The sequence below is a fragment of the Lynx canadensis genome, chromosome E3, assembly GCF_007474595.2.
Source record: "Lynx canadensis isolate LIC74 chromosome E3, mLynCan4.pri.v2, whole genome shotgun sequence".
NCBI lineage: Eukaryota > Metazoa > Chordata > Mammalia > Carnivora > Felidae > Lynx > Lynx canadensis.
This window is the reverse complement of record NC_044318.1, coordinates 22,811,594-22,865,814: the sequence shown is the minus strand read 5'-3', so window position 1 is coordinate 22,865,814 and position 54,221 is coordinate 22,811,594. Positions and strand designations below refer to the sequence as shown.

At 52.9% G+C, this 54,221-nt stretch overlaps 4 protein-coding genes and 1 long non-coding RNA gene across 10 annotated transcripts; 3 read left to right on the top strand and 2 right to left on the bottom strand.

Moving 5' to 3' along the window:
• The first annotated feature begins 12,887 nt into the window (after positions 1-12,887).
• NUPR1 (nuclear protein 1, transcriptional regulator) lies at positions 12,888-14,493 on the top strand. The gene is made up of 3 exons (XM_030301367.2): positions 12,888-13,085; positions 13,491-13,640; positions 14,197-14,493. The coding sequence occupies exons 1-2, from the start codon at positions 12,974-12,976 to the stop codon at positions 13,625-13,627; spliced, it is 249 nt and encodes an 82-aa protein (XP_030157227.1). The 5' UTR covers positions 12,888-12,973; the 3' UTR covers positions 13,628-13,640; positions 14,197-14,493.
• A 6,438-nt stretch (positions 14,494-20,931) lies between these two features.
• On the bottom strand, positions 20,932-31,682 carry LOC115504590. Of its 2 annotated transcripts, XR_004343060.1 has the most exons (4): positions 31,575-31,682; positions 27,703-27,833; positions 27,348-27,504; positions 20,932-22,088 (listed from the first exon to the last, which is right to left on the bottom strand). It is a non-coding gene; the product is annotated as an uncharacterized LOC115504590 (long non-coding RNA). The 2 variants fall into 2 exon arrangements; XR_004343059.1 differs by lacking the exon at positions 20,932-22,088 and having other exon boundaries at positions 26,490-27,504.
• Positions 31,683-31,811: 129 nt separating this feature from the next.
• IL27 (interleukin 27) lies at positions 31,812-36,295 on the top strand. Of its 3 annotated transcripts, XM_030301651.1 has the most exons (5): positions 31,812-31,894; positions 33,710-33,882; positions 33,970-34,068; positions 34,879-35,037; positions 35,747-36,295. In XM_030301651.1, the coding sequence occupies exons 1-5, from the start codon at positions 31,864-31,866 to the stop codon at positions 35,990-35,992; spliced, it is 708 nt and encodes a 235-aa protein (XP_030157511.1). In that variant the 5' UTR covers positions 31,812-31,863; the 3' UTR covers positions 35,993-36,295. The 3 variants fall into 3 exon arrangements, with proteins under 3 accessions (XP_030157511.1, XP_030157510.1, XP_030157507.1); XM_030301650.1 differs by having other exon boundaries at positions 33,710-34,068; XM_030301647.1 differs by lacking the exon at positions 31,812-31,894 and having other exon boundaries at positions 33,235-34,068.
• APOBR (apolipoprotein B receptor) lies at positions 36,168-41,856 on the bottom strand. The gene is made up of 6 exons (XM_030301654.1): positions 41,745-41,856; positions 40,547-41,396; positions 39,564-39,637; positions 37,491-39,443; positions 37,140-37,405; positions 36,168-37,050 (listed from the first exon to the last, which is right to left on the bottom strand). Exons 1-6 carry the CDS (start codon positions 41,799-41,801, stop codon positions 36,981-36,983), a joined length of 3,270 nt encoding a protein of 1,089 aa, XP_030157514.1. The 5' UTR covers positions 41,802-41,856; the 3' UTR covers positions 36,168-36,980.
• Positions 41,857-42,181: 325 nt separating this feature from the next.
• CLN3 (CLN3 lysosomal/endosomal transmembrane protein, battenin) lies at positions 42,182-53,091 on the top strand. 3 transcript variants are annotated; one of them, XM_030301644.1, is made up of 17 exons: positions 42,192-42,686; positions 43,375-43,574; positions 43,763-43,885; positions 44,041-44,119; positions 45,343-45,439; positions 46,253-46,324; positions 46,717-46,796; positions 46,934-47,019; positions 47,518-47,590; positions 47,673-47,816; positions 48,712-48,824; positions 49,905-49,951; positions 50,027-50,095; positions 50,188-50,243; positions 50,335-50,428; positions 52,468-52,608; positions 52,711-53,091. In XM_030301644.1, exons 3-17 carry the CDS (start codon positions 43,840-43,842, stop codon positions 52,828-52,830), a joined length of 1,317 nt encoding a protein of 438 aa, XP_030157504.1. In that variant the 5' UTR covers positions 42,192-42,686; positions 43,375-43,574; positions 43,763-43,839; the 3' UTR covers positions 52,831-53,091. The 3 variants fall into 3 exon arrangements, with proteins under 3 accessions (XP_030157506.1, XP_030157504.1, XP_030157505.1); XM_030301645.1 differs by having other exon boundaries at positions 43,134-43,574; XM_030301646.1 differs by lacking the exons at positions 52,468-52,608; positions 52,711-53,091 and adding an exon at positions 50,935-51,444 and having other exon boundaries at positions 42,182-42,686.
• The last annotated feature ends 1,130 nt before the right edge of the window (positions 53,092-54,221 follow it).

The window sequence follows — 54,221 nt, the reverse complement described above, 5'->3', positions numbered from 1 at the left end:
AAGATAAATTCTATTTTAAAAAGTTTGAATAAATTAAAACAAACAGATCCTTAGACCCAGAAATTGCCCTTTCAGGGAGTCTTCTCAGGAACCTATTAAGGACGTGAGTAAATGTTTAACTATATTGGTTTACATACCAGTATCTTATAACTTCTTACATAACCCCTGCCAAAGTTTAGAAGTACATTTTATGTCGTTTGATTATTTGATACACTTGCCAGCCCAATAAGGTTAGGATCATCTGTTTTGTTCACCTATGTGTTCCCAGTACCTAGCACATTCCTAGTACCTATGAGGGCGCATAGTAGGCCCTCAATATTTTCGTGTGCACTTAGAAGGATCGCAGACTTCAACACAAACTGTTTCAGCCCCAAATTAATGCATCATTCCCCCCCATCAAGCTTCTTTTTGATTTTGTGATCTCTGTCTCAATGATGATGGCATGACCATCTATCCAGTCTCAGCCCTATATCCTGCATTTTATGAAGCTAATGCTGGCAAGGATATCACAAATTTTGCGTTTGTGGAGGTCTCAAGAGCTGTTTCTCCTGAATGTCAAATACTGACCTTAGTTGCTCCTCAGAAGGGATTTGGAGCTCACAATTGTTTGTTTGTTTGTTTGAATTTATCTTTAATCTCCTATACTACTGTCAAACGACAGAAATTCAACTGAGTAACTTAGAAGGTCAAATTGGCTTTATTGAAACAGTTCGTGAATTGGGCAGCATCCCACCCACCGAGCTGAAGAAAAGGAAAGGTTTTTGAAGTGGAGAGGGAGCAGAAAAAAAGGATATTATTAGCAAAGAATACATTGTTTTGGGCAAGGTCACCCCTCCTGAGGGGAATAGAAAGGATCTATCAGTAAATTTCCTAGTGCTGACCAAGAAATTCCATGTAGCTTGGTTAAATAATAAATAATAACAGTTCACATTGTTGGGGACTTACTATGTACCAGGTGCTGTTAATATGTTTTGTATGTTTCATTCATAAAACATACTCCATACACTTATCGTCTTCACTACTTGCACCCTCGTCTGAGGGGTCTCTACTCCTCATTCAACAACTGCAAGAGCTTTTTATTTGTTTATTCCCAGATGTGGAGGTTGGGTTACTCATTACTCGCTTTATGACAGACTACAATCACTGGGCTCAGTACACCCTCTCTCTTGTTTTCTCTGTTTATGACCTTTATCTCTTCTCCACTCCTCCTCCCTTCCCCAGCGTGTGTGTGTCTTTACAAAACACGCGTGTTGTTTAGGGTGCATGTATTTTTAATTTGCTTAAATGGTATTGTGCTATAAACCTCAGTTTCTTATTTTTTCCACTCCACCCCGTACTTTTAAGATTTGTCCTTGTTGTTGTATGTGCCTGTTACTTAGAATAACTGTGCAGTCTTTCTCAATGGACATCCACATTGTAGTTATCTGGACCCATGGTGATGGACATTTAAATCGCCTCCAACTACTGGCTACGGCAGACAACCAGCCTCATGCCTGTCCTCTAGCGGCCAATGTGAGGATTTTTCTGGGAAGTATAACTGCCCAATGAGACTGGTAATAGCCCCTTAAATTGTCTGCCCTCACACATTCTGGCCAGAGCACTCTTCTTAAAACACAAAGGTGTGCGTGAACTGGCACCTGGGTTTCCCGCCCCATCACCTTCTCTCCCAACCCTCTCCACCTCGCTCTCTCCTTCAGCGTCTCCACTTCTTTAGGTCTTTCATACCTGCCATGTCCCTCCTCCCTCCTCTGGAGCATATTTCCCTGCCCTATTTACCTCCAAATCTCCTACCCAACTTCAGGTCTCCCTGACTGGGCCAAATCCCTCTGTCACGATCCCTCGAGAGCCCCATGTAGTAGACCTCCTGTAATTGTGACCATAACACAATAACACAATCGTACAGTTGTTTGTGGCATAATTTGATTTATGTCTGTCCTACCTCTCACTCCTTAGATTATAAGCCCCATGAAGGCTGGGCTCATACCTGTTTATGTTCATCACCGTATCTTTAGCACACAGCCTTGTGCCTGGCAGATAACAAAAACATTTGTTAGATGAAAGAGAAAATGAAGGTGTTATCTCTGCTTTGGGGAGGGCCATTGAGGGGGCGGTGTCTTGGTGGGGTGACTGCTAGAGAATTTGGTCCTCAGGTCTGCAGGACCAGAAATTCCATTTTGTGAGCAACCTCTCAGGGTAGACTCACACCGATGCAGCTCAAAAGGGACTGATGTACAAACCAGAACCCACTGATTTAGAAATGTGGTGCTGACCAGAGCACTCACTTTGCCTGGACAGCACCATTTCTTCCTGTGAGAAAGGCACAGTGTGGCAAAGAAAACTGGGCCCTTCTGGTCTCTGAGTCCCTTTGCGTCAGAGCATCACATCTGAAATCTTTTCCAAAAAGCCTTGAAAAGTCACAGGGATCTTGACTGAAGGTCTCTTTAGGTCATGCGGAGGGAGTTACATTAGCATGACTTCCTAACAATCCCTTTACAAATCCCTTTCTTCACAGAGTTCCACTGCTGAGGACGGTGCTCATACTCTCCCTCCTTTTTGCTTTCTTTCTCTCAGAACTGACTCTGTGCATGGGGGCTTCTGGCACCTTCTATGGAAAGCCAGCTACCCATCTCTCACCTTGTCCCTATTCATACCTACCCATAACCCACTTGAACAAAACAAAAAAGGCTTGAATCCCACACCCATCTTCTTAGTGCATATGATAGAACTAACTAGAGGTCATATGATCCCCAGACATGGCTGGACTGACCAGGGAACAACATACAAATCCAGGCCCAAGAGATAGAAATGCTTGCTTACTATTCAAAGGAACGTGAAGAAATACAGCCCAACTACTTGTATGCACCTACAAGTAGTCCGAGCACATACAGGCAGCTAACCAGCACTATCCTGAACACATAAGCACCAGATGCAGCTCACGAAATCTGTGACACACAGAACAAAGATATTTTTCAGATTCCAAGTCTCTCAAAAGGTGGAACAAACTTTTGACCTCCCTGGGACCGGACAAAGCAACACCAGAACCAACTAAGGAACAACTGTTAACATGACTTCATGGGCTTCTAGTCAACAGCATCTACCTTCTCAGAAGATCCCTGACCCAAATTTTGCCCTGAAAAACCCTCACTGGTAAGCCATCGGGGCATTTGGGACTTTTGGGCATTAGCTCCTCGTTCTTCTGGATGGCACCACACCAATAAATACCCTATCTTCCTTCACTGCAAAAGCTCGGTGTCAGTTTTTACTGGCTTGCTGTGCATCGGGTGAATGAATTCTCACTGGGTTTGGTTACAGGTTCTTCCTTTGGATCTGACCTCCCATGGCAGGCAGGTGGGGCAAATTCTAACTCTACACTTACTGCTTTTCCTCCCCAACACATACAAAAGAAGCCGTAGCATGACCAGAAGGTGGCATAGTGTGTATGGAACCCAAGGCGGGAAGGGGATACAATACATTAACTCTTAAAAATTGCCTTTATCTCCTCCCCTACCCCACTGCCGCTCCTAAAATAGGTATACATTGTATGGAGTATTACTCAGCAATCAAAAGGAATGAAATCTTGCCATTTGCAACAACATGGATGGAACTAGAGTGTATTATGCTAAGCAAAATTAGTCAGAAAAAGACAAATATCATATGACTTCGCTCATATGTGGAATTTAAGATACAAAACAGATGAACATAACGGAAGGGAAGCAAAAATAATATAAACACAGGGAGCGGGGGCAAAACTTAAGAGACTCTTATGGCTGGGAGGTGGGCTAAATGGGTGAGGAGCATTAAGGAGGAATCTTGATGGGATGAGCACTGGGGGTTATACGTAGGGGACGAATCAGGGGATTCTATTCCTGAAATCATTATTGCACTATATGCTAACTAACTTGGATATAAATTTTAAAAAAGAAATAAAATAAAATATAAAATAAAATAAAAAATAAAGTAAAATTAAATTAAATTAAATTAAAAATGGGTATACGCGGTAGAAAGTCAAACATTGCAGAGATCTAGAATCTGGAATGGAAAAAGTACAAATTCTCCATGATCCCTGTCTAGGGTATGACCACTCCCGAAGAGTGTGATGACATCCCATCCCCTAGCCTCTCCCCCTTTCTTTGTTCAGTAACTACAATAATTTTGCTTACGAAAATAAGATTGGCTTGGGGCTCTCTTTCTCTGGGGTGGGGGGAAGCCACTCCTCAAAGCACGGGAACTTCTGTAACCTGGGACAGCTGAGAGCAGGGCTGGGGAGGAGGGCTGGTGGGAGGGGGGCCAGATTCTGCCCCTGAAGAGTACTGGGCTCTACAGACATTCCCCATCCCCTACCACCACCCACTCAAACTGCAAGGCTATGATCTTCACTATTTGAAAATCGTATTTCAATAGATTTTCCTCTGTAAGTATGGAATGATGTATCAGATTGAATGAGCCAACAAGCAAATGCTCAAAGATCTCCCTGATGGACCCCCAGGATTCTCTTGACATTCCTCAGGCTGGATGCCACCTTTAAAGACCAGGGCTTCTACAGGGGATCCCCAGAGCACATTGCCATCCAGGAGTGGTCAGACAGAAAGTCAGCTAGATCACATGACACCTGGATTGGAATTTATACAGTCAAGGATGGCTATCCTATCCAGGAAACCTTCACCAGGAATTACAAGGTGACGCTGTCCGCCCAGTGTTTTGACATCCAGCTGGACATTAAGACCTCTGTGTGTCTACCCCACCAAGAAGGTGCCAGAGTACCCAGGAGAGAAGGTAAGCCCGCGAACGCAGAAGTGACAGCACTGGACATCAGACGCCACGGCCTCGGTGGGAAATGGATTTGAGACTTGAAGAGACAGGGCTCTTCGCTGGAGGTAAATACCGTCATCTTACGAAGATAAACAGAGTTGTGAGTTCTTCGTATGTCTGTAATTTTGACTACTCAAGCTATGTTTACAAAATGAAACAGAATGGAGAACATATGGTAACATGAGATGAATAGATAGCTAATATGGATACTTCTGCTGGTTCTGAAATCCACTTGGTCCTGTTTTTTACGTGTGTGTAGGTGCATACTAGGTGCCCCGGCATACGAAGGGCGAAGGTGTTGGCTGTGGCAGGGAGGCGTATTGTACTATTGACATTGTTGAGGATTGATGGTGATAATAAAAAGTACGTGATTTGGGTCAATTTACAGACAACGACCCCTTTAGTGTCAGAATGCTGACATTGGCCCTTCCTACCAAAGCGATCCCTTTTAAAGTCCCTTCTGGATTTGGGGCACCTGGGTGGCTCAACTGAGCCACTCGGTTGAGTGTCTGACTTCAGCTCAGGTCATGATCCCATGGTTCATGGGTTCAAGGCCCGCATCAGGCTCTGTGCTGACAGTTCAGAGCCTGGAGCCTGCTTCAGATTCTGTGTCTCCCTCTCTCTCTGTCTCTCTGCCCCTCCCCCACTTGCGTGCGCTCTCTCTCTCTCTCTCTCTCTCTCTCTCTCAAAAATAAACATTTAAAAAATAAAAAAAAAACTAATAAATATTTGGTTGCATTAAAAAAAATCCCTTCCAGGGGCGCCTGGGTGGCGCAGTCGGTTAAGCGTCCGACTTCAGCCAGGTCACGATCTCGCGGTCCGTGAGTTCGAGCCCCGCGTCAGGCTCTGGGCTGATGGCTCGGAGCCTGGAGCCTGTTTCCGATTCTGTGTCTCCCTCTCTCTCTGCCCCTCCCCCGCTCATGCTCTGTCTCTCTCTGTCCCAAAAATAAATAAACGTTGAAAAAAAAAATTAAAAAAAAAAAATCCCTTCCAGATTTAAGAGTTCTATGGCATGACCCAATTCATATAGAAATTTTGGCGTAACTAGAAGTCCGTACTATTCCTCTAAAAAGACATTTTAAGGGGCACCTGGGTGGCTCAGTTGGTTGAGCGTCCGACTTCAGCTCAGATCATATATCTCACACTCCGTGAGTTCCAACCCCGCGTCGGGCTCTGTGCTGACAGCTCAGAGCCTTTAGCCTGCTTCAGATTCTGTGTCTCCCCCTCTCTCTGCCCCTCCCCTGCTCATGCTCTGCTCCTCTGTGTCTCAAAAATAAATAAAAATTTTAAAAAATTTTAAAAAAGACAAGAATAAAAAAGAGCACTGAACTGTGAGACAGGAGACTCTTGTCTAATAAACCCAGGACTAGAATTCCCTTGTGCTCCAGCTCCTTTGGCTAACTAAATGCACTGTGCTTCCCTTCACTTTGGCCTTCCTGGGAAACTGACCTGGTCTCTCTGACTTCCTAGGTTAGCTCACACGTGAGTTTTTCTGGGAGTTGCTCACAAGCCTGGGTTAGGTGCATGGTGCAGCCTGAAGGTGCTTTTGTCACACTACTTATTACGCTGGGTGGTAACATCCTGCTTATTGGACACTATCATCCACCAGCCTATGAGCCCCTTGGATACGGGTGCCGTGTTCTGTTCACTTCTATATCCCAGCACCAAGCAAGTGCCTGGCGTATGATTGGTGCCCTAGACGTTTGTAGAATAGTGAATGCTAGCCTGTCTTGCCCTTCCTTCCTCCTCTGGTAAAGGGGTTGGGTTCACTGATTTCTAGGGAGTGTTCCAGGAATAGAATTTATCACTCTAGACTCACTCAAGATTGTTTTAACTGACCATCCATCTTCTTTATTTACCAGAGGAAGTGTGATACCTATTTTATGCTGAAAACAATGTATTACACACAGTTACTTATATTGTTTCAAAAACTGTAATGTAAGGGGCGTCTGGGTGGCTCAGTCGGTTAGGTGTCTAACTTCAGCTCAGGCCATGATCTTGCGGTTCAAGAGTTTGAGCCCCATGTCGGGTTCTGTGCTGACAGCTCAGAGCCTGGAGTCTGCTTCAGATTCTGTCTCCCTCTCTCTGCCCCTCCCCCTCTCAGGCTCTCTGTCTTTCTCTCTTAAAAATAAATTAAAACACCTGCACCCCGATGTTTATAGCAGCACTCTCAACAATAGCCAAAGTATGGAAAGAGCCCAAATGTCCATCGATGGATGAATGGATAAAGAAGATGTGGTATCTATATATACAATGAAGTATTACTTGGCAGTCAAAAAGAATGAAATCTTGCCATTTGCAACTACGTGGATGGAACTGGAGGGTATGATGCTAAGTGAAATTGGTCAGTCAGAGAAAGACAAATATCATATGACTTCACTCATATGAAGACTTTAAGACACAGAACAGATGAACACAAGGGGAGGGAAGCAAAAATCATATAAAAACAAGGAGGGGGACAAAACATAAAAGACTCTTAAATACGGAGAACAGAGCGTTACTGGAGGGGTTGTGGGAGGGAGGATGGGCTAAATGGGGAAGGGGCACTAAGGAATCTACTCCTGAAATCATTGTTACACTGTATGCTAACTTGGACGTAAATTTTAAAAAAATAAATGAAATAAAAAAAGAGAAATATTTGGAAAAATAAATAAGTAAATAAAAAAATTAAACAGCGTAATGTAAAAGTTAGGATTATAGTACACATAATGTTCTGCAACTTGTTTTTCTCAATCATGACGACTTTCTCATCAGAGCCAGAGACATAACTTATTGTTGTTTTTTTAACGTTTATTCATTATTGAGAGAGAGAGAGAGAGAGACAGAGCATGAGCAGGGGAGGGGCAAGAGGGGGGGGGGGAGACACAGAATCGGAAGCAGGCTCCAGGCTCCCAGCCGTCAGCACAGAGCCCGACGCGGGGCTCGAACTCACAAACCGTGAGATCGTGACCTGAGCCGAAGTCGGATGCCCAACCGCCTGAGCCACCCAGGCACCCCCGTAGCTTATTGTTTTTAAAGGCTATGGAGTATTTCACCAAAGAATGCTGATCGGTCGCCTTCTGTTGGATGCTTAGCTTGTTTCCAGCTTTTCACTATTATAAACAAGGCCATTTCCGCAGGAGCATTTCCTCAGGAGACTCTGTAAGTAGAACTACAATATCACGGCATATTTAACATTCTGAACAGCGTTGCCAAACTGCCCATGGAGAGAACGCACCCACTTGTCTTCAAGGTGATGGTAGTGCACAGCCAAGAATAATTGCAAGTCAGCTGCCGGGTTTGGGGGGTGTCTCTGGACCTGCTGCTATAAAGTCAGGCGGACCCATTTTATTTCACCACATTTAGGTTTCTTAGTCTCTTTGGTACCCAGGGATGCCACCAGCCCAGCTTGATTACGTTATCTGCCTTCAGCCTGGGAATCTCCAGATCCTTTGAGCCAAAAACACCTGCACATCCTTTGGGCTGTCCACGCTTTCCTGACTTGGCCAGTTTAACTTGTGGAGTTGGATGTGTTTTGGTGTCTTTCTCATTTTTTTTTAATTTTGAGAGAGAGAGAGTATGGATGGAGGAAGGGCAGAGAGAGAGAGGGAGAGAGGAAATCCCAAGCACACTCCACAGTGTCAGGGCAGAGCCCGATGCTGGGCTCGATTCTACGAACCGTGAGAGCATGACCTGAGCCGAAATCAAAGGTTGGATTCTTAACTGACCGAGCCACCCAGGCACCCCTCTTTCTCAGTCATTTTTGTTCAGGGTTCACTGCCTCTAGGAAACCTGCTGTGATCCTCTCCCAACTGTCCCCCACCCTCCTCACTCCCATTGGGTTGGGTACCTTCCTGAGAGCTCCCCAGCGCCCCCGGGGTTTACTCCGGGTTACGTGCGGATCACACTGGGTTGTAATAGGTGTGCCTGGCCATCTCCTGGAATGTCACGAAGGTACAGTCATACATAGAAAGAAAATAAACTTCCTCTTGGCCGATTACACGTATTTACCTGGAGACTAGAGAATGGGAAAACACACTTCAACTTTTCCCACTGAGTCACCTTCTGGGCCCTACAGGTCCATGCCATGGGTTCCCAAAAGTCCCTTCTCTCCTGGCCACCCTCCCTCTGTCTGCCCCGCTCCCCTGGGATCTGGGCTTTCTTCTAATAGCACCTGCAGGATCAAGGCCAGGAAACGTTCCTCCCTGGCTCCACGGAGAACGGTCACACTGTCTTCACAGTCTTCTGTGGGACTAGGGTTGGGGCTCTCAGTTCCCCCAGAGCACAGCACCAAGAAGCTGAAAAACCCACCGACCTTAAAAGAGCTTTGCGGATTCAACTGATCATTTATTGAGCACTGACTGTGTTCCAGGGACCGGGGATACAACAAGATAGATGAGATTCCTGCCTTCGTGAATGATGATAATAATAACAGCTCACATGTATTGACCACTTACTCTGTTCTGGGCATTGTTCTGCGCCTTGACACAAATTGGCCTTTTACTCCTTCTAACAATCCCACCAGGTAGGTATCATCGTTAATCTCATCTTACAGATGAGGAAACTGAGACACAGAGAGGCTAAATAACTTCTCTCAGGGCACAAAACGAACAGGTACAAGAACCAAGCTTTGGACCCAAGCAGAGCCTACTCCTTTAGCCACTAACTGAACCAAACCAGGATTGCATTCGAGTGGGGACATATCATGTAGAAGGAAACAAAGAAAAAAGGATATTTCCATCAGTGATCTCTGTGGGGAAAGTATAATAAAATGAGGGTCATGGGGTAAAAATGGGGAATCCTTAGCACCCAGCCTGGTCCAAAGCAAGTCCTAATCATTCAAGGGGAAGGGAGGAGGGACAGGGAGGGCGGAAGGAAGGAATCCCTGACAGGTGCTTCCCTAGGCACGGCCGCCAAAAGCTTGCCAGTGTTTGGCCAGCCGTGCTGATCTAGAACCAGGCTGGAACCGGGGTCAGGTAGACCTCGGGAGGGATCCTTCACCACTCACCAGCCGCGTGACCTTGAGCAAGTTGCTCTCGGAGCTTCAATTTCCCTTCTCCAAAGATCGGAGGAAATAGCGGTCTACACTGTGCTGGCTCAGGACAAAGGCCTGTCGCACCTAGTGGTTCTGTCACCATCTTCCCCGTGCAGCTGAGCCAATGGAAAGTCAGAAGGGAGCCCAGGATCTCGCAGCTCGTACAAGGGCCTGGGCAGCTCGGGAATTTGGAGGGTGGGGGGTGTTCTTGGTAGTGACCACGACAGGGTGCAGACGTTTGTCCTGCTAGACAGTCATGAAGCTAAAACGCTCCTTTACGAGGACGTGAGGCTAGAACGTACTCCATCACATGCAGTGGTGAAGTCCCCTGCCTCGTAGGAACCGCGTATTTCCTCATTGTCTCCACCTTAATTTGCCTGCGTGTGGCATCTTGGTTTAAGGTTATTTTCCTCTGCCCCTGATCATCTGGTCTGTTAGTATTCGTGCGAAGGAAAAATTCTTCCCCTGTCCTTCAGAAGCTTCTAGCTGGACTAAGAATTGAGTGGACACGGGGGGCGCCTGGGTGGCGCAGTCGGTTAAGCGTCCGACTTCAGCCAGGTCACGATCTCGCAGTCCGTGAGTTCGAGCCCCGCGTCGGGCTCTGGGCTGATGGCTCAGAGCCTGGAGCCTGTTTCCGATTCTGTGTCTCCCTCTCTCTCTGCCCCTCCCCCGTTCATGCTCTGTCTCTGTCTGTCCCAAAAAATAAATTAAAAAAAAACAAAAAAAAAAACAAAAAAAAAACGTTGAAAAAAGAATTGAGTGGACACGAGACAGATAAACAACAGGAAAAAGCGAAGTTTTATTATGCGCGCGTGGGGCCCCCCGTCATGAAATTGAGACCTAACAAAAATGACCAAAGCAGGCAGTTTTTATCCTTTTCGACGAAGAGACCATAAATCCATGAGGAATTGAAAGGAGAAAGAGAACTTAACTTGGGGAGCTTTAATTTGTAAGCAATTCTAAACAGATTTTGGGCTGGGATAGGAAATGAGTAAAAAAATCACGGACATCTTGGCTCTAAATCTCCTATGTCTGGTGATCAGGGTGTCTCTTTACCTCCTTAACTTTCACCTGGGAGATTTATTTCCTGCTCTCGGCAACTGAGGAGGGTCTGCCCTTCTCACCACAGGTTGTCTCTGAAGTAACTTTTATTCAAAATAATCAATATACGGGGCGCCTGGGTGGCTCACTCGGTTAAGCGGCCGACTTCGGCTCAGGTCATGATCTCGCGGTCCGTGAGTTCGAGCCCCGAGTCGGGCTCTGTGTTGACAGCTCAGAGCCTGGAGCCTGTTTCAGATTCTGTGTCTCCCTCTCTCTGACCCTCCCCCGTTCATGCTCTGTCTCTCTCTGTCTCAAAAATAAATAAATGTTAAAAAAAATTAAAAAAAAAAATAATCAATATGCTAGGGGTGCCTGGGTGGCTTCGTTGGTTACGCATTTGACTCTTGGTTTCAGCTCAGGTCACGAGCTCACCGTTCGTGGGTTCGAGCCCTGCATCGGGCTCTGCACTGACCGTGTGGGCCTGCTTGGGATTCTCTCTCTCCCTTTCTCTCTGCCTCTCCGCCCCTCTCTCTCTCAACAATAAACATTGAAAAAATAAAATAAAATAGCCAATATGCTGAAGCGGCACATTGTGGGGCGGCCTGCCCTCGGTCCGTCTGTGATTGTCCCAAGCTCTGTTTTATTCAGGTGACCTCACTTTCATTTCCTGGATGTTCAGGAATTCACATATCAACCAAACCTGAAAAACAAAAACTAAAGTTAATTCTGGCTCAGGCTAGGGAGAAACGGGAGCAGAAGTGCCTCTTCGTGTTCAACACAGAACGAGACTGGGTTATTACAGGGTTTTGGGGGAGGTAAAATTTAGGTAGCACTGAGAGGGAACGGTGTTTGAATGGGCTCACAGCAAGGTGGGCAAGTGAGCAGAGAATTTAAACACCTGGCTAAGCCCGAGAAGGTCCTCAGCCCCAGCCCTGGGATTTGGCACATAAACCCCAGGGAAAGTGTGAGTGGGCCACCCCAGGTGTGGCCCTCTCTGGGTCAGCTCAACCCACGCGAGCAGATCCCTTCAGGCAAGTGTGGAACATTCCATCTTCATGCATTTCTTATCTGAATCCCTTCCTTTCGTTCATATTAAGTAGGCCCAAATGCCTGTTTACTCCGCAATGTCTTCTCCCTCAGCATTTCCATGGTTTGAAAGACATTATTGCAGCATAAGTGGGTTTCCTTTCACGTCGCCTTCCCATTACGGTGACGGCATCATTGAGTTGTTTGGAAATTGTGCGGATAACTCATAGGGAAGCTAAGACCGTAGGAGCGTGCCAGGCACTGTCGCAAGTGTCCTTCCCTGAGGTGTCTCATTCGATTCTCTCACCAACCCTGTGAAGTCAATGCAATGATTATCATCTTCATTTGTACAGAGGAGAAAACCGAGGCACAGAGAGGTTAAGTGACTTGTCTGGGGTCACCCAGGAAGTAGTGGACCAGAGGTTTGAATCCAGGGCAGCTGGCTCCAGAATCTGCACCCTGTTGGGTGAGGGAAACTACCTAGGGACCCACTCCATCACCACACACCCCCCCCCTTCCTAGCTCGGGATATGAAGGGGGCTTTCCAGATGTTTCTTATCAAAAAGGGGTGTTGGGTGTGTTCGGGGTGAGAACAGCTGACCTATTTCATGGAGTGTTCTTCATAATCTGCCACCAGGGTCCTGCGTCTAAGGCAGAATTGGGATGGGGTCAGCTGTGTGGCAGGGGGCAGGAGACGGACAGGAAGGAGTCGGCCAGGTGAGGCCCTCCGATCCCCACTGGCCATAATCCCAAGGATTGTTTATGCTCAGACTCTGCCTCTTTCCTCCTCCTCCCTGAGGGGCGGGGATCTCCTCTGTGGAAAAATACCCAGCTGGGCGAGCCCCAGTGAGAGGGAGGAGGCGAGGGGAAGGGGCTGGGACTCACAGTACCGACTCTTTTCCCCTCTCGTGATTGCTGTTTACTGGGTCGGGTTCTGGGAAAGGGCCAGATTGCATCAGACAGGGCCTGGGGAGGACACGTGGCCTTATAAGTTGGGGCCCGTGAACAGGGAGGTGTCAGGAAACCAGACACAAACAAAGCGTTGGGAGACGGCAGGGAGACAGCAAGGGAAAGTCAGGTGTGATGGCCACCTTCCCGCAAGCAGCCAGCCCGGCCCAGCAGCCCCCAGGTCAGGAGGACGAAGACCTCAGCCTGGATGAGTATGACCTCTATAACCTGGCTCCTTCTTACCTGGGTAAGGTCTGGCCCGGTCACCTTCCTGGTCCCTTACCTTCTACCCCCACCCCCCCCCCCACTAGGATTCCTCCTTGGACTCCTCCCCACCCCCCACCCTTCTCTAACCTGTTCCCTTGACCCCTCCAGTCACCCCTTCCAACCCCTCTTCCCCTTAGTGCTGTCCTGCTCAGCCCTGGGACCTCACAGGCCCCTAGAATTTGGGGGCAACAACAGATCATGGGGGCCCCTCATTTCACAGATGGGGAGACAGGGGTTACAAGTGCCCCAAAGCTATATGGTGACCACTCTCCAGTCTGCTTCCTCCAACCCGTGCTCTTTCCACCCCGCACTCCCAACCCCCTGCCTCTCCTTGGATGTATCAGGCCTCCGTCCACCTCACCTCGGTCTCTTGATTGGTTCCCAGGAGCAGGAGGTCGGAAAGGTCGCAGCAAGAGAGAAGCTGCCGCCAACACCAACCGCCCCAGCCCCGGTGGCCACGAGAGGAAGCTGGTGACCAAGCTTCAGAACACGGAGCGGAAAAAGCGAGGGGCACGGTCTTGAGGCAGAGCTGGAGGTAAAGAGTCAGGGGTAGAAGTCCCTCTGCCTCCAAAGGACATGCCTGAATGTGTGTGGTCAGGTGGGGAGCAAGGTTCCAAGAACTGTCGTCTCGGGGTGCCTGGGTGGCTCAGTCAGTTGGGTGTCTGGCTTCAGCTCAGGTCACGGTCTCGCAGTTCACGAGTTCAAGCCCCTCGTCAGGCTCCGTGCTGACAGCTCAGAACCTGGAGCCTGCTTCGGGTTCTGTGTCTCCTTCTCTCTCTGCCCCTCCCCTGCTCACACTCTGTCTCTCTCCCTCTCTCAAAAATAAACATTACAAAATTAAAAAAGAAAAAAAAAGAACGATTGTCTCAACATAGAATAAAATGAGACACACATCGGACTCTGAGTTTCCTGGTGGCCAGAGCAAAAGGGGAAACACAGAACCTTTGCAATTGGAGGGAAATTTGGTTTACGGAGAGGGTAACAGAGGCCCAGAGAGGATAGGGTCCTTCTCTGGAGACCCAGAGCAAGTGACCGGGAGAGGAAGAGTTAGAACCCAGAATTAGAACTGTCACTCTCTTTCCTTGCCCCAGATGAGGCTACAGCACGGATACCACACAGCGATGGAGACAGGACTGCGGAGAATTGGCACCTGGGGGAGGGATCCAGGCCTGCCTGCCCTCCCACTCCACCCCGGGACTTACCCTACCTGACTAGGCTCTGAGGGGCCGCCAAGCCCCAGAAAAAGGACAAGCTAGGGGTGGGGAGCAAGACGAAGGGAATGGAGAGGCAGCGTCACGAAAGGTACCCCCCACCCCGAAGGAAAGACACCAAAGAAACTGGAACCCCTTAAGGGTGGCAAGGACAATAAACAAAATTCAGCAGTTGCAGCTTGTGTGTGGAATTTTGTCCCCCCTCCCTCTGTGTGGTTTTGTTTGTTTCTTGTCCCTGCCTGCATATGTCTGCCTCTGCATGAACCAACAAGAACGGTTTTTGTCTTGGGTTATATGTGTCTGGGAGAGGGCGTCCCCGGTTTGGTAGGGACGGGTAGAGGCCAGCCTGGCTGCTTTTGTTTTATTTTGGTGCGCAGAGGTTTTGGCAAATGTGCCTCTGTGGTCTCGTAGGAAATGCACGGAAACAGACCCTCCCCAGCTCCTCTCCCTTTTCAGAATAAACAATCTTACTGATCATGTCATTTTCATATAAAACCACCTTTTGAAATGACTGTTCTTTATGGTGCCGTCTGCAAAACGGAGAACACCGAGATTTAGAACATGAAGGGACTTGCCCCAGGTTACTCGGGGGCTGCTGTACTGAAGTCTCAAAACGGGATAGAAAGTTCTCTCTCTGTCACGTAGCAGCTCCAACAGTCAGTACTCTTGGGCTAAAATGACAACTTGACCACGTCAGGGATTCCAGCTACTTTGAACTCATTGTTCCGCCACGCTCCAAACATGGCTTCCACTTTGGGGTCCACACTCGCTGCTTCGGCGTCTGCCACCAATCAGATCTGCATCTCAACCCGTGGAAAGGGAGTGGGGGAAGCCACACCAATTCATTTTGAAGACCATGACCTAAAAGTAGAATACGTTACATCTGGCCAGAATTTAATCGCATGGCCACGCCCAACTACCGGAGAGGTTGGGAGACATAGTATTCAGGTGCTTCGCCACGCGTTCGCCAAAACTTGGGGAGGGCGGGGGTGTGAATACTGGGGAAAAAACTGGCAAGAAACATTTTCCACCGGCAGACTCAGCACAAGGCAGGGGGTTGGGGTGGGGAGAAAAGCCCTAGGTCTGGTCCTGGGCAAAGCATTTTTCTTTTTCTCCTGCCCTTCCATATAAGCCCTAGGCTGCACAACTTGGAGGCAACTGTTCTTAGTTAGGGACCTAAGAATATGAACAGAGGAAGGCCTCAGCCCAGCACAGATCTGGTGTGTCAGCTTTAGAAAATCATGGCAACAGCCCCCAGGTAATTGGGCTACTACTCTGTGACAGGTGTTTTACAGGCACTGTTCCATTTAACCCTTACACTAATCCAATAGGCATAGTGTTATTTGATCCTATTTTACAGACCAGAAAACCGAGGTTAAGAGAAGTTAAGTAATTTGCCCAAAGTCACACAGCCACAACTTGGAGGAGCTGGGATTTTGAACTTAGGTCCGTCTAATTTTTGAAGCCCGGGGTCTTTCCCTTTTTACTATATGCCTGAGGATAACCTGCACGACAATGTGGAATCCTAGATGTTAGTTCATTTCTGGTTAATTACTACTCCTTCTGAGCCTGTTTCTTTTCCTGTCAAAAGGTCTACTTCAAAGGAGAAAACAAAGGCTGCAAAGCGCTGTGTCTGTGGCCGAACGTGGCCACTCCCTGTCTTCTGGGTCCTTTGACACTTTGCCGGGAGGCCCCATATGCTACCCTCACTCCTGGCCTGTGATTGGCCCTCCCTGGCCTCGCCCTACCTTGGCACAAACTCTGCCTGGGAGGCCTTTACGTGGCTGTTCCGGGAACCAGATAATTCTTGGAATTACTGAATGTTTGGATCCGAAAGGATCCTGGATGTTAGAGCCCCACTCTGCCCTTTGCGGAAGGGAAAATCAAGGCCTGATGGGGCAGGGGCTAAACTCATACGAAGACTGGGGACGCAGTCAGGACAAGAACCTGTTCTTGACTCTACCTGTCCAGAACACCCCTCTACTGTTCCACCCACTTTTTACCCCCCTTTTTTTTGGTCCCCTAGTTGCATGTAATGTCTGTCTCCTTAGTTTCTAGGGGTCCTCCTGAGAACAGAGGGATGACTGACTTCTATTTCCCCTTGGGAGCTTGCAGAAGTTTCCCCACCAAGTTGCCACAATTCTAAGGATTCCCAGCTCCTTGCCGAGAATCTGGAAACTCACTACGGGGTTTGCTTCACCAACACCTAGTCCTCTTCTGCCCACTCAGCTCTCAGGGCTGTGTATTTTTTCCAATTTCAAAAGCACCCAAAGTTGATTTTAACTGGCACTCCTTAAAGGTAATGCCAGTACTAGGAAGAGTCATGGCCACCATCATTGATGGTCTGCCTGAGGCTTTTCCCCGCCTCATCTTTCACACAGCACTTTCTTGATTTCTGCCCTACGTGCGTTTAGGCTGTACCATTGTTTGCCTAGAATTTTTCAAATCACCTCCTTACCTTTTCCACTCAAACGCACTTTAAGAGGAGACTACATCACCACCCAAACTGGAAAACCACAATCACTTGTCATAACTCGAAGATCGTAGAAAGACACCTAATATCACTTCTTTCAGTCCACCTGCGCACACCTCGGATGACCTTGTGTGCTAAGGGTCACGGGCGTTCACACTCGGAGAAACACGGGTTGTTTCGGAGCCAGACACTCCGCCAGGTGCTCTGCATACATGGGAGAAGGCCGCCTTGTAATCACCCGGTCGCAGGTGCGTTAAAGACACGGCTGCCTGGCTTCCCCTCCCAGAGAGTCTGATTTCGTTGGTCCGAGGTGGAGGCCGGGCACTGAGAGTTGGGAGAGTGAGTCTAACGTGCAGTGAAGCGTGAAGGCGTCAGGTGCACGGGGCTTTTGTCTCACACTGCACTTAACAAATAGGGTCATCACTGCAAGCGCTCCCAAGCCACACGCCCTCCTTACCGTGGGGCCTTGCCACCCTCCTATCGAATGGGAGATGGGGGACTGTGCTCCTTTTGAACGTGGGGGGAACTTTGCTCTCTGGGGTTCTTGGAGCGCAGTCACCCTGCTGCAAGAAAGTCCGAAGCGACACACGTGGAGACGCGACATGGAAAGGCCACGTGCTGATGTCATTCTGGTCTTCAGCCCCGCGGAAGTCCCAGCTGAAAGCCATCCTCCGGCTCCAGACGTGTGAGCGAAGGGAACCCGCTGACGATTTCCAGCCCCAGCCGCCGTGTCACCTCTGGCATCTGAGTCTTCCCGGATGAGGCCCGACAACATATTGGGGCGCCAGAGACAAGCCAGCTCTAATTCCCCACCCACGGACGCAGCGCGTGACCAAACGGTCATTTCACAGCCTGACGTTTCGGGATGGTTTGTTACATGGCAATAGTGACTGGAACAGCCTCAGGGTCCCCCGGGCCCAAGTCCAGATCCCGTCTGCAAGTGGGGCTCAAACTCACAAATCGTGAGATCATGACCTGAGTCGAAGTCAGACGCTCATCCGACTGAGCCTCCCCGGCGCCCCAGTTTATCCTGCACCTTAATTTCCACATCTGTAGACAGGAGATGAAAAGTACACCCACCCCCCGGAATGGTTTTGAGGAGGAAATGGAGTCTCTCAAGCACTTAGCAGGGCACCCGACCCAGAACAAGACCTTAAGGAAACGGCAGAGAAGCAGAACACAATGGTCTCTGGACCCAGACTCTGTGGGTTCAAGTCCCTGCTCCCTCATCCTCTGTGTGACCTTGGGCCGCTTACCTGACCTTTCTAGTCTCAGTTTCCCCACGTGTAAAATAGGAATTCCAGTAACATTAAACACGGGGTCCTTGCTGCGATTAAGCAAGGAAGTGTTGCAAAGTGCATAGTAAGCAGCATGTAAGTGCTTGGTTAAAACAGTGACCCGGAGACAGAGTTCGGGCGTGCAAGAAATGCAATCTATTGTTTAAGTTGATACACAGTGCTCCTTTTCTGCTGGCAGCAGGTGTCTGATGGGGTCAGTTTGCCCTCCTTTCTCTCCTTTCTCCAGGGTTGATCAGGAGCAGAGCTGGGAAGGGGCGTGGAATGCTCGAGGCCTCAACATCCCCTTGGTACATTGCCATCTGCCACCGTGTCCCTGCCACTGCCCTTCCTGTCCTTTCTTTTCTTTTTTTATCTTAATGTTTATTTATTTATTTTGTGAGAGAGCGAGCACAAGCAGGGGAGAGGCAGAGAGAGATAATCCCAAGCAGGCCCCACGCTGTCAGCACAGAGCCCCATGAGGGACTCAAACTCATGAACCATGAGATCATGACCTTAGCTAAAATCAAGAGTCAGATGCTTAACTGACTGAGCCACCAGGCACCCCCTTGTCCTTTCCGTTTGTTGTTTACGATCAACCCTCACAGCCCTGCTCTTTGTGTGCTCCGGGCCACCTCCCACACCTGGGGGCAGGGATACATCTGGGGCCTGTCCTCCACTGGAAAGGGGGGCACAGTCCCTTCCGTCCTCAGATCTCTCCATACTGTTCAAAACGAGCGTGGCCTGGACTCTGTGGGGACGCGCCAGTTCTAACTTCTCCTCTTTTCCTTTTCAAATTGCTTCCCTTCTTCCCTGACTTGGGGAGTACCTTAAAGTTGGCCCCACCCCCACCCCATCCACCTTCTATTCGGGTCGCTGCGATCCTCTGTGCCTTCAGTCCCCCACGGCTGTTGAACTAAAAATGAAACCGTACTGACATCCCTTCGCCGTAGCAGTGAAAGCCACATGGCCCTCACTGACTTACCAGGAATGGGATGAGCATCAAAGGAGATGTGGGGAAACTCCACCTTGGTTTGTGTACAAAAATTGCACGGTGATGGATGGTAACCAGTGATCACTGGTGGGCGATCACTCTGTAGTGCATACCAACGTCGAATTATCACGTTACACCTGAAACTTACATGCTCTACACCAACTTGACTTCAATAATAAAGCATAAAAATATTATTCAACCACAGCAATTATTATTTTTTTAAATATATATTTTTTTAAGGTTTATTTATTTATTTTTGAGAGAGGGAGCATGAGGGGGGGAGGGGCAGAGAGAGAAGGAGACAGAATCCCAAGCAGGCTCCACACTGTCTGCACAGAGCCGGATGCGGGGCTCAAACTCACAAACATGAGATCATGACCTGAGCCGAAACCAAGAGTCGGACGCCCAACCAACGGAGCCACCCAGGTGCCCCGCATGGTAATTATTATTATCACACTTTGGCAAATGCCAAAGTCCTGTGGGAGGGCAAAGGCCTGGGTTATGGGTTCACTGGCAGTCACAGGCTGAGCTGGGAGTAGACTCGGTGTGCTGATTCCCACATCCAAGCTTTCCAGAGAGCTCTGTGGCCTTCAGGGAGTGCCAGGCTGGAGAAAGCAAAGAAGGAAGAACAACCCATCCCCAGAGTCCCTGAGCAAGCAGTCTGCCCCACACAGGGGTACCTTTCCCCAGGGGCCAGACACTACGCCCAGGTCTCTGACAACTAGAAGCACTTCCTTTTCTGTGTAAAAGAAGGTACACTTTTCTTTTTTCTTTTTTATAATTTTTTTTTCAACATTTATTTATTTTTTGGGACAGAGAGAGACAGAGCATGAACGGGGGAGGGGCAGAGAGAGAGGGAGACACAGAATCGGAAACAGGCTCCAGGCTCTGAGCCATCAGCCCAGAGCCCGACGCGGGGCTCAAACTCATGGACCGCGAGATCGTGACCTGGCTGAAGTCGGACGCTTAACCGACTGCGCCACCCAGGCGCCCCTCTTTTTTATAATTTTTTTAATGTTTATTTATTTTTGACAGAGTGAGACAGAGCATGAGCGGGGGAGGGGCAGAGAGAGAGAGGGAGACACAGGATCTGAAGCAGGCTCCAGGCCCTGAGCTGTCATCACAGAGCCTGACGCGGGGCTCGAACCCACGAACCTCGAGACCATGACCTGAGCTGAAATCCAACGCTCGACCGACTGAGCCACCCAGGCGTCCCTATACTTTGCTTTTCTGATTACAAAAGCAGTGAATACTGTGGAATCAGAAGATGAGCACCATCCCCTTGGGTTCAGTCCTCCTGACTGAACACCTCCTCCCTCTAACTTTTGCCTTACATTTGAGTTATAAAATTGAAGTTCATTTGTAATCATTTCACGGAATGCTTACACCAGCTCTGTGCAGGCTTATCCTGTTCTCTCTTTTCTGGAGAACTGGTTTGGAGAAGTTTTGTTGGAGTGTGTGTGTGTGTGTGTGTGTGTGTGTGTGTTTTACTGTTTGAGGAAATAATCATTTATTCCTTCGACACATATTTATGGAGCCAGGGAATATTCTAGAAGCTATGAGTACAACAGGAAACCAGTTCTCTTCTCATGGAGCTCACATTCCAGTGGGGGACAAACAATAAAAGTGAACAAACAAAAGAATTTCAGCAGGGTGTGTGCAATTTAAAATGCCTCAGTTGCGGGGGGAGGGGGGGGCACCTGGGTGGCTCAGTCGGTTGAGCGTCCGACTTCGGCTCAGGCCATGATCTCGTGGTCCGTGAGTTTGAGCCCTGGGTCAGGCTCTGTGTTGACAGCTCAGAGCCCGGAGCCCGCTTTCGGATTCTGTGTCTTCCTCTCTTTCTGCCCCTCCCCACTCATGCTCTGTCTCTCTGTCTCTCTCTCGCTGTCCGTCAAAAATAAATAAACATTAAAAAAAAATAAAACACGCCTTGGTTAGGGAAAGCCTCACTGAGACGTGAGGGCCTTTAAGTGAAGACCAGAAGGAAGTTAGGGAGTCATTTGTGCTGAAATTCCTCTTTATTAAAAGAGCACATAGTACCCATCTAACATACTATGCATTTTGCTTACTAATTTATTGTCTGGGGTTAGGGGAGGTGACCGCTGGCAGCCAAGAAGCCCGAAGCACTAAGGGCAGGGGCTCGGTGACCAGAGGCAGAAGGCAGGGCCTGGGCTGGGTGACCTAAGTGTCCTCTCTTCTGCTTTCGCTGACCCCTCCTCCCCTAAGTCTGGTGCTTTGGGCCCCTCCGTGGAGCAGGTGCACTGCCCTGGGGAGTCTCCTAAAGGTGTTCTGGGGACGCCCTCTCCGTCACCATCCTCCTTAACATGCTTCCCCACTGCCCATTTGACACAGTCCTTATTCTCGAGTGTGGTGTTCAGACCCCAACCACCCGCCCCTCAGGCTAAGTTCTTCTTCAGGGCTGGTCAAGTAGGTGCACAATAAACATTCGCGGACGAGTATGTCAGGACTAGTCTCGCTTCACAGCGCTCTTTTTACTGGGGACGTTTCTCCTCCCGCCCCGTCCTGTCAGAATCCTACTAATTCCCAACAATCAGTGTTGCCTTCCAGAGTTTTCCCCCGTCTGATCGCCCGACAGAGTTGACCCACCCCACAACCTCACCGGGCAAATATAGTCCTCACCCCCATTTTGCAGATGCAGAAACCGAGGCTGAAAAGGAACACGATTCGCTAGGTCTGGGTCAGAGATTCTCACCTGCAGGAAGCTTCCTCTGTTTCTCACGAGAACCACCCTCTCCTCACCCCGAACCCCATGCTCCTCTGTACCTCCTGCTGCAGTCTGGCCTATTTTAGGGCTGTGTTGACGTCTGCTCCCCCTTGAACGAGAACGGTGTTGGAGTCAGTGTATCTGCTGCTTCTATAGGAGTTGTCTGGGCCTGCCCTGCTCTCCTCCTCTGGGACCGGGCGGTCAGTTGGATTCTGGGGCTCAGACCAGCAAGGACAGCGGTGAGGGCACGAGGTCCTGACCAGCAATCTCTGCGAGAGGGTCCTGGGAGCAGGGCTGGTCTATCACCTGCAGAGGAGAGTGTGAGCCAGGATGGGGGTCCGGGAGGTGGAAGGGGCGGGGCCTGACATAGCTGTGACCTCTGACCTCTACTCCAGCTTCCCCTCTGGCAACAAGGGCCCCGTCTCCCTTGGGAGACACCCCCCACCCCTCTGCTCCTGAGGGTTTCCTGGTATTTATAGAAAGCTTGGAGTGCATATTCCTACTCCCGGACAGGTGAGAGGTTCTGGACTTTGGGGGAATGGCCATGAGATTCCCGGTGGGATGTGTGGAGCCCCGGGGGGGGGGGGTGGCTGGGAGGCTCCCTGGGTCCCACCCTCTCTTATTTGCCCGTCTCCTCTGCCCTCTTTCAGTGTCACTGTTTCCTGCATTCTTCTGACTGCTCATCACAGTCACCCTGGCAAGATCCTCGGTGCAAAGGAACACGGAGAGGACCCTAGGGTGGGGGGGCCGGGCCAGTAGGGCTCCTGGCACTTTCAGTGAATGCAGGAGGGATCATCTCTTTGTCAAGATTGAACCCTGGGGTGCCTAGGTGGCTCAGTGGGTTAAGCGTCCGGCTTTGGCTCAGGCCACGATCTCATGGTTTGTGAGTTCGAGCCCCGCGTCGGGTTCCACACTGACTGTGCAAAGCCTGCTTGGATTTCTCTCTCTCTCTCTCTCTCTCTCTCTCTCTCTCTCCCCGCCCCCCCCCACGTTCTCTCTCTGCCCCTTCCCCACTTGCATCTGTGCTCACGCTCTCTCTCTCAAAAATAAATAAATAAATAACCTTAAAAAAAAAAAAAAGTTCGAACCCTGGCACCATTTGGAGAGGAGGCCTCAGGGGTAGGCCTCTTGCTATCTTTTGCTCCTGAGCAGGGTTTCTGTTTTCTGGCCCCTCTTCCTTTCTGTGTCCTCCGCAATTAGAGGCCGTTGGTGCCAGTAATCAGGAGCATGAACTGCCACGGCGGTAGTGGAATTGAAATTTGCTAAGAGACTATAACTTAACAGTTCTCACCAAAAAAAGGGGGGGGTTGGGATACGAGGTGATGGATTGTTCATTAACGCCAAGGGAGAAACACATTCACGGTGTTTACACGTATCAGATCAGCACCTCGTACACTTTAGCTTATAATTTTATTTGTCAATTAGACTTCCATAAGGGGGGGGGGGAAGGATGCGGCCTCTCAAACTGTTCTGTTTTGATTCAAATTTCAGTCCTGCTACTGTTGTGTTATCAACCTTGGTTTCCTCATCCGTAAACTAGATTGTTTTGAGAAATATACGAGTTTGGGCGTGTAAAGCCATTAGAGCGATGTCTGATGTATAGAGAAGGTTCAAAATGCTAACCGCTCTGCTAGGCAGTATAGTATAAGTGGTCCAGGGTTCAAGTCCCAGAGCTGCCGCTTACTAGCTGGGTAACCTTGGGCACAAAGCCTTAACCCCTCTGGGCCTCAGTTTCCTCTTCATATAATGAATATAAATAATAATACCTCCAGCATAGGGATTCCATGAGCCAGTAGTTGAAAAGTACCTGGGCACATAGAAGCATTTGATTACATTTTATATCACTTTAATTTGTATACTTTTATAATTATAATATAATTTTAACTTTATTCCATTCAGTATAAGTTCCGTGAAGGCAGAACGTTCCATTGGCCCCATTCACTGCTGAACTCAAATATCTAGAACAATGCCTGGACATACCGAGTTGGCGCTCGGTAAATATTGACCAAGCATCTACTCTGTTTTCACGTTGTCCTTTCTATCTGAAACGCTCTCTCCACTGGCTTCTAACAGAGGGCTCTTTCTACTACACGATGTATTTGCCTTTATCCTTTAACAAAAATCTGGTCTGTGATTTTTGACATTGGAAATCCACTGTGAAGGTGGCTCAAAGCAGGGGAGGGGAAACACAGCTCCAAATAGCTTAAGCAGAAGAGGGGCGCCTGGGTGCCTCAGTCGGTTAAATGTCCAACTTCGGCTCAGCTCATGATCTCGCGGTTCGTGGGTTCAAGCCCCACATCAGGCTCTGTGTGACAGCTCAGAGCCTGGAGCCTGCTTCGGATTCCGTGTCTCCTCTCTTTCTGCCCCTCCTCCTCCCCCACTCACACTCTCTCTCAAAAACAAATAAACATTTAAAAAATATTTTTTTTAGAGATTCACTCACGAAACTAAACTTTTCAAAGTAATCGCTTCAGGAAGAGCTGGGTCCAGGAGCTTGAAGTAACTTGTAAGACCCTTGTCTCCCTGACTCTCAGCTCTACTTTCCAAAGTCAGTTCCAGACTGAGGCAGGGTCTTCCCTCATGGCAGCCAACAGCAGGTTCAAGTTCACATCCTGCCTGTTTAGTCACAGCTGCAGACCGGTAAGTTACAAACTGCCCTGCTTTGCCTCTGGTCTCCCACGTGTATCCAGTCTTCTCAGCTAGGTGGCCGCCTCTGGGGGCAGGGACCATGGTTGCCACACCTCAGTACTCAATCCCTAATTCTGTCTTCCCCTCTCCTACCCCAACGGGAAAGAGTGGAAGTTGTTCACATCAATATTGGCAGCAGGACTCATGTCTGAGGAGGTGGGTCTGGAGGAGGTCTGGGGAAGACCCTAGGGGCATTGGGAAGGGCCCAGAATGTGCAGAAAAACTGAAAAGCTAAGAGACTAACATCTAGATCTTAGGGGTCTTAGTGTAGGTGGGAACCGGAGGCGACAGTCCTCAAGCCACAGAGGGAGAAAGGCATCCATGAAGAGATGAAACACCAGATGAAGGTACAAGGAGCCGGTTATTTGAAGAGCTGAGGAAGGTGTTCTACACAGAGGGAATAGCAGGTACAAAGGCCCTGAGGTAGGAGTGCGCCTGGAGTGTTTGTGGGGCAGCCAGAAGGTGTGGGAGGGAATAAAGGAGGTCAGTGGGAAGGATCACCAGGGCTTTGTAAGCCATTCAGAGGGTTTTGCTTTCACTGAGTGGAATGAGAAGCCACGGGGACCAGTAAGGCCAGGACCAAAACTGAGGCAGGAGCAAGAAAAGCGGGTGGGTTGTATATATTCTTTTGTATGAATCAGGTAAGACATAAAACTATAAGCAGTGGGTGTGCACCATTCCGGGGGAGCCACCTGGGGGTTTCACATGCAGTGGGCCAGACGAGTGAGGGACACGGCAGCCACGGGTGGCTGAGACCCCGCAGAGGCTGCGGAGTGAGAGCTCTGGGTGTGGCGTAGGGCCCGGTGTCAGCCTCCCGGCTTAGGGCCGCCGGAGGCCTGGTGTGTGCTCGGGCCTGCGCCCCTCCCTCAGACACCTGGCGTGACCCATCCGGGGGCTCAGCCCAGGGTCTGTCTGCATTCCAGGTCTTCTTCATAGACAGGATGAAGCCTCCCCTGGCCTGGGAGGTGAGTCCCACCCACTGGCTCTCATATTTGAGGCTGTCCACACCCTGGCCCAGGGCCCAGTTGGCTGGCTCCCGGCCATTTCTGTTTCTGGCCCGAATTCTGCCCTGACGCATGTTTCTGGGTCACTAGGTCCCCTCTGCCTGTGCCCTCACCACTCACAGCCCCAACCGTCCCTAATTCGTAAGATGTGACTGCAGCCTTTTCTGTTCCTTACCCTCTTCTTCCCACTCTCCTTCCACCTTTTTTCGTCCGTGGAGGGCAACCATGCCTTGTATTTATTAATGACAACTAACATTTCTTTCCTTATACCTGTTGTCTTACCACATGCCAGGCCCTGTTCCAACCTCTTGGTAAATAATAGCTCATTGAATCATCTAAACAGTCTTAGGAGTTTGTATTATTTGCCTCAAGTTATAGCTGGCAAAGCAGGCACAGAGAGGTTAAGTAACTTGCCTAAGATCACACAGCTACTCAGTGGCAGCCATTTATGTGCGTAATCGTCACCGCAGTCCCATCCGGCGAATAAGTAGCCTCCCCACCTACTAGATGAGCCAAGAACAGGGGGATTTCAGGCCTCGCCAAAGGTCGTACTTGACCAAAGGAAGTATAGGGGCTGTGAAAGCAGCGTAGGACTGACTCCCAAGTGGGGCCCTGACCCCTGAGGGTCCCCTATGTCTCCCAAGTTCACCTCCATGTCTGAGCTGGGAGGTGGGCAGGCCTGGGATCGCAAGCCTCATCTTACAAATGGAGAAACTGAAGCCAAGAGTGTTTGGGCCGCTCTCTTTCAAGAGGGTACGCTTGATGGGGGAAGGGCAAGCAGGGCCGGGACTTGAACCGGGACTTTTTACCCCCAGGCCGGTGATTTTTCCTCGACAGCCCTGCCTCCTGGGTTTCAAACTCTTCCTTCCTGGCACTCCACAGAGCTGGTGTCCCACCTTCTCCCCACACCCTGCGTGGCTCAGTCTTCCCGCCCCTGCATTCCTGCGTCACGCACACAGAACGCCCCGCGATAAATATCTCATCACCAGTGCGTCCCCCACCCCCACCCCTTTGTCTCAGCCCTCCCTCGGTGTCTGCCATGGCCTTGAGGCCTTTTTTCTCTCTTACAGGGAAAAAAGAGATGGGATCGAGGGAGAGAAGCCCTTTCCCCTTGCCAGACTCCCCCGCCCCAGGTCGGGAGTCGCATAGGAGACACCCCATCTAGAGGCAGCCCCCAGGGTCGGTGGGAAGGGGCGTGGCGAGGGCATGCTGCAGAAAGAATGACTGACCCTGGGTGTGGTGTGGGGTGCATGTGTACAACGGGAGAGAAGTCAGGTGATGGGGGCTGGGGCTCTGGGATGTTCCACCTCCACGCTCAGGGGGGAAGGGGTGGGCGCTGTGCCTGGGCTCAGGGTCTCACCACCTGTGTTTGGGAGACTCCGAGGTGTGGCCCCAGCTCCAGACTGGCCCCACCTCCCCCCAGCCTTCCTGCCTTCAGCGAAGCCCAGCTTGATTTAACCGAGGGGTTAGTTCCAAGTCTCGGAGTTGACATCAGAGGGCCCAGGGATTCCCCTCACCAGCCCGAGCTGAAAACAAGGGGACTTGAGTTCCAGGCTTCGCCCTGTCACTGATCTGCTGTGTCGACTCTGAATCGAGACTTCCCCTCCCTGATTCCATCCTGATGTCACATCTGAAGCTTCTAACTTCTACTTCCCGGGCGCAGGATTCCCATGCAACCCCATGGAGTGTCCCGTGGGGTCAGAGCTCTAACGGGGTACTTGGGAAATGATCAGAAATGTGGCGGATGGCTCTTTTCTCTCTCTTTTAAATCATCTAGGTTTTAATTTCGCTACGTAATAATAGGGGCAGCATTTGAAAACTGCTACTGCTTCTCAATGAGGAACCTGAGGTCCGGAGCTGGCCAGTGACTCACCTGAGGTCACCAGAAGTGTCAGCTACACCCTGGAGTCCATAGAGCTCCGGGATCTTGGTTTCCTTTCCAGCAGTTCTCAGCCTTCACCACATCCCTTCGATTTCCTGTTGCTCCCAGCCCAAGCCTCAGCTCACCAGCCAAGATCCATTCGTGGCAACTGAGGCCCAGGTAGACAGAGACAGGCTCAGGCCCATCCTCCAAGGATATAGACAGAGGCTGCCCACCCCCCCACGCCCCGCCACCACCCCGCACCTCTCCTCATCGGCCCTCTGGTTTCTTGGCAAGGCTCTGCCAAGATCATCAGCCCAGGGCCGTGGCCAGCAGCCCAGAAAACCCCATTTCCATCCTTCAGTACCTGTCTGGAGCCTTGGCAGAGTCGGGGAAGGCTGACAGCAAGAGCTCAGGGCTCGGCAGTGGGTCCCAGACCTCCCGCTCTAGGAGGGCAACTGACAGGGCGCCAGCCGTGAGTAGAACCTGCATTAGGCACTGTGATAAAAGACAGATTTGTTTGCTGATTGGCTAAGAAGCTGCTATTGTTAGCTACGGGGGATATATCAGTGCACATAACTGGCAAACATTCCCACCCTTGGGGAGCTCGTGCTCTAGTGCATAGAGAGAGATAAAAAAGAGAGAGAGAAAATGTTAAATATTTTTTAAGGGTGTTTTCTCTTTTTTGAGAGAGAGAGACAGAGACAGAGACAGCACAAGTGGGGAGGGGCAGAGAGAGAGAGAGAGAGAGAGAGAGAGAGAGAATATCCCAAGCAGGCCCCATACTGCCAGCGCAGAGCTTGCTGTGGGGCTCGAACCCATGAAGCCGTGAGATCATGACCTGAGCCGAAAGCAAGTGTCGGACACTTAACCGAACGAGTCACCCAGGAGGTCAAAAATGTTAGATATTTTTAAATGTTATGGAGAAATATAATGCAGGGAAAGGGATAGAAAGTGTATGTAAGAGACACAGGCAAATAATTAAAGTGAAGAGTTATTAAAGATAACGTCTTCAAACTATGATTACATGGGATTTCTGGAATTTAATGAAGGGAATCTATAAAAAAATAAGAAAAAAATAATAATGAACAATTTAAAGTTTACTCTCTGAGGGGCGCCTGGGTGGCTCAGTCAGTTGAGCGTCCAACATCGGCTTGGGTCATGATCTCCCGGTTCGTGGGTTCGAGCCCCACGTCGGACTCCTTGCTGACAACTTGGAGCCTGGAGCCTGCTTCAGATTCTGTGTCTCCCTCTCTCTCTGCCCCTCCCCTATTCACACTCTTCTGTCTCTCTCTCTCTCAAGAATAAAAATTAAAAAGCTATAAATAGGGATGCCTGGGTGACTAAGTCGGTTAAGCATCCGACTTCAGCTCGGGTCATGATCTCGCAGCTTGTGAATTTGAGCCCCACATCGTGCTCTGTGCTGACAGCTCAGAGCCTGGAGCCTGCTTCGGATTCTTGTGTCTCCTTTTCTCTCTACCCCTCCCCTGCTCATACTCTGTCGCTCTCTCTCTCTCTCAAAAATAAATAAAAACATTATACAGTTTTTAAAGGGTATAAATAAATAAAGTTTACTCTCTGAAATGAAGACAAAAATAAAGATGTTCACTGTCACATCTAATTAACATGGTACTAAAATACCCAGCTAGAAAAAACAAGGCCACACAAATAATGTGTACTTTTTAAAGGTATAAAATCTGGAAAAGGCACCACTTGCCCTTTATAACCAGGAACAAAGTAGGACAAACTACAAATTAATGATCTTGAACTCATGAAGGCGCTGAGGTCACAGGGCTAAGAACGGACCTCACATTCAGAATAGGACAGATCCCTTCGGTCAGCAATAGAATGTTTATTTGCTTAGGGCGGACACTGATCAATACCATATACACTGACGAAAATATTAATCTAAAATTTTGTTTTAACGAAACCCACTGCAAATAAAAATAGATTAAAAGTGAGTATGTTCAAAAAAACAAAAAAGATAAGCTATGTAAACGCCAATCAAAAAGAGCAGGACCGGTTGAATTAATTTAAAAAAAAAAAAAAGTAAGCTTCAGGGAAAAAGAGGGAATAGTATGAGGGAGAAAGAGAGACATTACATTCTGATAAAAGGGTCAGCTCTTCAAAAAGGCATCACAGTCCTAGGGGTGTGTCTGCCTAAATAACAGCGCTTCAAAGCAGTTGAGAGAAACCGATGCATCTAAAAGGGAAAATGGATAGATCCACAGTTACAGTTGGAAATTGCAACATTGCTTTCTAGAGCAAAGAAAAGAGAAAGTGCCAGGGGCCGGGCTGCATATTTTAATAGGGTAGTCAGTGAGGACTCCATCTGAGAAGGTGACGTTTGAGCGGGGATGGAAAGAAGAGAGTGGGCTTTGCAGATATCTGGAAGAAGAGCCTTCCAGGCAGAAGGGACAGCAAGCGCAAAGGCCCTGAGGCAGGAGCATGCATGCCTGGCAATGAGGGAGCCGGGATGGCTGGAGTGGTATGAGCGAGGATAGAATAAGCAAGAGAAATAAAAATGAAACGTCTGTTGGAGTCAGGATTTATGGCAGGAAGGAATGAGCTATTCAGGGGAGGAAGCCCGTGGCAAGGGGTAGGTTCAGAAAAGGTTGAGGAGAGGGAACTCCAGAGAAGGCAGTGGGGCGTTCTAGGCAAAGAGAGGAGCGTGTGCAAAGGCAAGCAGGTCTGAGGTGGTTCATCGTGTCCAAGCATGAAGCTCCAGTTGCCAGAGCAGAGATAGGGCAGGGGCCAGGAATGAGGTTGTGGGAGTCAGCTGCAGCCAAATCGAGAAGGGCAGCGACGCGACAAGAGACAGGAGGTCTTGAGGAACCATCAGAGGAGGTCGGGAGGATCAGGAGGTTGTGGTGAGAGAGCGGGTGATGGGGTTCGAGGTTCGGGAGGTACGGCAGTTCTGGGTACCGGCAAAGGGTGGGGAGTGGTTGCATCGGAGGGTGAGTGGGGTGGCATGCCTCCAGGGTGGCCGCAGGACTTGGGGATGGGAGGAAGACCGACCAGGGCCTGCGTCTGTCCTCACGATCAGTCTCAGGATGTTTGGGACCCCCCCCACAGCGGGGAGCCTCAGCTGCGTGGGATGTGGGAGAATGAGCTGTCGCCACGGGGGGACGCGGCAAGCGAAACCCGTCTGGGCTAGGCAGGTGCCAGCCGCTCTTCCTTTTCCTTCTCCTCCAAGCAGCCCTCTGGGATTGCTCCCCGAAATGTACTGGTACTTCCCTGGCAGTTGGTTCCAGGCGGCCCCGATGGGCAGGGCCTGTGTAGAGCCGAGGAGGCAGACTACAGGAAGGGAAAGCCCCCATGGTTTCTGTCTCACTGCAGGGACCCAACAGGGAAACCCCACGGATCCCAAAAGGAAAGTGGGCCTCGGGGAAGACCAAGAAACCCCCATCGTGTCCCTGAAGATGGAAAATCCAGGGTGGGGCGAAGGGTGGAACCGTGCTGGAAGGGAGACCTGTCGTTGAGGCAGCCCAGCCCTGACAGCCATCCACAGAGCAGAAACACACAGGGCAGGATTACTCTGGGACCTGGCTGAGCCCCATCCTGACCTCACACAACCCCAACCTGGTGAGCCCTGACCCTGGTCATCGAGGGAGCTCTTATCCCAGCCCAGGCCTGAGCCCTGACCTGAGTCACACGCTCTGTCAGAAGCTCGGCCACAGCCTGAGCTCTGGGCCCAATCTGGACTGAGGTCTAAGCTCAACCCCGATGGGTCCCAAGCAGAGCCTCTGGGTCATTGACGGCTCTGACCCCAAACACAGACAGAGCTAGGATGTTGGCCCTAGACAAAGTTCTAGACCAAGTCCGGCCCTAGTAGACCAAGTCCTGATCATGGTTACAGACCGAGATCTAATCCCAGATCTTACTCTGGCCAAAGACAGAGCCCTCGGCCCATTCTCACCTGCCCTGCCCCTGCCTGTAGCCTGAGCCCTGCCCCTGCCCGGACTGGAGCCCCACTGCTCCACACAAAGCCCCCCTCCCAGCCCCCCCAGCGACTTCCCCGCTTCCTTCGCACTCCCTCACTCAGCCATCTGGTAAACCAGAAAAGAGTAGGATGACACAAAACCCCAAGTCCTCTCCGATGGGCAATCCCCTTACCTGGCCGTCCATCTTTTGCCAGACAGTGAGCTGGTGATGGCATAGGATGATGATGACAGAGCAGAGGAACAGGAGGGGTTGAGGGTCCAGGACCCAACACCAGCCCCTAGAGCAGTGACTTACCCGGGAGTGGGGATGCGAGGGGAGGAAATGTCCTAGGAGCTCAGCGGGGGGTCCGGAGCTTGGATTGACCGAAACCCTAGCTTCCCGCCACCCCCTCCACCCCCCCTGCTGCACCTCCCGCCCCCTCTGGGAAGGGAAATGACATTTCCCCATTTCAGCAAGGGGTGGTGAGGAGGGAAGACTGAGCGCAAAGCCGAAAGTACAAGCAGGACGGAAAGTGAAACCGGCGCAGCCCCCAGTATAAGACCCCTGCCCGGGAGATGGCTGGCCACACAGGCTGGGCCCCGCCATGGGCCAGATGGCAGGCGACCTTGGCTGGCGTGAGTTTGAGGCCAGGGCCGGGGGGCGGAGGGGGTGGCAAGCTTGGCTGAGACTGGGCAGGGGGTGGGAGGGCTTGACTGGTGTGGATGGGGGCCGGGGGCCGAGGGACAGCTACTGGGTCAAGACTAAGGATACAGGATACAGTCGACCGGAGGATAGGAATGAGGCTGGCGTGAATGAGGGTGATGGTTTGATCAGGGCTGGGCAGCGGATGGGAAGCCTTGACCGGCCCGGATGGGGAGAGGCGGGCAGCCAGTTTGACCAGGACCAGGACCAGGAGTTTGGCTGGAGCGGCTGAGAGGGGACGGGACAGTTTGGCTGAGAACCGGGGCTGGGAGAGGAAGAAGGGCAGGAGGAGTGGGCTGGAGTGTGGGGCGGGGGCCAAGGCGGCGGCGGCCTAACTGGGTCAAGGGTCTATAGCTTGGAAGGAGGTCCAATCCACAGTGGGCGACTCAAGGACACAGAGACACAGAAGGAAGAGCAGATGGTAGGGCCATAGTAGGGACCAAGGGCTGGAGAACGGGTAGAGAGCCAGAGCCAAGGAGCTGGGATTGAGTGCAGAGCGTAGGGAGAAGACAAGGGAAGGGTCTGGGGTCCCAGAGCTCAGACAGGAAGCCCTAGGAAGTGGCCCAACTCGATTTGGGGTGGCAATATCCACCAGAGCCTGGGGTACTCACTTTCCCTCAACACAGAGCTGAGAAGAACCCCACTCTGCCTGAAGTCCCTGGGATGTGGTCCCTAAACCAGGGAGCCTGGATGCTAGGGGTCCCAGGGACCACCCACCACCTCTAGAAGTACGGTGAAGGACCCAGAAGCTCTCCTTCACCTTTACGTACAGGACATTTCGGGAAGCAGAGCTCAGGGGTTAGAAATCAAGAATGGACAAGGGAGAAGCATGGAGAGGAGGGTGAGCGAGAACAGACAGACTTACAGCTTAGTTTTGGTTTGTGTTTCGAGGAGAATTGTGTAACTCCATGATTGCTAGATTTCCTCTCCCTGATGGAGAAACCACCGAACCCTGGCCTCTTCCCAGACCCCCCACCCTAGGGCCCCTCTCTCTTCTGTCCAGGAAACATAGGCCGGAAATACTTTCAGAAACCAGCTGGCCTGACTACCCCATTTTACGGATGGGAACCTGAGGCACAGAGATAAGAGGCGACTCATCTCATCCAGGGAAGGACCTGGACGAGAAACAGAGGTTATGCCTCCCATCCCAGGCCCCCTTCCTCCCCCTGGCACCCCCTGTTCTTCTGACACTGCAGAGTGACCCATCGGCCTCGGTGGTGGCTGGACCAATCTGTCCTTCTGACTCTCCGAGGTAGAGTCTCCAGCACTGCCTCGTCTGAGTTCCCTGCGGGGGAAGCACGCAGGATCTGCCTTTGGGCAGATCTGGAATCCAGTCCTGGTTCCCTCCCCCTCTCGCCACGCCACCCTGGGCTAGTCAGCCTCACATTTTCCTCATCTGCAAAATGCACGGATGATAGCCCCCAGGCTGCCACATACCGTTGAGCGGTTGGTTCACCGAAAAAGACACAGCCAAGGGAGTTAGTGAGGGGCCGAGATGGAGCCTGAGATCTGCTTGCAAATGTGGGCCTTCTGTGCAAGGCCGTGTCCGCCTCGGAGGAGGGGTACCTTCCTTTCGTTCAGACAGAGATGCCGTATGGTGTCCTCGATAGCTTCCATGTTATTAGTGGCCTTGCGGGGTCAGCAAAATGGCACACAGGCTTTGCCTACAGCACAGGCTCAGAAGGGGCATGTTGAGTTCTTCTCGGGCTTTCCCCCCACCTGGCCCACCATCTCCCCCCTCTCTCCAGGGCTCAGCCTCTTGTTGCTGTCCTTGCTCCTGGCTCGTGCTGGTGTTTGGGGATTCCCGAGGCCGCCAGGGAGGCCCCCCCTGAGCCTGCAGGAGCTGCGGAGGGAGTTCAAGGTCAGCCTGCACCTCGCCAGGAAGCTGTTCTCCGAGGTTCGGACCCAGGCCCACCGCTTTGTGAGTCTCTCTCTGATGCAGCTGGCTTTGGGGACGGGCGAATCCCCAATCCCTCTGGCCCCCCCACTAACAGATCTTGCCCCACAGGCTGAATCTCACCTGCCAGGAGTGAGCCTGGACCTCCTGCCCCTGGGAGATCGGCTCCCCAATGTCTCCCTGACTTTCCAGGCCTGGCACAGCCTCTCTGTGAGTTGGGGGCCGGTGGGGTGGGGCAGGAGAGCTGGCAGCAAGGCTGGGCCGGGTAGATGGTGATGGAGTCAGGGGATTGAATGGAAAATGGATTTGGGGATGAATGGAGGAATTGGATCCGGATGAGGCTTGGCATGTCGCCGGATATCAAGATCCAGCTGGAATAAAGAAGTCATGTCAGAACGAGGCTGCACATACGGAGGAGGGATGGCGTGGGATTAGTGTGGGAAGGAGGTTGGAGACAGGATAAACACACAAGTGAAGCCATGGACGTGAAACGGAGGGGGGCGCCTGGGTGGCTCAGCCGGTTAAGCGTCCAACTCTTTTTTTTTTTTATTTTTTTATTTTTTTTTTTCAACGTTTATTTATTTTTGGGACAGAGAGAGACAAAGCATGAACGGGGGAGGGGCAGAGAGAGAGGGAGACACAGAATCGGAAACAAGCTCCAGGCTCTGAGCCATCAGCCCAGAGCCCGACGCGGGGCTCGAACTCCCGGACCGCGAGATAAGCGTCCAACTCTTGATCTCGGCTCAGGTCACGACCTCACGGGTCCTGAGATCGAGGCCCCAGTCTGCTGTTAGCACAGAGTCTGCTTAGGGTTCTCTCTCCCTCTCTCTCTCTGTCCCTCCCTCCCCCCGCTCAAAATAAACTTAAAAAAAAAAAAAAAAGGAAAGGAACACGAAAGGGGATGGTAGGGAAGAGGATAGAGTGGGGTTGTGGAGAGAGAGTGATAGGACAGTGGAGATGGGCTTAGGTTTGATCCTCAGCCTGCAAGCCTCTCCTGACCCCCTCCCTTCCCTCCCGCAGGACCCAGAACGACTCTGCTTCCTCTTCATGACACTTCGCCCCTTCCATGCCCTGTTGGGAAGCCTGGGAAGCCAGGGGGGCTGGACGAGCTCAGAGAAGATAGAGCTATGGACCATGAGGTTGGACCTCCGGGATTTGCAGCGGCATCTCCACTTCCAGGTAGAGTGTTCACCCCCCTCCCGAACTCCCAGAGACCAACACATAACATTGAGGCTCACGGGCCCCCTTTTTCAAACACTCCCTGCCCGCAGGTTGGGTGTTTGGAAGGAGATGCTGTAGATCCTCTGAGTGTGTGTGTGTGTGTGTGTGTGTGTGTGTGTGTGTGGAGGCCCTGGCTCTGCCCCCCCGAATCTCTGCCTCCTCTTGATGTCTTGATCCAAACAGCTCTGAAGCACCCGGAACAGCTGCTGGCATTAGCAGGCCCTACAGCAAAGCTCGGTCCCTTCTCCCTTAGCCCCTAACGTCACCAGATCCTCCCGAATATCTCCAAGGGAAACAGACGTTTTATCCTTAATAAAATGTAAGCAGCATGAAAACTGGCTGTCCCACCTTGCTGCCCACTCCGGACCCCCAAATGACCCTCGAGAGGAGAACTTCGGGCATCCCACACGCCCAGGGCGATCCTGGGATCGTGTGCCCGCCCCGGGCGCGGCATCTGGCTCGGTGACTTCCATTTTCTCGAATCAAAAAATCAGGCAGGACACGTGAGACGATGACATAATGGAAGGTCTAGAGTAGGGGCTGTCCAGGGAAATCATGACCTCGTGGCATCTGATGTCATTCTGTTACCACTGGGCACCTAAAGGAACAAGGGTTTGCTCGGGGTCTCCGCTTGGCCACTGTCTGACCCGTGGGCCTCTCCTCACAGGTGCTGGCTGCGGGACTCAACCTCCCCGAGGAGGAAGATGACGAGGAGAGGAAGGAGCCGCTCCCAGCTCCGAGTGGCCTCTCACGGGTGTTAGGGCAGCCGTCCTGGCCCCAGCTCCTCTATACCTACCAGCTGCTGCACTCCTTGGAGCTCGTCTTAGCTCGGGCCGTCAGGGACTTGCTCTTACTCTCCCAAGCCGGAAACCCAGCCCCAGCCTCGGGGTCCTCATTCGGCTCCCGGCCCTGATGGGGTGACCGCTCAGCCCCTTCCCTTCGCCCTTCATTCAGTTCGGGCCAACGGGACAGCCTCCAGCTCGTCTGCCTTAAACAGGGCAGGACTCCACCGGCCTCCCACCCCAACCCCCACCCAATAACTTAAGGCCCCTCCAGGCCCTGCCGGATATTTATTTCTTGGATATTTATTTATTGTTTAGGAAAATGATGGTTTATTTATTGTTTCAGAGCCGGCTAGTTGTCCCCGGGCTAGGCCACCGTGCGGGGTGCCGAATAAAGCACTGTCATCCTCTCTCAGCCTCAGCTTCTTTTCCCAGAAGGGGTGCCTGACGCCAAAGGACAAAAGGGTCTGGGGGGGGGGAGGGGTCTGTAGTCTCTGGCCACCCTGGACCCCTCTCTGCTCCTAAATTTCGGGGGCTCCTGGCCCACCTTCCCCCAGACTGGCTTGCTGGGCTGGTGGTTGCCACAGTAACCTGCAGAGCCGTGAGTTTTTCAAAGCTCAAGGCCACTGATCCGCCTCCCATCAACCTCTGGTTGCAGATGGAGGTCCAGAGGGCCTCCTGACCCCTCTCCTCTGGGCTAGCGCCCACCCCGCCGAGCTTTGGGTTCTCACTGCACTGCCCTCTGGAGGCCTGGGTGGGGACCGGAGAGGTCGGGGAGGGAAGGCCATGAAGAGAACTGTCCCCTCAGTCCTGCAGACAGCAGAGATGCACCGGAGGCGGAGGCGTGATCAGGACGGGCCGTGAGGGGCGCGCTCCCAGCGGGCCAGGGGTTGGGGGGGGGGGGGGCGTGTCCATCAGCCACATTGCAGTCAGACTCCTCCAGTTCACGCTTCTCGAGGATGTCTGCCTCTGTCTGCTCCGAGCTTGACACACCAAGAAACCAAGGCCCAGACGGTGGAAAAGGGTGTGTCCAAAGTGGCGGAGGGAGATAGGCCGAGCAGGATTTGGTGGATCCTTCTGACGCTCATTCAGGGCCCGGCTCCCAGGGGCTCGGGGCGCTCACTGGGGTTTGGGCCGGCCCAGTCGGGCCTGCAGTTCCTGCATCATGCCGGGGTGGGCAAGGCCAAACCTGCAGGTGGAGACGGGCTGTGGGAGCTGGTCTCCACGTGTCCACGGCCTCCTCCCCACCCCGGCCGAGCCACGTCGCCCTCTGCTTACCCGTGTCCCAGGGGCCTTCTCCTGGCTGGCAGTGGGGTCCCTTCAGGCCTTGGGGGGCTTGCCTCCGGGGGTTCCTCTGGCCGGAGAAGTCTCTGCTCGGGGGCTGACGGCTCTTCCTCAGGGGGGGGGCTGGGAGGCTCCTCCTGCCGCTCAGGGGCGGGGGTCCGTCGGAAAGAGGGCCGGGAGCGACGCTGGGAGGAGCTTCGAGACAGGAGTACACGGCTCCGCGAGACAGAGACGTCCAGGCGAGACCCAGGAAGCAGGGCCTGCGGGGACAGGGGCACCGAGTACCAAGGGGCTGGCTTCGATATTCTGCTCTGTCCAGCCCCGGACCCTGGCTGGAGCCCTCACCTCACTCCAGCTGCCGTGAGCATCCCCTCCGGTACTTGCTGCCGTCTCCCCACGTGGCCCAGGCTCCTGGTATGTTGACCGGTCCTCCTGGCCCTGGATGTCCTCCGGGCCTTCTGGAACAATCTCCTTGGCCGCTGCCCTCTGGTCTTCAGTCACCTCAACACCCTCCACGTCAAGGGGCCTCTGTGCCTCTTCCTCAGGGTGGAGGTCCCCACGCTGCCCCTCACCGCCTCGCCCCCGCTCCTTTAACCGCCATCCCGCAGCCTCCTGTTCCCACGGCGGCGTCTGCCCTCCTGGGAGCCCCTCGGCCTCTACCGTGGTGGCCGTGGCGCCCTCTGCCCTCGCCACCTGGGAACCCCAGGTAAAGCTGTCCATCCCACAGCTTCCCTCTGCCACTGCAGATTCCTTGACCTCTGCGCACTCTCCCCTGGGCTCACCGTCTCCGGCCTCAAAAGCTTCTTCTGGGCCCCCTCTGCTATTTACCTCCATGTCTGCTGAGCCCTCCGGGCCGAACTCTGGCCCCCCTCGGGTTTTTTCCCACGCAGCCTCCACCAGCTCCTCTCCTCCCCCAGCCTCCTGCCTCCCTTCTGTTTCCCAAGCTTCCCCAGCCTCTCTTTTGGGCCCTCCCCCAGGCACAGCAGCCCTCCCATCGGCCTTGTCCCCCGCTATCTCAGCGGCCAAAGAACCGACCCCTGTGTCCTCGCTGTCCTGGAGGCTCAGAGCCGCCTCCTCCAGCCCCCAGACTCCGCTGGATGTCGTGTCTGCCCTGCAGGGCACCGTGGCCTCTGCCTCCTCATCCTCGGTGTCTCGGGCATCTGACTCCCCCAGCGCCCGACCTGCCCCTGCCCCTGCGCTGAACCTTCCACCTGGCTCCTGGCTCTGTGCTCCGCGGGCCTCTCCCTCCTCTGCTCCACACCCTGCTTCCTCGGCTTTCTTCCACTCCCCACCTGCCTCCAGGACATCTGGGAGCGCAGACTCTTGGCCTCCCTCGGCCTCCTCGGCCTCCTCTGATGCCTGGCTTCCTACAGCCTCCTCCTCCCCCTCTTCAGCATCTGCTTTTTCTTTGTGGGAATCCCCTCCCTCCAAGTCCCTCCTCTGGGCTTCAGTCCCAGAGGCACCAGGCTTTCCATACCCCAGGTTTCTGGGGTATTCCTCCAGGCTCCTTTCTGTCTCCTCTTTGTTCAGGGCTGGAATGCCCCGGGGCTCTTCCTCTTCCCCCAGTCCTTCCTCAGGCTGCTCTGTTGGCGTCTGGGGGGCGGCCATCAGCTCAGGGTCCTGGCCTTCGGTGACCTTGTGCTCAAGGCCACTGCCCTCCAACGCCAGCCCTTCTCCACCTGTCCGAGCCTCCCCCTTGCTCTTCTCCCCCCTGCACTCCTTCTCGAGGCTGGCCTCCGGGGTTGCCTCCAAGCCAGCATCGCCTTCAGCCTCGTTTGCCACTTTGTTCTTGGGCAACTCGGCCTCCGCGATCCAGCAACTCTCTCCCTCCTCTTTGGCCTTCTCTGCCTGCACCACCTCCTCCAGACCAAGGGCAACAGTCCTGTTCACTGAGGCTTGCCTCCCCTCGGCCTCTTCCCCGTCCCGATCTGCCTGGACCTCAAACCCCTCTCCCTCCTCCTCTGACCCCTGGCCTCCTGCAGACTCCCTCCCTGCCAGCTGGTCCTTCACTGTTTCCTCCACACCCTCAGTTCCTAGAGCCTGGCTCTGTTTGGGGGAAACGCTCATCTCAGCCTTTCTCTTCTCATCCACCTCCTCCTCCTGGTCTTCCCTGGTGGCCTCCTCTATTGCCCAGGTCCTCCCAGTGCCCTCTGAGATCCTTTCTCCGGAGACTACTCCCCCATATTCTGGCTCCCTGGCTCCTGAGAGGTTACCTTCCTTCCCAACTGAGGTTGTCCCGGCCTCTGCCCTGCCTAAAGTTATCCCGGCCTCCTCCTCCCTGCCTGAGGTTGTCCCGGCCTCCTCCTCTCTGCCTGAGGCTGTCCCAGCCTCCTCCTCTCCCCCTGAGGTTGTCCCGGCCTCCTCCTCCCTGCCTGAGGTTGTCCCGGCCTCCTCCTCTCTGCCTGAGGCTGTCCCGGCTTCCTCCTCTCCCCCTGAGGTTGTCCCAGCTTCTTCCTCCCTGCCTGAGGCTGTCCCAGCCTCCTCCTTTCCCCCTGAGGTTGTCCCGGCCTCCTCCTCCCTGCCTGAGGTTGTCTCTGCCTCCTCCTCCTCCCTGTCTGAGGTTGTCCTGGCCTCCTCCTCTCCCCCTGAGGTTGTCCCAGCCTCTTCCTCCCTGCCTGAGGCTGTCCCAGCCTCCTCCTCTCCCCCTGAGGTTGTCCCGGCCTCCTCCTCCCTGTCTGAGGTTGTCCCGGCCTCCTCCTCTCCCCCTGATGTTGTCCCAGCCTCCTCCTTCCTACCTGAGGTTGTCCCACCCTCCTCCTCCCTGCCTGAGGTTGTCTCTGCCTCCTCCTCCTCCCTGTCTGAGGTTGTCCCGGCCTCCTCCTCTCCCCCTGAGGTTGTCCCAGCCTCTTCCTCCCTTCCTGAGGCTGTCCCAGCCTCCTCCTCTCCCCCTGAGGTTGTCCCGGCCTCCTCCTCCCTGCCTGAGGTTGTCCCGGCCTCCTTCTCCCTGCCTGAGGTTGTCCCAGCCTCTTCCTCCCTGCCTGAGGCTGTCCCAGCCTCCTCCTCTCCCCCTGAGGTTGTCCCGGCCTCCTCCTCCCTGCCTGAGGTTGTCTCTGCCTCCTCCTCCTCCCTGTCTGAGGTTGTCCCGGCCTCCTCCTCCCTGCCTGAGGTTGTCCTGGCCTCCTCCTCCCTGCCTGAGGTTGTCCTGGCCTCCTCCTCTCCACCTGAGGTTGTCCCGGCCTCCTCCTCCCTGCCTGAGGTTGTCCCAGCCTCCTCCTCCCTGCCTGAGGTTGTCCTGGCCTCCTTCTCCCTGCCTGAGGTTGTCCCGGCCTCCTCCTCCCTGCCTGAGGTTGTCCCGGCCTCCTCCTCTCCACCTGAGGTTGTCCCGGCCTCCTCCTCCCTGCCTGAGGTTGTCCCGGCCTCCTTCTCCCTGCCTGAGGTTGTCCCGGCCTCCTCCTCCCTGCCTGAGGTTGTCCTGGCCTCCTCCTCTCCACCTGAGGTTGTCTCTGCCTCCTCCTTGCCTGAGGCTGTCCTGGCCTCCTCCTCCCTGCCTGAGGTTGTCCCAGCCTCAGATTCTGTCCCTGACTCCCGTGTTTTCTCTACCCTTGTGCTTTGGCTACCCCGTAGGACCACCATCACCTCTCCTTCCTTCCCAGCCTCTTTGGCCCTAGGCGCCTGGATCTCCTCTGCAACTGCCTCCTTGAACACCTGCTCTAATGACTCCCTGCTGTCCCCTGCTACCTTCCCCTCGGGCTCCCTCTGCCAGGTCCACTCTGACTCCGCCTTTCCGGCCACCCCTGGTTTCCCTTCCCTGATCTCTTCCGCCTCCTCCTCCTGTTCCCAGGTTCTCCGTGTCTCCTCTCTGTTCACTTCCTGCTCATTGGGCCCTCGACTCTCCTGGGTTTGGCTGCCGTTGCCTCGACCAGCCTTAGACCCTGCCTCAAACGTCTTTTCGGCCTCCAAGTGGGCACTTGGCTCCTGGCACCTGGCAGCCCTGGCTGCTTCCCAGGCCCCAGTGAGCTGCCTGTTTGCTTGAGACCGATGGGAGCTGCCTTCTTCCCAATCCCAGGTCTGTTTTGTAGCTGAACCTCCCTCCTGGTACCTTCCAGCCTCTCTAGGCTCTCTCAGCCCTCCACCCTCCTTGCTTTGGCTGCCTCCAAGGCCCTCAAGGGCCTCCTGGGCTCCCTTCTCTTCAGTCTCCTCTGGCCTTCCTGCAGCCACCTCCCCCAGTTCCTCAGCTGCCCTTGCCTCCCTCCTCTCTACAATGGGGACCTCATCGCCCATAAGGTAGGAGACAAAGGTGCTGAGGGAATCCTGGAAGAGAAGGGGCAGGGGGACAAAGGCATTAAGGGGAGATGCAGCCTTCTTAGAACTGTTTAGGATGGGACCCTGCCCCAGAGGAACTCAGATACAGAAGAGGGGTTCTGGGATCTGGAAGGAGAAAGAGAACTGTATCTGCAGAAGGAAAAGGAAAGGGCTAGGTTAGGGGTAGGGATGTATCTGTGGAGGTGGGGTATTGAAATCCAGAAACAATCAGGCTAGGAGGCTACCTGATCCTGGGAAAGGAATCTCAAGTCTTGAGGAGAGTCTCAAAGGGTGGAGGAAAGGGGGGGGCCCCAGGGAGCAGGGCGAAAGTCTCTGGCATCTCCTTGCCCCTCTCACCAATGCCCCCCTCAAGGCCTGATGCAGCCCAGGAAGATGGAGCCGGAGGAAATCCATCCTGTCTGTCTCTGTGTGTCCAGAAAGCCGACAAATGACCGTCCCCACCCACCGAGACAAGCCAGTCTTCCCCGGGGCCCAGGACACTTCCTCTTCCCCTAAGTCTGCCTGACGCATCCCCTCCCCAGGCCCTGCCCACCCTCTGCGGTGCCCACAGCAGCTTCCAGTCCTGGCTGGGAAATGGGTGTGCATCACCTGGGGGGATTCAGGTGCATAGCTGGAGCTGAAGGGCAAGGGAAGGGAGGCCATACGGAAAAACGTAGGAGCAGGAGACCTCAGAATTGGGGAGGGGGGAGGGGGCCGTGGCAACTGCAGCTTAAATGACTCAGGTCTTGTATTCACACCTCAGCCATTTCCGTCTCCCCCACAAGCCACAGCCACTCTGTGAGAGGAAGCTGGGGTTTGTGGTTCCTGTTTTGCCTAGGGACAAGGAGTAGGAGTGAAGAGGGGTTGGTAAGAGCTCTGGCTTCTCATTTCAGGGTCATTAATGCTTCCCTAAGGGGAAGAAGGGGCCGGGCTGGTGGCTCCAATGTCCATTCCCTCATCTGTAGTCATTCTTGCAAAACAAAACTTGGCTAAGCTTTGTATTGTGGTTATTTGTGTCTACCTCTCAACCTCTTGTGAGTTCCTTGAAGGCAGAGGCCATGTATGACATGTTGCTGAGTTTCTAGGGCACCACAAGGGTAGTAGGACACCATATTTCATTGGTTGAGTGACCTGGGAAGCAGCCCAAGGGGGGCACATGTCAAACAGCAGCCTGAGGACTTGGTGGTGAGAAAGAGCTGGTAGAGGTGGGCACCAGCTGGTGGAAGCCCATAGAAGGGATTAGCAGGGGAAGGACTCCATGAAGAAAATTCAGGATGCTGCTTAACTGCCTAGAGAAAGGTAAGAGAATAATCACTCCTTACTTGGGACTATGTGAAGTGACTTTGATCTACACCTCTTCCCCTAATCCCCACCTTCTAAATTTCCAATTAAAGGGACTAGATGAGATCACAGAATCAGAATCTTGGACCTTATTACTCGTCAGGTCTAAGTATCCTCGATGCAGGCAGGAATTCTGCTGCAGCCTGCTCAGCCAAACACACCTGCCTCTGGTGCTCTATTTCCTATTGCTAAAAAGGTCTCTAAGGTCACGTTTAGGTCTCACTTTGCGTCTTCACCAGCAATTTTCCTTTTTTGTTTTCTCATCTGTAAAGCGAGGGGGGAGGCGGGGCTATTTCTGTGATAATCTTCAGTTCTAGGATAATTTGGGGAAAGGGATCTCTTTAATGCTTTGGATATTGCCAATAGGTAGAAATCCTCTTTGATGAGTGTTATCTTTATTTTCAGTTCCGAAGCAACCTAAGGGCAACAGATAAGAATAAGGATGCCCGAAACCGGCTGTCTTTGTTCCCGGCCAGAAACAGTGAAGGGAGTAACCCGGTGGCCATATTTATTTCTGGCAATTGAAGGTCGCGAGAGGAGCTGAAGCCGCTCGCTGCCATGCCTAGTGCTGGCAGGATACGGTCAAGACCTTGCGCCCCGCTAGTCTAATGTCGTGGCTCTTCTTTGCTGATCCTACCCGCTCTAGTTTTAAACCAGCGGTTCCAGGGTTCTCCCGGCCTCTCTCTGTCCCCCGCCCCGAGGCTGGGAAGGCCCAAAGCGAAGACAGAGAGAGGACCCGGAAGTTGTGGTGACCTCCAAAAGCACGTGATGAGGGACCCGCTGGTGTTGTCACGTGAGCCGCCCACCTGCGGTACCTCGGGGCCGAACTTGCAGCTGCTCTTAAAGGTACAGACCGCAGAGCCCCCTGCTTTAAAGGGGGGGCGGGGGCAGAGTCCAACGGGTGGGACGTGGTGGGGTGTGCGAGGGCGCGAGATGGAGCCCGGGGTAACGTGGTGGGTCGCCGGGCGCGAGTGCGGCGGAGAAGCCGTAGCCGGGACCGGCAGTGGGGCGTTGATCCTTCTCATCTGTCGCAGACCCTCATCCGCCGGGTCAGAGCCAAGCCTGGACTCTCGCTGACTTTGAACCCTTCGCGGGATCTGAACTTGATGCCATGGGAGGTTGTGCGGGCTCGCGGCGGCGCCTTTTGGATTCCGAGGGTGCGTATTCCTACGCGCCCTCCTGAGAGTGACAGCCTCTGTTCCCACCAGACTCGGGCCTCGGGCGCTGGCTCGGCCCCGGGAGGAGCCCCGTGGGGCCTTCGTGCACCTGCGAGTGGGGTGGAGGTCATGCTCGCTTCTTCTCGCCTTCCCAGGGGAGGAGACCGCCCCCGAACCTCGGCCCCGTCTGTTAGACCGTCAGGGAGCCCTTTGGAAGAACGCGATGGGTTTCTGGTGAGTGGCCCGAAGAGTTCAGCAGAAGTAAAAATGCGGTGGGAAGAGGGGAAGCAACAGGAAGAAAGAGCTGAGGAGGAAAAAATTGAGCTCTGAAAAAGGAGCTGAATTCACAAATATTTACTGAGCCAGTTGGTTTGCCCAAGGCAGCCGGTAAAGTTCCCAGACTTTATTCATTTACTTACCACCTTCTTATTTTGGCCAGATCCTCATTTCACCTGTAGGACTACTTCGTGTTTTACTTCAAGCAAGTCAGGCTTTAGATTTGTAAATGCATGTGTTTCTTTAAAGAAAACTTTAAATCACTACTCTAGACAGAAAGCCAGTATTTCTCCCAATGCATGTTTTAAAAAGCACATGCCTGCTTTTTAAACGATCATCCACCTACCTCCTGGAATCATTCAAATATTGAGCTCTGGGAAATGCTTCTAGCACTAACCTGACCATCGAGGGCTTGGGTGGCACACTGGGTTGGAAGTGACTTCCCACGTGACTCTGGAAGAGTCTCGTAACCCCTCTGAACCTCGGTTTCACAGCAGCAAGATGAGAACGGTAGTACCACTTTGTAGGCTTGTGGAAGGAGCACGTGAACTCTCTGGCTCTTGGCCCAGTTCCTTTCCCATCACTGAGCGTGGCTCTGGGAAATGAGACTAAGCAAAAAAGATTCTTCATGGGTCATAAAGGACTTTGGTATTATCTTGTTTTCATCCCTGCAGCCCCCTGTGAGGCAGTGAGAAGAGAAACTTGTATCCTCATTTACCCATGAGGAGACCAAGGCCACTCAAGTAGGAAGCAGCAGGTTTGGGATCTGAACGTGATCCTTCCGAGCTTCAAGCTCCGGGATCTTTCTACTGTCCCACAGCACGTCAGAGACTGTGGATCAGTGGATGAGAATAGTCCCAGGAACTGAATCATGGTGGAAGCTTGGAGGAGACAGGCATCAAGGACGACTTCCTTCTCTTCCTGGGAGAGATAAGATGTGGACCCAAGTCTGCCTCCCAAAGCCAGTTATTTCTAGCCCTAACATTGAATGGAGATGGGGGAGGGGGGGCCCTAGTGACAGAGAAAAACAAGGGAGCTGACTGAAGGCCACAGGAAGGGGAGATTTGGTGCTAGGACTGTGGGTAGATTGTAAGCCTGGAAGCAGGCTGGGATCTGTTCTTCTGTGTCAGTTATATCTCAATAAAACTGAAGAAACAAAAGGTCTATAATGCTCACTCCAGGCTCCTGGGCCTTTGCAACAACTTTTCCTATGTGGTGATGCTCAGCGCCGCCCATGACATCCTTAGCCACCAGAGGGCATCCGGGAACCAAAGCCACGTAAGTGACCCTCTCTATCACCGCCACCATATTTAGTCATTATGGGAAGATGAAGAACTCAACCTAGGGCAGGGGCCCCTTTGAAAGACTCAGGGAATGGGGTAGCCAAGGGTTGGGGCAAGAGGACTAAAGTTCCCAATCTCCCAGACCTCAGAGTGAGAAGGGTTTTTAAGAATCAACTGGTGCCAGGTATCCAAACTCAAATTTTGGCTGGGTGGGGCCCTGGTAGGGTTTTTTTAACCCCAGCACTGAACATTTTAGGCTGGAGAATTCTCTATTGTGGGGCTTTCTGTGCATTGTAGGGTGTTTAGCAACATCCCTGGCCTCTACCCATTAGATACCAGTAGCATACACCCCCCCCCGCCCCCCCAGTTCTCCAGTTGAGACAAGAATGTCCCCAGACATTGCCAAATGTTCCCTGGGGGCTATAATCACCTCCCGTTGAGACCCTCTTGTCTATGATGAGCGAGGGGATGCACGCCAAAGGCCAGCAGCCACCTCCTTACAGGCCCCACAGGGAATTCGGTCCAAGATCAGCTTTTCTGGAAACCCAAATCTTTAAAAATGAAAGCTCCTGAATGTGTTACCCAAGTAGAGCCCATTTACAGGGCCATCTTTGGCCTTCGGGTCCTTAGTTTAAGGTTTCCACGGCCCCCTCACCCTGCCTGTTGTGCACATAGAAAAAGCCAGGTCCCAATAGTACAGTGCGGAGCCAAACCCATCCTTCAAGTTAGGGCTGAGCTGGGACTGGAGTCGGGCCCTTTTGGTCTCTCCTCTTGCCTCCCTGGGTAAAAGACTCTTCTCTTTTATCAGGTAGACCCAGACCCAGCGCCCACCACCCACAATAGTTCATCCCGATTTGACTGCAACTCTGTCTCCACGGCTGTGAGTACCCCCACAGGTCTCCTCCTGCCCCGCACCCCCACCCCCAGCACCCAGCTGCGACTGTCGTGATTATAATAATCAAGACCATTTACTGAGCCTTTTCTGTGTGTGGCCTATATTGGCTCATTTAATGCACACAGCAGTGCTACGAGCTAGGCGCTATAACCATCCCCCATTTTCCAGACGAGGAAACTGAAACTCGGAGAGTGTGAATGTCTTGTTGACTCCTAGCTAAGGAGCAGCAGAGCTGGGACTTGAACCCAGAGCTGTCTGACTTCAGGGCCTGTGTTTGTAGCGGGTCGACCCAGCTGGTGTGTGTCTTTCCTTGGCCACTTGGTTGGGAGGTTTGTGCCTGGGACCATCTGGGGTCTCAATGTGTTCTCCCGTTCCAGGCGGTGCTCCTGGCCGACATCCTCCCCACCCTCGTCATCAAATTGCTGGCCCCTCTTGGTCTTCATCTGTTGCCCTACAGGTCCGGGTGGGGGTGGTGGGAGGAAGGGCAGGTGGGATCTGAGAGTGGGGAGGCCAGGAGGGCTGAGACGGCCAGAGGGCTGGGGAGTTGCGGGCGGAAGCTGACCCTCTTCTTCTCTCGCTACCTCTCCCCCTCAGCCCCCGGGTGCTCGTCAGTGGGATTTGTTCTGCGGGAAGCTTCATCCTGGTTGCCTTTTCTCATTCAGTGGGGACCAGCCTGTGTGGTGAGTGTGAGGTTTTGTGTCAGGTGGGGAACCCAGAGGAACCGAAACTGAGCATCGTGGGGTAGTCTCCCCAGCTTCCCCAAGGAAAGGGATTGTTTGTGTAACCCTCAGAAGCCTGCCAGGACTGTCACAGGCAGGAGAGGGGGGATGAGGTCGTTTTGGAGGGGTTGGGGGGTGGGGAGATAGGAGGGAATGGATGGAATACCGGGAGCTCAAGACGAGCAGTCACCAAGACTCCATGACGGCTGAGGCATCAGAGATGAGTTCTTGCTCCGGAGTTGATAACTGGGTGGATGGAGGTACCATTCCCTGTGAGAGGATGTGCGGGGGAGCGGGTTGGTTCTACTCCAGGTGTGAAGCCCACCTGCCCAAGGGATCTGTTTTTAGCTCCGCTGAGCTGATGCAGAGGAGGCCCTGGCCAGACACCTCAGGGGACCGGAGATATCAGGGAGGCTAGGTGTGGTCACTGCCATGCTTGTCCCCCCCTCCCCCCCCCAGGTGTGGTCTTGGCTAGCATCTCGTCAGGTCTGGGGGAGGTCACCTTCCTCTCGCTCACCGCCTTCTACCCCAGGTAAGCAGGCAGAGCAGGGAGTCGGGGAGAGGACCTCCCGGTGCTGGCTTTGGTCCTTCCTCAACCCTTGTGTTCCTCTCAGGGCCGTGATCTCCTGGTGGTCCTCAGGAACCGGGGGAGCAGGGCTGCTGGGAGCGTTGTCCTACCTGGGCCTCACCCAGGCTGGCCTCTCCCCCCAGCACACCCTGCTGTCCATGCTGGGTATCCCCGCCCTGCTGCTGGCCAGGTAGGCTGCCTGGGCTGGGAGGGTGATGTGTTAGGGGAGAGAACTAGACCCTGCTCCCAGTCTTCCGATCCTGGCCGCCTTGTAAAGAGGGGATGTGGATTCTGGACTCTGATGGACCTGGTTTGAGTTCTGGAGCCGCCACTTGCTAGCGGTGTAGTGTGGGGCAAGGTGTTTCACCTCTCCGGCCCTCAGTTTCCCCGTATCTTTTTTTTTTTTTTAATTTTTTAAATGTTTACTTGTTTTTTGAGAGAGAGACAAAGAGAGAAAGAGACAGAGCGCAAGGTGGGGAGGGGCAGAGAAAGAGGGAGACACAGAATCGAAAGGAGGCTCCAGGCTCCGGGCTGTCAGCACAGAGCCTGAGGCGGGGCTCGAACTCACGAGCCGTGAGATCATGACGTGAGCCCAAGTCAGATGCTTAACCAACTGAGCCATCCAGGCGCCCCAGTTTCCCCATATCTTAAATGGCGGTAGTTCTCCTTGTGTCCTCATGAGGTGATGTGTGTGAAGCCTCTGGTACAGTGTGGATCCCAAGATGATTTGCGGGGGTGGGGTGGGGGGGACCCTTACTTAATTTTGAGCGTATTAGGAAAAAAATTTAAACTAGCCAATCCAACCTGTTATCCACATATTAATGCTTAGAACAAGGCCACGTAGAAAAAGGGAATCAATTTAAAGGAAAATAACAAGCAAAAAAAAAATTGTATATAGGAGGAGCGTAGATACGGCAAATTAGAAGTGACGGAAATTTGAAAAGTTGAATGAATGCGTAACACACGGTAGCTAGAGCGATCATCTCTGGCAAGGGATGAGGGGCTGTGGCAATGATGGGTGGAGGGGGTGGTGCCCTGGAAGGGAGCGGCCTCTCTGGTCTTACCTTCATCCCACCCGCTCCTAGCTATTTCTTTTTGCTCACATCTCCCGAGCCCCAGGACCCTGGAGGGGAGGAAGAGGCAGAGACATCAGCCCGGCAGCCCCTGATAAACAGCGAGGCCCCCGAGGCGAAGCCAGGTAAGAGACGCAGAGCCGTCACTGTCTCTCTCGCTGGGTTTTAGCCTTTGCTGTCTACAGTGGACCCAGTCGGGAAGGGGGGGGAGTGGATGTGCTGGTTATGGTAAGAATCATTTGCGTTCATCTATTCAAGAAGTGCTCTCATTGAGCACTTGGCTGGGGGTACCAGGTGACTGACATAGGAAAGGGGGGAGATTCGTGAAGAAGCAGCTGAATCGGAAATGTGTTGTTTTCAAGCATTGGTAAGTGCTGGCCGGACATAAAGCGGTTTTGCTGCTGGGAACCAGGAGGAAAAAGAGAAGGGTCCTGCATAGAGAAGGTGGTCCAGAAGGCCTTTTTGAGGCAGTGTCCTTGGGCTGAAATTTCAATGACCGGGTGTCAGCCTTATGGATGTCGGGGTGAACAGGTTGCAGGCAGAGGGAGCAGCAAATTCTAAAACCCTGTGGTGGGAATGAGCTTGGATGTTCAAGAAACAGGAGGGACCAGCTTGGCTGGGATGGAGTGTGTAGCCTTTGAGCTGTATACATGAGCCGTGAAGACGTCTCACCGGCTTCTTCTTTTTCTTTCTTTCTTTCTTTCTTTCTTTCTTTCTTTCTTTCTTTCTTTCTTTCTTTCTTCCTTCCTTCCTTCCTTCCTTCCTTCCTTCCTTCCTTCCTTCCTTCCTTCCTTCCTTTTTAAGCAGTGGTAAAACAGAGCTAACGTGAAGTTTACCGATTTCACCATTTTTTTATGTTTATTTTTGAGAGGGGGAGAGGGAGACAGAGCACGAGCAGGGGAGGGGCAGAGAGAGGAAGAGACACAGAATCGGAAGCAGGCTCCAGGCTCCGAGCTGTCCACGCAGAGCCTGACGCGGGGCTCGAACTCGCAAGCCGCGAGATCATGACCTGAGCCGAAGTCAGACGCTTCACCAACTGACCCCCCCCCCCAGGCGCCCCTCAATTTGACCATTTTGAATTGTACAGTCCGGTGGCATTTAAGCGCGCTCAGTGAGCGTGAGCGTGCTTGGTTCTTGCACACCAGCACCCTGTGCCGAGTCAACGTGCCAGCCTCACCTGCCCTTCTCTCCCTGTTCCCCTGCAGACTCCAGCTTGAACCTCTCCCTTCAGGAAAGGTGGACCGTGTTCAAGGTATGGATGGTGGCGGGTCCCCCGTGGCCAGTGCCCGCCTGCCAGCCTGCCACTTACAGCTTCTGACCCTTCCAGGGCCTGCTGTGGTACATCGTCCCCTTGGTCCTGGTCTACTTTGCGGAGTATTTCATCAATCAGGGGCTTGTGAGTGAGGGCTGCTGGGAGGGGGGGGAGTAGCAATGGAGGCGGGGCCCCACGTGTCTCTGACCGTCTGCCCTGTCTGCTCTCTGCTGCAGTTTGAGCTCCTGTTCTTCCGGAACACGTCCCTGACTCACGCTCAGCAGTACCGCTGGTAAGAAGGGCGAGGGTGTGGCGGCAGGACGGGCAGGGGGCTGGGGGTGGCACCCGGAAGGGCTTCCTCCTACTCCCTGCCTCCACCGAAGGTACCAGATGCTCTACCAGGCCGGCGTCTTTGTGTCCCGCTCTTCTCTCCGCTGCTGTCGAATCCGCTTCACGTGGGTCCTGGCCCTGCTGCAGGTACCGAGCCCAGCCCTCCCTCTGTTCCCACCGTAGCTCCCGGCTTCCCAGACCCCAGGCTTCCCTCCCTCAGCAGGAATTATTTATTGCTCACCATCAGGTTCTGGGCCCGGGGGACAGAAGGCCAGCAGGGCCCCGGCTCTGCGTAAAACGCGTGGCCTCGGCAGCCTGGCAAACCTGGGTGCAAATCCCAGCTTGTGTACTCTGTAGCTGGGTGACTTAGGGCCGGTCTCTACACCAGCCTGAGCCTAGAGCGCCTCCTCTATAAATCGGGTGTGGCCAACACCTACTTGTCAGGGCAGTCGTAGGAAATAGAGGTGAGAGGAAGAAGAAGAAAATGAGATTTTGTATTCTGTTTTAACCCATTAGAAGCACTCACTTAATGGTTATTTCCACAAGCCTCGTGCAGAGACACAGGGTTTCAAATAACGTTTCTAAGGATAAAAAAAAATGTACCATTCTTTTATTCTGGATGGTTCATTGTAATAGAATCGGTGATGTCGTAGTCAACAGGCTATTGACCTCAAGGCTGGCGAGCAAATTGTGACTTCCCACAGCAAAAGTATTACAGCGTTAAGTGCACAAACACCATCCACTCCCAACGGTCTAAGCCAAGTAGCTTCACATAACCAGCCTTCGCTGTTTCAAGGTCATGTGTCTACAGCCCCTGAAGGTAACTCTCAAACTACATCTTTGGTTAGTACAGGAAAGTCCTTTTTAATAAGCTGAGCTCGTGCCTCGGATAACGAGATATAGGGCAAGTGAAGATTTTGCACTTCTGGGTTATGACGCCGCCATGTGAATGGCCTCCAGCTTTCTTCTCTGTTGGTCTGAGCAGTACTGCGAACCCAGGGCTATGTACCCCCGAAGTGCCAAAGCACTGCGTCAACAATTCTGAATTCAGTAGATGCCGCTCAAATGGGTGGCTTGCGATTTTAGCTGTCCTTTTTTTTTTTTTTTTAAAGTGTATTTATTTACTTATTTTGAGAGAGAGCAAGTGTGCACGCGCCAGTGAGCAGGGGAGGGGCAGAGAGAGAGGGAGACACAGAATCTGAAGCAGGCTCCGGGCTCTGAGCGGTCAGCACAGAGCCCGATGTAGGGCTCGAACCCATGAACTGTGAGATCATGACCTGAGCTGAAGTCGGATGCTCAACCGACGGAGCCACCCAGGCGCCCCTACTGGGTGTGTTCTTTTCCGTGCAGGTCTCTGAGCTTACCTCAGACTTCATGAATGAGAACCTCTGAGGGCAAGGTCTATGTGGGTCACCACACCCCCAGGTGTATGTACATCAACCTTGTGAGCTGCCACGGTGGCCTACCCACTGGGGAGGCAACCTTGTGTGCTCAGACCTGGGGCACTGGGGATCCTCTGAAGGACTGGAGCACACAGGAGGGACCTACCCCCTTGGGTGGGGTCGGAGAAGCTTCGTAAGAGAACTGAGAACACTTTAGCCAGAGTTTCTCAACCTCGGCACTGTTGACGTTTGGGGCTGGACCATCCTTTGTCGTGGGGCCGTTCGTGCCCTGCAGGGGGCTGGGCCTCTGCCTACTCCGTCCCCACTCGTGACAGCCAAGAACATCTTTACATGTTGCCAAATGTCCCCTGGGTGGCAAAATCACACCCGGTTGAGACCTGCTGGTGCATGTGTAGCCTCAGTCCGGTAAAATGGGGGGGGGGGGAGTGTGCCCTTGGGAGGAGGGCGCTGGGGTGGGAGGGGTCCTGATCCAAGCTGAGCCATGAACAGTGGTGGCTAGGAGATCCCAAGTGAGGGGAAGGTGGAATAGCGCTCCAGGCGGCAGGAGTGACAGGACCAAAGGTGAGGTGGGGAAAGACCTACGAGGTCTCGGGTGCCGGGACGGGACAGGGAGCAGGCTTACCCCGGATCTCAGGGTCTGGTAGGCCAGCTGGGTGCTGGGATGTGATCCAGGCCTGTCAGCCCTCTCAGCATCTCTCAGAACCGGGGGCCACTGGATGGGATCGCAACCTCCCTGCCCGCCGCCGGTCCCAGGCTCAGCCCTCCCCTCCCCTGCATCCATAGTGCTTCAACCTGGCCTTCCTGCTGGTGGACGTGTGGTTGAGCTTCCTGCCCAGCATCTACCTCGTTTTCCTGATCATTCTGTATGAGGGACTCCTGGGCGGTGCTGCCTATGTGAACACCTTCCACAACATTGCGCTAGAGGTCAGCACCAGCTGGCTGAGGGTTGTGGGTAGCCTCGCTGGGGAGGGCCAGGGCAGGGGTGTCTAGGACTGAAGCCTCACCCCTGCTTTCTGCCCTCTCCAGACGAGTGATGAGCACCGGGAATTTGCCATGGCGGCCGCCTGTATCTCCGACACCTTGGGCATCTCCCTGTCAGGGCTCCTGGCCCTGCCTCTGCACGACTTCCTTTGTCATCTGTCTTGACACTCTGGCTTCTTGGAGCACCGGTCACACTAATCTGGGCCTGCGCTGACAGGCGGGCAAGTCAGGCCGCGGGCCCACAGCCCAGAGCTCATTCCCAGAGCTCCGCCCCAGGCTTCCCTGCACGGCTGGGGTGCAGAGAAGCACCGAGGTTCCGTTCCCCCTTGAGCTGGGGGGAGCCGTTTTCTCCCACTCCCAGGCTGGCCTTGGGGGGTTTCTTCACGGCATTATGTCCTTGGAATAAATGCCTATTTTGTCAATTGATTCCTGTGCCATTTTTTCTGGTTGAAAAAAAATGTTTCTTTTATTACAGAAGTAATATAAACCCACTTTGGAATGTAGGCAGGAGAGCATAAAGCATTTCAGCAGATTTCTACTTCATCTTTGAGGCCTTATTCATTCATTCATTCATTCATTCATTCACTGTATGGGGCCATATATATACATTTCCCCCCAACATGTAAGTTTTCAAGCCTACAGGGAGGTTGAGAGAATTCGTATTCATGTAGGCATGGTTCCACAGTAAACCTTTTGCTAGAATTACTTTATCCCATATGTAACACTCCATGCAAATCAGCCTATCTTATTTTTGTGACATATTTCAAAGTAGGAGGCTGACTTTCATATATTTCTCCTATGTTTCTAAGATTTTATTTTATTTTTTCAAGTTTATTTATTTTAAGAAAGAGGGAGAAAGAGGAAGAGTGGGGGAAGGGCAGAGAGAGAGGGAGAGAGAGACTCCCAAGCAGGCTCCACCAGCACAGGGCCTGACACAGGGTTCAATCTCATGAACTGGGAGATCATGACCAGAGCCAAAATCAAGAGTCGAACATTTAACCAACTGAGCCATCCAGGCGTCCCAAGATTTTATTTTAATTTTTTTAACGTTTATTTATTTTTGAGACAGAGCATGAATGGGGGAGGGTCAGAGAGAGGGAGACACAGAATCTGAAACAGGCTCCAGGCTCTGAGCTGTCAGCACAGGGCCCGACGCAGGGCTCGAACTCACGGACCGCGAGATCATGATCGGAGCCGAAGTCGGCCGCTTAACTGACTGAGCCACCCAGGCGCCCCCCAAGATTTTATTTTAAAGTGATCTCTATAGCCGACATGGCGTTCGAACCCACAACCCTGAGATCGAGAGTTGCATGCTTTGTGGACTGAGCCAGCCAGGCGCCCCCAATACACTTCCCTCTAAACACATCAGCATGCAGGTGCGCCTGGGTGGCTCAGTCAGTTAAGCATCTAACTCTTGATTTTGGCTCAGGTCTAATCTCACAGTTTGTGGGATCGGCCCCCATGTCGGGCTCCATGCTGACAGCATGGAGGCTGCTTGGGATCTTCTCTCTCCCTCTTTCTCTGCCCCTCCCCTGCTCTCTCTCTCTCTCTCTCAC

Coding starts and splice junctions, on each gene's coding strand:
- APOBR (XM_030301654.1), bottom strand. CDS start 41,801: ATGGATTTCCTCCGGCTCCATCTTCCTGGGCTGCATCAGGCCTTGAGG. Junction 39,638..40,546: donor GGAGGCCAGGACAACCTCAG/GCAGGGAGGAGG, acceptor GGACAACCTCAG/GGGGAAAGGAGGAGGCTGGG. Junction 37,051..37,139: donor AGAAGGCCCCTGGGACACGG/GTAAGCAGAGGG, acceptor CTCCACCTGCAG/GTTTGGCCTTGCCCACCCCG.
- CLN3 (XM_030301644.1), top strand. CDS start 43,840: ATGGGAGGTTGTGCGGGCTCGCGGCGGCGCCTTTTGGATTCCGAGG. Junction 46,797..46,933: donor CTTCATCTGTTGCCCTACAG/GTCCGGGTGGGG, acceptor TCTCCCCCTCAG/CCCCCGGGTGCTCGTCAGTG. Junction 50,244..50,334: donor CACGCTCAGCAGTACCGCTG/GTAAGAAGGGCG, acceptor CCTCCACCGAAG/GTACCAGATGCTCTACCAGG.
- NUPR1 (XM_030301367.2), top strand. CDS start 12,974: ATGGCCACCTTCCCGCAAGCAGCCAGCCCGGCCCAGCAGCCCCCAGGT. Junction 13,086..13,490: donor CCTGGCTCCTTCTTACCTGG/GTAAGGTCTGGC, acceptor ATTGGTTCCCAG/GAGCAGGAGGTCGGAAAGGT.
- IL27 (XM_030301647.1), top strand. CDS start 33,457: ATGGAGCCTGAGATCTGCTTGCAAATGTGGGCCTTCTGTGCAAGGCCG. Junction 34,069..34,878: donor AGGCCTGGCACAGCCTCTCT/GTGAGTTGGGGG, acceptor TCCCTCCCGCAG/GACCCAGAACGACTCTGCTT. Junction 35,038..35,746: donor AGCGGCATCTCCACTTCCAG/GTAGAGTGTTCA, acceptor CTCTCCTCACAG/GTGCTGGCTGCGGGACTCAA.